This window comes from Trichosurus vulpecula, chromosome 8, assembly GCF_011100635.1.
Source record: "Trichosurus vulpecula isolate mTriVul1 chromosome 8, mTriVul1.pri, whole genome shotgun sequence".
Taxonomy (NCBI): Eukaryota; Metazoa; Chordata; class Mammalia; order Diprotodontia; family Phalangeridae; genus Trichosurus; species Trichosurus vulpecula.
The window spans coordinates 47,143,530-47,215,618 of record NC_050580.1 but is presented as its reverse complement, the minus strand read 5'-3'; positions in this window follow the sequence as shown (position 1 = coordinate 47,215,618).

Below are 72,089 nucleotides of genomic sequence, written 5' to 3'. Positions count from 1 at the left end.
GCAGACTCCTTTTGTTTCACTGGAATACTTTGTTTACTTGTTCCACATTCTATCTTTGGATAGTGGTGTATGCAACATATTACTCATCTGACACAGTAAATATTTTCTTGAACTGGTCAAATATGCCACTTTCCTCCAATACAGGTAAAAATACAGATAATCAAGATTCCTGAAATGGAATTGAATTCCACCTGGATGCAGATGGTGGTTCAATGGATGTAGCAGTGGGCCCAGAGTTAAGAAGATCTGAGTCCAAATCCATCCTTTGACACTCACTAACTGTGTGCTCCCAAGCAAGTCACTCAACTTCTGTTAATAATAATAATAAATAATAATAGCACCTACTGTGCATGGTTGTTGTAGTGATCAAATGAGAAAATACTTGCAAAGGACTTAGCACAGTGCCTGGCACATAGTAGGGGCTTTATAAATACTTATTCTCTCTTATCCCTTAGTATATCATTGGAACCTGGGCAAGTACGGTGAAGTGAGCGGTATTGGAGTCAGCAAGAAATGCATTCAAATTTCTCATGACTAATTTCATGGCCATGGACAAATCAGTAAATCCTTCTTAGCCTTAGTTTCTCCACCCATAAAATTAAATACAACAACCCTGTAAGGTAGGTACTACAGGTATTACTATAGGGTTATTTTGAGGCTTGAATAAGACCATGCATGTAAAGTATGATATAAATGTTATGATTATTCATGTCAGAGTACAAAATTATAGCGCTTAGCCTTAATGTAATTCTCTACACTTTTCACATCACTTCCAAATACGGTATGCCTTCCAAGATAGTCCAAGAGAGATAGTCAGGTCTGACAATTATCTCCATTTGATAGGTAAAAAAGATAGATCAACATAGATAGATAAAGAAATAAAAAGATAGAGAAAGAAAAATATGAAAGGGATAGATAGATTAGATAGATAGATAAGTTATTAGGCCCATGTGCACTGTGCTAAGCACTGCAGATACAAATTAAAAGTATGTTTAGCCAGTCCCAACTAGGAGCATAGGTTCTAATGGAGGAAGGCTGCATATAAAAGACTTGAAGGAGATATGGGATGGTTGCAGTCCCATGGCTAGAGTGCTGTAGAGGCCAGGAACCGGCAAAAGGCCAGGGATTCTCCAGGGGTTGGAGCCCAAATTGCCAGTGAGGAGGGAGTAGAGATAAAGGCATAAGCAGAACAAGGTAAAGCCAGAACTGGCCAACCAAAGCCCATGTATTTATTTTTTAAAAGTTCAATTTAATCCCTCATATTTTTTTAAAGTTTAATTTAATCCCTCAAACATTCAACAAGCACTTACTATGTGCCAGCCACTGATGATTAGGAAAAAAAGATGAAGACAAGACTTGCTCTCAGGGAGATGACAGTCTACTGGGTACATATACACTGATATTGGCAGTTTTTGTTGTTCACACAACCATCATTTCCTGATAATACTACTGCCCATAGAACTGTCCCTCACACTAAAAACAAATAGTTTAGCAAAATAGAAACCTTGTGACCATGTCTAACAATGTATGCAACATTCTTGACCCATAGTGCTCTATCACTCTCCTTAAATGAAGGAAATTGGGTTTTTCTTCTCTTTTCTGGAGCCAAGGTTGGCCATTGCCTCTCACAGTGAGATTTTTTGCCATTTACATTTGTGGAAATTGAAGGTCAGGGAGGTTAGATGATATCCCCAGGATCAGACAGCCAGTGAACAGAAGAGCTGATAAAAGAATCCAGGTCTAGATTTTCCATTTGGATTTCAACTGGACCTGGGATTCAAATGGAATAGGGATTCCATTGGCGTAGGTGGTTTCCTGATGAGGAAACTCTCTCAACAGAGGCAAATCAGTGCCCTATTCTTCTATTTAGAGGGCTTCCTGTGGTGAGGGTAAAGGGTCACATAGCCACTATGTATCAGAGGGAGAACTGGAACCCAGACCTTCTTGAAACCTAGCCTAGCTACTCTGCTATGTTGCCTCTTGCCTTGCATATAGTTGTTGATTCTTCATTTTCAAAGAAGACCGATGATATCACAATGTTGGGGTGAAATAGTGAATGATGGGTCATATTTTGATTTGGGTGTGAATTAGATTTAAGTGAGGCAGAGTTGCACAAAGTCATCAGCCTCACTCAGAGTCATTGAAGACCAGCATCAGGACAAGAATCATGACAACTGGCAATGGCTCAGAACGCAATGGATGACCTTGACCTCCTGGATGCCTCATCAAGCTCTGAGCGCTGCACAGTGCCTGCTTCAGCTGCTTTCCCAGCTGTTGGAACAAATTATTCCCATCCCACCATTCTACTGGGAGAAGTCTTCACATGCTTGGGGTAGACATCCCCTCAATGGGTTTGAGGTCTGGGGGTCTCCCTCAACATGGTTTAGCTTGTCTGATGGTTTATGGAGTGTGGCCATTGTGCATGCTACAGCTTCTTGGAGTCACAGGTGAGAGTTGGGTGAAAAGTAGACACCTAAGGTGGATGAGCAGCACTGAAAAGGCCCAAGTCATGCCCAATTCAAGACATCGATGCCCAAGTCAAGATATCACTCATCATTCACTATTTTATCCCAGCATTGCGATGGCATTGGTCTTCTTTGAAAATGAAGAATCAACAGTGACAACTATGTGCAAGGTATGAAGATACCAGAGCTTCTAGTCCTCTCTGAATATCCCTCGAGAATTAGACAACCTGGATTTTTAACTTTGGTTCCATGACCCGGATACCCCAAACTTCCCCTTGCATGTATCAGGAGCTTAATGAATGTCTGTTTAGTAGAATTCTGACCTCAAGTCAGTTCTTTCTAATGTACCATGGTACATCACAAGTCCATCACAAGTGCTACTCATCTAGGCACAGGTGATACAAAAAATGGTGAAAAAATCCCAAGAAAAAGTCTCTGCTCTGAATACACATACATTTTACTGATATTTACTATACACATATATAATATATATGTGTATATATATATATATATATGTAGAGAGAGAGAGAGAGAGAGAGAGACAGTAGATGGAAGGTAATCTGAAAGTTAACTTACCACTTTCAGAAATGATAACACCCTAAATGAGGCAGCATTACCCAATGGAATCATTTGACCTTTGGAGTTAGAAGAGCTAGGTTCAAATCTTGCCCTTGTCATTTACCACCTGCACAACCTTGGGTAGGTTGCTTTGTCCCTGTGGGCTTCAGTTTTTTAATGAGGAGATTGAACTAGATGGCATCTGAGTTCCCTTCCTACTCTAGAGCTGTCAGCCCACAATCTCTCATAATGCAATTCTTCCAGTAATGTATGAACTCAACAGCCATGGAATAGAAGGTGGCATGGTGAGAGTATCAGTACTCCAATTAAGGTTAACAGATGGTATTAAAATAACATGAGTGTTAGTACACCGTGCCTCCATTTCCTTGGCTTTCCATCAAATGTTAAGGAGAGCCTGCTGCCATTTATATAGCCCCAAACCAAAGTGATTTGAGTACACAGTGAGATGGAAATGCTTGAGAGCCATAACGCCTTTGCACATCTGTGAGAATGAGAAACAGCTGACCTTCATTTTTTAGGAGGTTTGTATTATGTTGGTGATTTATTTGAGGAATTCCTTGAGGTGGTTGGGGGAGCAAAACCTCAGAAAGGTCTTGAAGCTGTTGACCAGATCATATAACAGTTTGCAATATATTTAGCAAATGTTTAATGCAAACCACAGGGAAAAATATAAATATATGTGCCTATGTGTATGGACAGAAGGCAGAAAAATACTTTCACTGCCAGGGATATTATTGGAAACGTAGGGCCAGAGAGCTGGTCATTGAGCATGAAAGTGGGGGTGAAGGAGATTCCCTAGGCTCTGTCTGTTCTCAAACTAAATCAACTTTGAAACTCTTATTTTGAGGTTTTGTAAAATACCTCATCATATTTATGGCAGAAATGACCATGAAAATTTGGCTTTTGCGCCACATTCATAAATAACTAACTCCCTTTAGACCTTTACCTACATGCATCTCCTAGGGAAAAGGTCCTTTGGAAGGATTAGGTGCCAAAATCTTTAGTCAACATTAGGCATTGTTAATGACTGGTTGGTTGGTTGTTGTCCTTCATTCTCAAAAAAGGACCAAAATGACATCACTATGCAAGAGCCAAGTTTCAGTGTGTGCGACTGTGGCCAATCAGATCAATACGAGCTCAGAATGCTCTATCACAGGTGAGGCACAAATAGTCAGTGAACATTTGGGGTCAATTCTTTAAATTTGCACATCCTGCATTTCCTTTGAGTTGTTTCAATTCTGGTTTGCTCACAGAGCACAGCACCTTCTTTGATGTCAGTATGCCATGCTGAGCGGTCCTGTGCTAGTCACACAATCAAATCCGAAGTTCTTGAGCTTCTTCTGAGCACCATGTGACTGCTTGCACTGTGTGAGTTCTCTATAAAATAGGCTTTTTGACTGGCGTATGTTTTACATTCAAACAATGTGGCCAGCCCATCGGAGTTGCACTCTCTGAAGCAGACAGAGTTTGAATGCTTGGCTGTTTGGTTCCAGTAAGGACCTCAGTGTCTGGTACCTTATCCTGCCAGGTGATCTTCAGAATCTTCCTAAGACAATTCAAATGGAAGCAATTCAGTTTCCCAGCATGGCGCAGTTAATGACTAATTAGAGCAGGAGACCAGAGAGTCAGTTCCTTCCCTTACTTCTCTACAATGACTTCTTGTCTCTTTGGTTATCTGAAGATTTGAAAAATAATCAGCACTAGACATAGTCTTAATAAAATACTAACTTAGAGGAGGAAGGAAACGAGCAGTTATTAAATGTCTACTCTGTGCTGGGCACTATGCTAAGTGCTTTTACAAATACTATCTCATTTGATCCTCATAACAACCCTGGGAGGTAGGTGCTTTAATTATTCCCATTTTACAGTGTAGGAAACTGAGGCAACAGAGGTGAAGTGATTTACCTAGGGTCACACAACCAGTAGATATCTGAGGCTTGGTTTGAACTTATGACTTCTTGACCCTAGGCTCAGTACTCTGTGTACTCTGTTTGTCTAGCTGCTCTTAATGCGCATGTTTGTATATAACTAAATGTATTTTTATATAAGTAGGTATAGCATATATACACATATATTAACATTTATTATATAAATATTATATATTTTTAGTTTTATACATTTCAGGAGAATGTAAATCTTCCAGTAGAAAGCAACTTCTTTGAGGTCAGGGTCCTAGTGCCTGGTGTATATAGTAGGTGCTTAATAAACATTTATGAGATGAATGAATGAATGCCTTGCAGTTCTCAAAACATTTCCACACACATTATCTCCTTTGATCCCCCAAATAATCCTTTGAGGCAAACAGACAACATTGGTTCCATTTTACAGATGAGGAAGTTGAGAAAGAAGAAGTAAGGCAAGGTCATAGCAACTCCTTAGCTGTTTTTCATGAAAACTCCTGACAGTGAATTTTAAAACTTATTGGAGATGGTACTGCCTGGTTCCCTACTGCTTCCACCATTTGTGATTTTATTTGTGCGAGTACTCCTTCTCCTAATGTAGGTCAGAACCCTGGACAACTCAATAGATGGCATCTAGTAAGGAGGACCAAGCATTCCTCACCTTGTGGTGAACGTGACATTGAGGCTAGTTCTCAGACGACTGACATAAAGTGTATTGCAAAACCCGTGTCCAGAGCTTTCCCAGCTTGGCAGGGTCTGTCTGAGTTTGTGCTGCACCCAAATAGCCTTTGAAAACCCATGGTTGCCTCCATACTGTGATGGGGCATCAGAATAGAACTAAACACACAACTATCAGAGGGCAATTACTGTTTTTCAGAAAAAATAACAAGAAATAATTTGATTAAAATAATGATAGCTAACATCTGCACCATGATTTTCATATTTTATTTTCTTTGATCTTTGAAGAAACCCTGTTATTGTCATCCCATTTTACAGATCAGGAAACTGAGACACGACACTGCTAAATGACTTGCCCAGGATCACGTGATAGGGTTTGAGGTAGATTCAAACTCAGGATTGAAATGGATAGGTACTACAATGGATAGAGTACAGGATTTGGAGTCAAGAAGATATGAGCTCAAATTTTCTCTCAGATGCTTAGTAGATGTGTGATCCTGGACCGATCACTTAACCGCATCCTCAATTTCTTCATCTGTAAAATGAGAATAATAACAATAGCTACTTTATTCATATTGATGTGAGATCACATGAGATAACATAAGTAAACTACTTTGCACACCTTAAATCACAATAAAAATGCTAGTTATTATCACTACCACCACCACCACCATCACCCCCCCCACCACCATCATCACCATCACCACCACCGCCACCATCACCCCCACCACCACCCCCACCCCCACCACCACCCCCACCATCACCATCACCACCACCACCACTACCACCACCCACCACCACCACCACCATCATCACCATCACCATCCCCACCACCACCACCATCCCCACCACCACCACCACCACTACCACCATCATCACCATCACCACCACCACCACCACCACCACCACTACCACCATCATCACCATCCCCACCACCACCACCACCACCACTATCACCATCCCCACCACCACCACCACCACCACCATCCCCACCACCATCACCACCACCACCACCACCATCACCACCACCACCATCACCACCACCACCACCACCACCACCACCATCCCCACCACCACCACCACCACCACCACCACCACCACCATCATCACCATCACCACCACCACCACTACCACCACCAACCACCACCACCACCATTATCACTACTACCACCACCACTATCACCATCACCACCGCCACCACCATCACCATCATCATCATCATCATCATCATCATCATCATCATCTGGTCTTTGGGATTCCAAGTCCTGACCTCTTTCTGTTATGCCAAGAACCTCAAACAACAGCAAAAAGTGGTGTAATGAGGTCCTTTCCTCAGTAATAATAAGTCTGCTAAGCTCACCCTAGATATCTGAATTATTTTTTGATTCTCGTAGTTATATAGAATTCTAGGTTGAAGCTGGGACCAGAATTTGAAATACCAAACTCAATGGAAGTCATTTTGATGTGGAAAAGGGCTCACCCTTGGGCAAATGGGAGGGCCTGGTTGCAGGAGCAAGGGCTTTCAAAGGTTCATTAAAAACTCCTCCTAAGGGATTGCTTAGGCAGTCCAGAGCTCTCTAGCCACAATGTGATGAGTTAAGAGTAAATGAATCATAACCACTCAGGGAACATTTCTCTGGAACTGTTTGTGGCTTTAGCAATCATGGCAGGAAAGGGCTCAGGCTGAATGCTCTTGGGGTTTTGCCCATTCAGAAACATTTTGTAAAACAGATCAAGAGAGAAGCTTAGTCCATAATGTGGGAATTACATTCAGGCCTCCCAGGCTCCAAATCCACAAAATATACATAATAGGGGGGCAGAGAGTGCCTCTGTCTTTAATGGATGCTTTTCAGCGCAACTTTGCTGCTTCCAGTAGCAATTCTCCCAAGGATGACTGAACCATGCACTATGCACGGTTATGGCTCTGACACAGGTAGAGTTGCTATTGACTGGAGGAAGCTCTGGGATACAAGACTCCAGAGATGCTTGTGTATGGATGTGAGATTATGTGAGATGAGCAGGAGATCGGAAGGAAACAGCAGATGCATGGGGAAAGAGGAAGCAGCGTAGACTTGAAAGAAGGATACAGGAGTCTTGTGGCACAATGATTAATGAGTGGAGGGTATAGACTTATAAAACCTGTAAGAAGCATAGGATCATAGATTTAGAGCTGGAAGGGATGGTAAAGATATTCAAGCACAGCCCCTTCATTTTGCAGACGAGGAAAGTGAGGACTATCGAGGCTAAATAATTTGCCTAAGGTCACACAGGTCATAAGGAGCAGAGCTGGAGTTTGAACCTAGGTTCTGCAACACTAAAGCTGGTGTTCTTTCCCCTGCACCATGTTTTGTTAGAAGATGGTAGTTGGCCAAAAATATCCTACTCGGCAAAGCTAAGAACGATTCTGAATGAAAAAATGGACATTTGATCAACTGCCAGACTTTCAGGACTGTGTTTAAAAAAACCCTGAACTCAGTAGAAGATTTGACATGCGAAGAGCCAAGAGAACTACAAGGGACTAAATAAGGATAGAATATTTACCTTTTATCTAGGGAAAATTTAAAACCTTTGTCTAAGATTGTTACTGGTAATTAGGTAGCTCATAAGAAAGATTGGGGCAGACCTGAGTATGATATGACTTCAAAAAGTAAAACCGTTCAAGAACAGCTAAAGGAGTAACTATCTTATACAAATGAGATGCAAAAGGAAGAACTGATACAGAGGAATTAGATGGGGGAGGGGAGCAGTTAGTTTTGGAAACCTGCTTTCGTCAGGAATTAGTTTAAGAGATGAAAATGCATAGACATCTGGAAGAGTATGAAAGTCTTCTAAATTTAGGAAAAAAAACAAAACTAAAAGAAGGTAGTTGTCATGTGAAGAGAGGAAAGAAGACCAGAGTGAAGAGAAGCATGATAGCCATAGGTATAAGAGGATGAGATAAGCCAGGAAAGGTATTTCAAGGCCCACAGAGTACACAGGAGAATACCAGGAAGCATGGTCTGGTCATGGCATGATCACCCCAGAGTTACAAAGCAGTAGGACCATAAAAATAAATCGAAGTGGTCTTAGAGAACATTTATCCTGATGGCTTCATTTTACCAATTAGGAAGCTGAGGCACAGAGAGGTTAAATTACTTGACCAAGGTCACAGAGGTAATAAGTGGCAGGGAATGGATTCAAAGCCAGGCCATAGGATTTAAAGCCCAGAGTTATGTCCACTGTATTGTCCTGAAGCATCAGCCTTCCCTAGCTTGTTCCACTGAAGCTGAGACAGATAAATGGAATCCCAAACTTCACCACTGGTGCCGTGAATCTATGCCCTATGGGAGCTGGTAACCATTTAGCACACAGACACAGAGAATGTTCCATAGCTCAATTACTATTTACTTTCCCAGTCCACATTAAAGGGCTTTTGCTTTTAAGATTCATGTATCTATTTACATAGTTTGGCAAACAGTTGTATTGTTGGGGACTCAAGCTGAAGTTTTGAATAGCTAATGAACCAAATAGCACAATGGACCTGGAAGCTAATGAGGGATCGAAGTTATAAGGGAGCCAACTACTACTTATAAATATGAAAGAAAAATCTCTGGACATCTACTTGGCAAGTGGAGATGAATAAGGAATACACTACAGTGTTAACCTCAGAATCCTCTTTCCATGGATTTCAATAAGGAAGGCATATGAGTGTGTTTGTGTTTGTGTGTGTGTGTGTGTGTGTGACTCTGGACAAGTAATTTGACTTTTTACAGCTTGATTTCCTCATCTTGGAAGGGAGGGGAAGAAAAAAAAAACTGGAATATAACAAAAACAATTTTAAAATGTAAAAGCTCTTCTCAGCTCTTGGGACATTACACACACACACACACACACACACACACACACACACACACACATACAACTAAGCAGTGGGCCAGATTTGACCTGGTGGCCATAGTTTGCTGACTATGGACTAGATAATCTCAGAGATCTTTCCCTGCCCTGACTCCTATGGTGCTATGAGAAGTTGCAGCTGATGCTCCTGTGGACAGAATCTCAACTCCAGGAAGTTTTTAAGGTTCTCTCTTCATCTTTCTATTTTTGTGGTCCTTAAATCTACCCCTACCCTTACAGACTCAGGTCATGCTCCAAGGGGAGTTCACAAGAGCCCCTCTGTATCATTTCAGGGCAAAGTTTGGCAGTGGAACTGTATCTGAGAAAAGTAAATGCAAAACTTGGCAGTCCATCATGGTGACAGGATCTTCCATTGTTGGCCAATGGCAAAGGGCAGAAGAGTTCATTTATCTCTCTCCCCAACCCCTTTTTGGTAATATAAAATCCCTTTCTCCTCCCGATATACTTCCTCATTCTGGGCTCAAAACATAACCAAAAGCCAACTGAATAAAGAAAAACAAGATTCTCACCACAGAAAGTCACTGTGGAATTAGTTGAATGCAAGCACCAAACTAGTCTCAGTGATGTTTTATATTCATTAGCCATGAGAACTGGACAGCCAGGAGGAAGGGGTAATGATATGAGTAGCACGTCTAACTGAGGAAGCAAATGTTGGAGGATGGAAAACATCTGGCTTGCATTTGGGTTTGGAAGGGATATTAACTCCATTACCCAGATTTGGAGCTGTCTCTTTCTCCTTCTGATTTATCAGTGGGGGCCACAGTGGCAAAAAGTGTTTCAGGATGATAAAATTAGCAAGAACTGAAGCAGTCTTGTATGGGGCAGCCTGAAGAATGCTAATAAATAAAAACATGCCTGAGGGAAAGTCATGTGGCTCCTTAACCAAGGCACCAGTGGAATTACTTTGGGAATTGATCTGAAGTGGCAAATGTGGCTTGATCCTATTAAACACTATGGAAGAGAATGGAGTTAATGTTCAGATTCGTTTACTGTGGAGCCTAAGTGAAGAAAGGGCAAAAAAGTCATTGTCCTATTTTCTACTCCAGCAAAGATGGTTCCAACAAAGATGCCATGGAATTTCCAAAAGCCAGTGGCACTGGATTACCTACTCAGGTCATCCTCTTGTGTCTCATAGAAGTAATGTGATGTAGTAGAAAGAGTATAGATCTTGAAATCAGGAGAATGTTGGGTTCAAATTTTGCCTCTGACTGGTGGCACCATGGATAGAGCTCTGGGCCTGGAGTCAGGAAGACTTGAGTTCCAATGTGGCCTCTGACACTTACTGGTTGTGTGACTCTGGGCAAGTCACTTAACTTCTGTTTGCTACAGTTTTCTCAAATGTAGCATGTGGATAATAATGGCATCTACCTCTCAAGGTTGTTGTAAGGATTGAATGAGATAATAATTGTAAAAGGGCTTAGCACAGCACATAGTAGGGTGCTATATAAATGCTTATTCCTTTATTCTCCCAAATGGCGATGGATAATGTGTTTAACATTTCCGTTCCTCAGTTTTCTCATATGTAAAAAGGCCATAATAATACCTCCAGTGCCTACTTTGGGAATCAGATGAGACTATGTTTATGAAAACTTTGTAAACCTTAAATTTGTATAGAAATTTCTTAATTGTGATTACAGCGTGAGGTAGTGTAGACAGCCAGCCTCACAGTCTATGACTTTGATCAAGCAATTTAACCTCTCTGTGCCTAAGTTTCTTTGTGGCTTTGAACCTTACCTCTGACATACGCTGGCTGTATAACCATGGGCAATTCATTTAACCTTAGAAGCCCCCAGATGGTTCTCAAAGACTAAATTGCTGAGCAGATGCCAATTTATGTTGATAAAAAGAATTTTCTCCCTTGGAGTTCCATACATCTATGGAATCACAGATCCAATCCAAAAATTATCTAAGCACAGAGATAACATTGGGTTCTCAAAGTTTATGTATATATTTTGACTGGCTCCAATTAAGCTTGAAGTCCAATAAAACTCTCAGGTTCTTTTCATATGCCTAGCTACAATCCCTAATTCTATACTTCATTGATTTCTTGACTCTCAATATAGAAGTTTACATTTACCCTTATTACATTTCATATTTCTAGATACAGATCTTCATCCTAGCGAACTGAGATCTTTCAGGATCCAGATCGTGCCCGTCATCATTTCTCCTAGCTCCTATCATTCACAAACAGGTTCTGCCTTTTCAACCTCGCCCTGGACTCTTGGTGCCAACTCCTGGCTTGTCTAACCCTGCGCTGTCTTATGACCATTTTTACCTTGGTTCCTGCCTGTTCTACCTGTCTCCAATCTCCTATTAGTGAATAAGTCTATTAAGGGGATGTTTGCCAAATTTCATTCCTGGAAAGAAGAGCCAAACTGTTTTAATGCTGCTTGAACATGAGGATGCTATCTTGCCAACAACTGCTGGAAAACCATCTGTCAAATATATCACTTCCATTATAATATATATATATTTATTATAATACTATTATATTATATATATTATGTAACATTATAATAGTATAATTAAAAAGATGGCTATGGGACCAGAAAAAGGAGATGTGCCTAAAAACCTATAGGTAAAATCACCGCATCTGCCCATCTTTGACAGAAGCCAATAACGATGTGCAGAGGATGGATGAATCCTAGCCAGGAGCAAGCCATCCAAAACTGTGATTTGGAAATTGCTTAGAGATGAGATGCAGATGCTCTATCGAATAGGTAAATTAACTGGGTTTGGCAATTCATGAGATATTTGTCACATTCAATCAGCTGCTGCTGTATTCCCAACATTCAAATATTCTATTTGGCAAATGGAGGATACCTGATCAGGCATTTCCAGCCCCATGCTGAGTCTGCTTGGCTTTTCATGAAGAGTTCACTCTGGTGACTTGTCATATTTGCCCTACCATCTATGAGCATGGCATCAACTGTGCCAAGATGTGGGCAAAGTGAAAGCACAACTTTTGAAAGATGGATAAGATGTTGCCGTGGCCTCCAACCAATCAACTAACCAACAATCTTTTAATAAGCCCCTACTATGTGTCAGAAACTGTGATGAGCCCTTGGAATACAAAGGCAAAAGCAAAACAATCCCTACCCTTAAGGAGTGTACATTCTAATGGGACAAATAACATTCACATGTAGAGCTATATTAAGGCAGCTAGACAGCACCGTGGATAGAGTGCAAGGCCTGAAGTCAGGAAGACTCATCTTCCTGAGTCCAAATCTGGCCTCAGACACTTACTAGCTGTGTGACTCTGGACAAATCACTTAACCCTGTTTGCCTCAGTTTCCTCTTCTGTAAAATGAGCTGGAGAAGGAAATGGCAAACCACTGCAATATCTTTGCCAAGAAAACCCCAAAAGACAAAAACAAGGGGGTCAAGGGCAGCTAGGTGTCAAGAGGACCTGAGTTCAAATGAGACACTTACTGACTGTGTGGCCCTGGGCAAGTCACTTAACCCTGATTGCCTCTCCCCCAAAGCCTCACAAAGACAACCATGACAACAACAATAACGATGCATAGGAACAGTGCAAAAGCCCATGGATGGGAAATGGAGTACTGGGTGTGAAGATGAACATGGAGAAGACCAGTAGGGCTGGATCGTAGAATGGACAGAGGGGAGCTGTAAAAGAAGTACCACAATGTCCTGGCAAAATAGTCCAACCAGAGATCATTGACTCGGGTGTTCCCACAGCAGAAAAGCAGGTGTGAACAAAGGAACGATGTGAACAGGCACATGTGTAGCGGGGTATACAGATGGAGAGCTGGAGGAGTCCTGAGGCTGTCTGTTCCAACCCCCTCGCTTCACACCTGTGGAAAGTGAGCCCCACGGAGGTTAAGGGACATGTCCAAGGTCTTACTGGTGGTAAGTAGCAGATGTTTAGAAATTTTAAGATGCTAAGGCACACATGTGGCCAAGGCACACACATGGAGAGGTTTCACACTCCTCCAGCACAAATGGGCTACTGGAGTCTTCAAGCAATGTCATCATACTGTTCCTGCTGACATTGACCTCCTAGGCTTTGCTGGACGGGCCTGCTCCCCTGCTGGCTTCAGAGTCTTTGCATTCACTGCTCCAGTGGAGCTGCTGGACACTGTTCTTTTGGACATGTGGCTGTTTGATTGTTGTCTCTACTGCCTCTTGCCATTATGAGTTAAGGCCTGGCTTTTTTTTAAGAAAAGAAGAAAAACTTATATTTGTCCCAAGAAAAGCAGAAAGCCCTACCCTCTCCTCCCCTCAGTTACTTGGCCATTGAGATGTCTCACCTCCGAAGCAGGAGCTTCTCACCCCCAAATGCCAAACTCTGTAGAGCCAAGGCTAGCTTTCTCTGGCTAGTTAATGCTAGTTATCTGGGACTCTTCTTCCTAGAGAGAAAGCCTACTTTACATTGAGTACCCTGTAAATGCAATGACTTTCAGCTAACTTATAAACTAGATCAGGGCGATTTATGTGGCACTCCTATAAGCACAGAAATTTACATAAACGCTTTGGTAAATGAAGCTGAGCTACTGCAGAGCTCTCACTAAAATGGCAAATCGAAATATATTATTGTCTATTGTTTCAATAAAAACCTAAAGTTGAACAACCCCGAACTAGATAATAGATACTTTCCTAGCAATTGCCAAACAGCTCTGGAGTTCAGAATTTCCTACCTTTTCAAGGCCTAGGCCTCCTTGGCCCCATGTAGATGAGTAGGAAGAGAAAAGGTCCAGTGCAAGCCACGTCCCAGGGCCAAGGTCTGGAAGTAGCTTTGCTGCATGCATCCTTCCAGATATCTCTATTTTTTGCTTTTTTCTCTCATCCTTCTTGTCTCTTCACTCTTATTTTCTTGATGATTCTGCATTTTTAAACTTTGACTCATGCTGGTTTTGGTTGTCATAGCTATCTCTGGGTAATAACAGAGAGCTCCCTTACCCTTCTGGTTAGTGAAGGAACCAATCATCTTGTACCCTCAGGAGCTCTTGCATCTTTAGTTCTTTGGGGAATATATTTTTCACAAAACATCTCAGAGGATTTTTCACTTGTTCCTGAGAATGTAGCAATTTTGGAAAGGGGAAGGTGAAATCTGATTGCCATAAGTAAATATGGTGTTACTACACCTTTTGTTTATCCTAAATCTAGCTCTTTACAGAGCTATGAAGTTGCTCCCCAGTCCTAGTATGTTGGAATTTGTTTGTACTTTATCTACATCATTCTTAATTTCTAAACTGAAGAGTTTCAGTTTTATCTTTCCTCCCATTTTCCAGATCCCTTTAAAGTGTTCTTTTCTCCAATTAGAATGTCAGTTCTTTGAGGGTAGGGACTTTCTTTTCCTTTATACAATGCTTAGCATATAGCAAGTGCTTTATAAACTCTCTCTCTGTGTGTCTCTGTCTCTGCCTCTCTCTGTCTCTTTGTCTCTCTCTGTCTCTCTCTCTGTCTCTTTCTCTCTCTGGATCTCTCTCACTCCCTATCCCTTTCTCTCTCTCTCTCTCTCTCACTCTCTCTCTCCCCCCGATCTATCCCCCTCTATTTATCTGTATCTTTCTTTCCTTTTCTTTCTTTCTTTTTCTTTCTTTCTTCCTTCCTTCCTTCCTTCCTTCCTTCCTTCCTTCCTTCTTTCCTTCTTTCCTTCCTTCCTTCCTTCTTTCCTTTCTCTTTCTTCCTTCCTTCCTTTCTTTCCTTCCTTTCCTTCATTCCCTTCCTTCCTTCCTACCCCCTTCCTTCTCTTTCTTTTTCCCTTCCATCCTTCTTTCCTTTCTGTCTATCTATCTGTCTATCATCTATCCATATCTTATCTGTCTTAGAAACAATGGGCAGAAGTGATAGGGAGGTAAAAGAAAAGGTGGGGTGGGATGACTCAATAAGTAATGAATTCCCCATCGATGTAGCTCTTCAAGCAGAGACTGGATGACCATTTGTCCATAATAGCATAGAAGGGATTCTTGTTCAGATAGAGGTTTTTTACTCGATGACCTTGGAGGTCCTTTCCAACTCTAAGATTTTGTAATTCTATTCCTTGTCTGTTCTCATACAGAAGGATAACTATAATACAAATATACTTACTAAGATCCAGCGGGTGGAAAACTATGTGCCAAATAAATTCAGTAATCATCATTCTGGGAATAAATTGATAAAATGCTCCCAGCTGTTGCAATGTCTCCTCTCTCCTCAGCCCTTGCTCTCAAGAGACTTAATAATGAAGAAAGAGACTTACGATGGACAGACTCTGTCTATTAACTGAGTCTTTCCCTTTTGGAAAGGCATTCAATTGGAAAATAAAACACCACTATGTTCTCTCAGTCTGTAAGTCTCTGCATGTTCTTAATAGGTTTTGTCACCCTAAAGAAAAACCCAAATGTCCTGTCCCTCCTCTCTTTTGCCACATACCACCCAAATTGACACATTCTCTGGCAATGTAGATTTTATTTTTTTAGTTGTAGGGTTCATAGGGTAGCTTTTATCTTTTTTCCCTTTATATCTCTCCCTGTTCTCTACCCCCCTGGAATTAGGGTACACCACCACCAGGCAGACAAAAGTTTCTTAAATCACATGATCTAAATTTTAAAAAAGGTGTGAACTGTAGGAGATCTAGATAGTAACAAATGCTGAAGTTCTTGTCATGGGAGCATAGATTTGGAGCAGGAAGTGATCTTAGAGACCATATAGTGAATCCATTTATTTTACAGATGAGGAAACTGAAGTGCAGGGAAGTAAAATCCATGCTTTTACAAGCAGTAAATTGTAAAACCAGCATTTGAACCTAGAGCCTTGGACTCATAATCCAGTATTATATCCAGGTATCATACTAATAATACCATCTCTATACTATACACACACATAAATACATTCACATACACACATATGTATATGTTTATATATGCACATATGTACATATAAAAATATAATTCTTAAAAGGGCTAAACAATGGATATAAAATTAGGCAAATATAGAACAAGATTAAACACAATAAGTATAATTCAATATTTTTTAGTAATTTTGAATCATTTTTATTCACATAAGGCTTGTTTTTTCAAACTTTAGTACATTTTCCTGGTCTTCTGATTCTATGCTTTGTAACTCATCATGGTTTTGAGTTGGCTTCCTGGGTTTCAGGCTCTCTTGAAATCAAAACATCATTGAGCTTCCCTCCCCCCTTTTTTTCTTTTCATCTCCCCCTCAGGTGGTCTATTCACCCTGTTTTGACTTTGAGAGTTAATCGAGAGCTGCCCTATTTTGAAATTTCGTCCAGAAAGGTCCCTAACATTCCCCTCCATCCTCTGCTCTTTTGCCCTCTTCCATAGGGAAAAGGACAATGGGAGAGTGAGTCTTGTAACTGTGTGTTGGGCTCTTCTATTGTATGCCATGGGAGCTGTAGCCCATGAGACTGGTTCAAAGTCACACAGATAGTAAGCAGCAGAGGAGATTCAAACTCAGGCCATTTGACTTCACGTTTGACACCCTACTCTGCCACGATGGAAAGGATACTGCCAGAGGTATAAGGATGTGGGGGTGCAGTGGGAAGAGACTGGGTTTTAATCTACTCCTGTACCTTCTACAGTCTCTTTCTTCCTTTAAAACGCAGGTCCGGCACCCTCTTCTACAGGAAGCCTTTCCTGATTGCCCCCCAACTGCTATTGTCCTTCCTCCTAAACTAACTTGTATTTACTACTTTGCATATATTTGTATTTATTAACTTTACATTTATGCTGTATATAATTTCCATGTACTTGTTGGCTTCCCCCATTAGATGGAAGTTCTCATAAGCAGTGATTGTTTCCTTCTTTGTATTTGTACCTCTAGTGCCTTGCACAGTCCCTAGCACATAGTGGATATGAAATAAATATTTGATTGGTTGAGGGCAAGTTGCTTTTTATCACTCTGGGTGTCATTTTCTTTCATATTAAAATAGGGGTAACAATATCTCTCCTATTTGAAGGCAAGGTTGGACCTTCTTGTTAGGTCTTCCACGTTGGTTTCTAGATTTTTTTCCTTCACAATTTACTCTGATTTTGTTAGTCGTAATCTGCTATTTTCCTCCCACCCACCAAAAAGTGAAGCATCTTTCCCTGACCCTCTCTATGTGTCTAATCCACAATCCCTTTTGCAAACTTCCTTTGAAAGAAATCAAAACTCATTACTACAACAGAAGCTTTCATAGGGCAAATCTAAATAACTTTAAGACAAAAAAAATCTGCTGTTGAACAGATTGTAATGAATTTTATTGTACTGTTAGTTAGGGTCACTATTAGTTAGGGTCCATGTGGTCACTTTTGTCAGGGATAGGGATACTAAAATGTGATTCCAGATTTTTATAAAATATTTCCTTGTGATGTGGCTGTGAAAGAGAGTCATGCCACAAATTAGGCTATACTTTGAGACCAGAGAAGGAAGCAATTAGGAGAAATCACCAATGGACATGGAATTCTTATTTTCAAAGATTAACTGTAAGAAATAGCCTATTATCTAAGACACTTAATCAATCTTAACATACATATACTCCCACAAACACACCCAACCATACACGTACCCAGAGACATGCAGCCACACATGGATGCATTCATCCATTTGTATACACACAATTCATACACATAGTTCATATTTGTCTGCAATGAACTTACATAAGAGGGTGGGGTAGGTGACAGGGTAGATGCTGGTGAGATCATGGAGACATGCAGGGTCTGCAGAGTATTTGGCAGCTGCAGTAGTGACAACACTGGAATCTGTCTCCTCCTAAAGAAGGGCATTTCATGGGGTCTTTTATCCCTAAAAGGGTCAATAGGTACTGGGATTCAATCATTCACAACTCCCATTCCCATTCTGTTTGACATTTCTATGGTCGTTTTTTGTCTTTGATATAATGTCCTGATCCCCAGTTGGATGGGAGTCAGAACCAGATTCAGTCTTGATGTTTTTCTTTTCCTTTTCTGAATATGATGCATAACAACCTTGTGTATAGTCTTCACCTCATTCTCTATTTCTTGGTAACTTAGTAATCTTCTAAAGAATTAACAATGCATTCACACTCAACCCTTAGATTTTTCCTCTACTCAATAGAATGAAATCCCTCCACTAAAAATCCTCTTTTGATATGTTATGGTGATGGGAAGGTGACTCTGGGATTCCAGAGGCGATGCTAATACAGTACAAATTCTGGTCGGTCCTGCCGAGCTTTTGGAATAATTACCCTGTGACATACTGAAAATTCTTGCCCAAGGACCAGTCTGCCTAAGTCGGGTCAGACTCTTCATAAGAACACTGATAAATAGGTGATAACTTTTTGATCACAGAAGCTTGTGAAGAATAGCTACTAAGGATTTGAAAATCCACTACAATGGAGAATGGCCATACCTCTAAATCACCAATATTTTGAATATTGCAGAAGTAAATAAGATTTTAACTTATAATTCACCTGATTGTACTATATATAATAGCAAATGGTTACCTATCCATTATAGATTCATTACAACTCACATTTCTGCAGTGTAAGGCTTAATAGGGTTCTCATAATTACCATGTGAGGTTACAGAGGGACTGCACAAGTTATTATTTCCATTTCGAGGGATGTTAGTTTATTTTAAATTAAGGTAGTTCTACCCTATTAATATCAGAAAAGATATACCCTTAATCCAATCAAGCTGGCTTGTTGGGGGCCTATTTTTTCAGGAAAGTAGCCAAGCAGATGGAAAAATTGATTAATTGTGTCCCTCATTCCAAAGAGAAGCTAAATTAATATTAGATGATCATGGCAATATTGTCAATGTTGGCTGATGTGAGGCTTCTAACAGAATGCCATGATCAGAACTGCATAATAGGAAGATAACTTTGGTAGCAAAGCTATGGACAGACTGAAAAGGAGAGTGACTGGAGACAGCAAGACAATTAGGAAGCATCACCTTGTCCATGAAGCCTTTGCTGATTTCCCCCAGGTGCTGGCGCCTTCCCTCTCAAACTATGTTGGTGTGTGTGTGTGTGTGTGTGTGTGTGTGTGTGTGTGTGTGTGTATACGTGAATGTATTTATTTACTTTATGAAGTTTATATTTTTATATATTCCTCTTGTCTCCCCTTGTAAGTAGAGATTCTTTCACTCTTTGTACTTGTAGCACCAGCACCTAGGACAGTGCTTACCAAATTTTCTTCCCTCAGATGTATATCCAGTGCCATATTATTTCATCCTTGATTCTCTAGTGCTAGGGTTCTTTATGTCATGGACCCCTTTGGCAGCATAGTGAAGCCTATAAACCCCTTTTCAGAATAATATTTTGAAATGCATAATATAACATACATGGGATTATAAAGGAAGCCAATTATTTGAAATGCAGTTGTCAAAATATTTAAAACAAGTTCATGAACTTGAGGTTAAGACCCGTGGCTTGAAGCACCATATAATTTTTCTCTAATTGCTTATGTTTAGCTTATCTCTCCAACTTGACTGGAAGCTTCTTGTAAACAGCCAACAGCCTTCTATTTCTGTTTTTGTCCTGTATGTCCCTTAGCACATATCCTGCCACACACTTAATATATGTTCCTTGAAAGGAAACAGTCAGTAAATGGCAAGATCCAGTATTCTGAGCCCAGAAGGGAAACAAAAATTCTATAGGTGCAAGCTGAAGAAGGTAACACCCTACCGGTCAATAACCAGTGTGACCTTTCCTAGGTGAATAGAGCAGATTTTAAATGCTGAGGTCCCAGAATTATGTAATTATGTATAGATGCCCCCCTTGTCCACCTCTCATTCTCTTTAATTCCTCCTAGCTCTAAGTGGTAGTATTTCAAGCTGGAAGTGAAATGCTTGATCTCCTGGAATAGCTCAAAATCTAATCTCACACAGCCTATTAGGCCAGGAAAAACACCATCGCCCTCATTTTTCAGGCTATGTGATGAAAATGCATGAGATGTTTGGGATTTATTAATCCATATTTGGCAGGCATATTTCATATTCCCTGATCTGGGGGATGTAAATCTAGTTGGAGGTCCTCAAGTATTATTTATTTGGCCAATCTGGGGATAGAGGATGGGGCTCAGATAAGGTGTTTTCCCTGTAACTGTCTTGGTAAAGTGAAGTTCACAGTATTCTGGTTGCCAGCCCTTTCTTTTCTCTCTCCCCCCAGGTGGTTAACTTCAGTCTGTCACTCAACAAGCATTTATTAAATACTCACTATATGCCAGGCATTGTGCATTTTTATAGTACAAAGAAAGGCAAAGATAAATGGATAAAGAGCAATGGGGGGGGGTGTAGAGTTTGGTTTCTATGACAATAAAAGATAGCAATAAAATTATTTTTAAAAATTCTATTTTAATTAGCATGCATTTATTTTCTCCCCTACTCCTGCTGAAAAAAAGAAAAAGAGTAAGAAATATGCATAGTTGATCAAAATAAATTCCTACTTTTGTTAAAAATATTGCTCATTTTTCATCTTGAATCCATCACCTCCACGTCGGAAAGAAGGTAGCACATTTCATCATGAGTGATAAAAACAATAACAAACCACAACATCTAGAATTTGTGTAGTGCTTCAAGGTTTACAAATCACCTCATTATAGCCTCACAACCGCCCTGGGAGATCAGTGCTTTTATTATCCCCATTTTACAGATGAGGAAACTAAGGCAGATGAATTTTGTATGATTTTCCCAGGGACATAGAGCTTAGTAAGTGTCTGAGGCAGTACTTGAAATAGGCTCTTGTTGACTCCAGGCCCAGAGCTTTATCTGCTGTGCCACTTAGCTGCCTCTGGAACCTTGCCTGGGCATTGGCTGATCAGCGCCCTTAAGTTTTTCAACGTTGTTATTCTATAAATTGTTCTCTTGGTTCTGCTCACTTCGCTGTGTGTCAGTTCATACAAGTCTTTCCAGGTTCCTTTGAAATCATCCCTTCGTCCTTTTTACAAGGTGCAATGATGTCCCGTTGTATTCATAAACAATTTGTTCAGCCATTCCCGAATTGATGAAGAACGCTTTAGTTTTCAATTTTTGAATATTTTTGTACTGCCTCTTGCTTTTGTACTGCCACCTCTGCCTTTCACCATCACCCAGGTGCTTATCTCCTTTTCAGTCTAACCTGGATCTGTGACTCAACCCTAGGGTAGGGGGAACAGAGCTGCCAGTTGGCATCTGCCTCTGATCCCTGCGCAATGGAGATGAGGGGTCTCTTTGTTCCCTGGTGCCCTGTTGTACTAAGGCTCTTCTTCAATTCCCAGGTGGGAAGGCTCCTGATGACTATTTCTGGCTAGACCCTATCTCCAGTATCTATAGACATCTCTGTCTCCTTATACTGACCTGGGCTGGAAAAAAAAATGACTCCCTGGGATTTTTTCTTAGATTTCCTGATCAAGATTCAGTCTGGCTCATTTTCTATATCTTTGTGGAGGGAGTTGTTGGGGAGATAGCTGGAATGTACTTCTACTGCTAACTCCATCATCTTGGTTGGTTCCTCAATCTAAAAAAAAATTTAAAACCAAAAAAAAATCAAAACCAAAAACAAACAATGTATAAACAGTCCCTGCCTTCAAGGCGCTCACATTCTAATGGGGATACAACATATAAATAACTGGGTACAACCAGTAAACAAAGTAGATGGGAAGCAATTTGAGAGGTTGTGACATTTACAGCTGGGGTGGGGGAACTGAGAAGGGGGATTCTAAAGTCAATCTTGAAGGAACCTGGGAAAGCCAACATTTAGAGATAAGGGGGGAAGGGCATTCCAGGTACAACGGATGGCCAGTATAAACTCCCAGAAAAGAGAGATGGGGGCAATGAGAGATGGAATGTCATTTTCAAAAATTCCAATAGGCCAGTATTCCCACACCCGTCAGATCACTTTATATACAGGCTTATCTGTGTACAGGTCACAGCCTTCATGGAATAAAGACTCCTTGAAGTCAGTAACTGCTTCAAATTTGTCTCCTTGTCTCAGAACCCAACATAATGAGCAATTAATAAGTATTTCAAAAATTTAATTGAATTAAAGAGTAGAGAAGGCCCTGCTTATGGAAATCCGTTCTTTTGGCTGTGGCTGCAGAAAAAGTCTGGGAAGCAGGCTTATTAGAGTTATTTATTTTGTTCTTCTAAGAGTTCCCACTCCAAAAATATGTTCATGCATTTTTCCAAATTAACTAAGCCAAAAAGAAACAGCCAAATCACTGAGCTATGTATCATAGAAACTGAATTCAATTCTTCCATTCCTGACCTGCCCTGGCCTTGATTTATGAGTTTAAATTGATGGTCAGTGGCCCCACAGTATTAGCAACTCAGCTTTGTGGCCCACGGAAATTAGGATTTAGGGGGCAGGAACACACTTTTAAATCCTATGGGAAAAAAAAAAAACTCTTCCATCCCAAAGCTCACCTTGAACTCTTTGAGGGTTTATTTACATTTGAACTCTAGAACTTTGTCCAAGGACTAAAAACCCAAGGTTTATTTTATCAAAATACAAATAGACAGAAACTTAAAGGAAAAGGTAATATTTGAGGTATTACATGACAAATTATGGATGTACCTTTGTGCCCACAGCATGGTATAGTGGAGTGGTGTCAAACTGAAATAGAAACAAAGCCATTAAATCATACCCAAGGATCCCTGTGGACTGTTTATTGACTTAGAAAACCACATATCAGCATTATTTGTATTTTACTTTATTTTTGCTTATTTTGTTAAACATTCGCCAATTGCATATTAATCTGGCTCAGACCGCACTGTGGAATATTGGAATGCAGTGTGTTAGACACTTGTGGGATAGTACACTGGACATGGAATCAGGAAGACTTGGGTTCAAATTCAACCTCAGATTCTTGGTGCCTCTGGATTTTTTTTGGTTGTTGTTGTTTGTTTGTTTGTGAAGTGAGGGGTTTTGACATGATGGCCTCTAAGGTACATTCTAGATCAAAGATCCTAGGTTCCATTTTTTCAGGCATATCATTTTCGATTCTATAATCTTAGGGAAAGCTAACATGCTTGTAGGTTAACAGAAACAGAGGGTGGGCATGGCCACACTGTGGTCTGCCCTGGTCAGACCAACCCAGCCAGTCTGATATGCATCTTAGATTTGAGAAAGCAGGTTTAAGATGGTTCAGAGGAAATCTAGGGCTAAAATTCTATAGGCAAAATGAGCTCAGGAAAGATGGCTGATGCTCAAGAATGAATTTCTGAAGACTCAGAAGGAAATAATTCCAATGAGCAATAAAAACAGGATTTATCTGAAGAAACGGATGTGAGTGCTCCAGCAATTCACTAACCAACTGAGATTTCAAAAAAGAAATAAAGGCATAGAAGATGGATGCAAGGTCAGGTTATAGAGGATAAATATGAGAGTGTGGTACAGTCCTGACAAAGAGTGTCAGACAAACTGTGTGTGACACACATCTGTAATCGCTGCTATTAGGGAGGCTAAGGCTGGTGGATCTCTTGGGTGTCTGAGTTCTGAGCCACAGGGGGATCTACACTATGTATGGCATGAATATGGTGAGCCTCCTGGAATGTTGTGTGTGTGTGTGTATGTGTGTGTGTGTGTGTGTGTGTGTTGGGAGGCAGGGAGACTGGAGTCTAGGTTGCTTACAGAAGGCTAAAGTAGAAAATGAAGCAGGTCAAATTTTTGGAATGATAAGAGTGGGGCCCACCTGTGACCAGGTCCTGAATTTCCAGCTTGGGCAAGATAAGGAGACCTGAGAGAGAGAGAAAGAGAGAGAGAAAGAGAGAGAGACAGAGAGAGATAGAGAGAGACAGAGAGAGAGACAGAGAGAGAGACAGAGAGAGAGACAGAGAGACCGAGTCAGAGTCAGAGAGACAGAGACAGAGAGAGAGAGACAGAGACAGAGGAGAGAAAGAGAGGGAGAGAAAGAGAGAGAGGAGAGAGAGAGACAGAGAGATTGGGGAGATAGAAAGAGACAGAGACAGAGAGAAAGAGTCAGAGAGACAGAGAGAGTCAGAGAGAGAGAGAGAGAGAGAGAGAGAGAGAGAGAGAGAGAGAGAGAGAGACAGAAAGACAGAGAGTCAGAAAGAGACAGAAAGAGAATAAGAATATCAGGAATGCTAAAGACCAGAAGGTATTGTGGTTGGTGATGAAAGTGAAAGATGACAGAAAGGATCCTTTGGGGCTAATTTGTTTTGCTATATTGGGAGAAAAGGTGGGATAAGACTGTTGCTTAGAGTTGATGAATGGGACATTGATAACTAACAAAAGAAAAGGCAAAACTGCCCAATTCAGAGCACTGACCTCTGCTTAGGAAATGATCAAACAAAAATAACCTACAAAAAGCTTATACCCAAGATGAGTAAGAGCCCCTAGCTGCCCTTGGTGAATTCACATCCACTGGCCAGAAGAACGACATCATCAGGTGCACAAAGAATTGACCAAAGTGGTGGCTGAGCCACTGTCAGTGGTCAGGTGATAAAGCCCATGGGAATCAGGGCTGGTGTGACCAGACTGGAGAAGGGCAAAGATCCGGAGGTTTAGCTCAACAGAAATCAGCAGTGTGATTTGGCAGGAAAAAAAGACAAACAATCCAGTGCGATCCTGGCCACCTAAAGAGAGGCTGGACTTCCATGATGAGGGCACAGGGAGCATACTCTGCCCTTGTCAGACAACATTCAGAAGTACTGAAGACATTGATTAAGGCAGAAGACTAAGCCAAAGGAAAGTAACCAGGATGGTGGAAGACCTAGAGTCTAAATCATATGAAGGCTGATTTAAAGAATTGGGCATATAATCCCAAGGTTTTGCCAAACCAAACTTCTTTAAAGTATTTTTAAATTAATTCCATTTTTCCTCAGGACTAGAACTCTGTTTGAGACCTAATTTCACCCCTCACTAGCAGAGTTGCTGTGGCTGGTCTGATTACTTTCCTTTTCAGGGTCTGTATCCTTATCTGTGCAGTGGGGATAATTTTGTACTACCCCTCCTCAGGCCTACTGTGTGGAGAGCATTCTGTGAATTATGAGTTTTAGGAATGTGAGCTATTATTATCTTTATGATTTTCAAACTAAGAAAAATGGAATTAATTTAAAAATACTTTTAATAAGTTTGGTTTGGCAAAAACTTAGGATTTATAGTTCTGATACAACTCACAAGCTTCAAGTTGGAAGTTTTCTCCTCTGGTGGCTGACAAATCTCACAATGTTTAAATGGTATTAGAAGAACCCTTTTTATCTCAATTACTTCTGTCACCTTCATCTCTTGCTACTTGAGTGAAAAAAAAAAAAACCACACCAGGAAAGCAGGAGAGAAAACTTAGGATCCCATATTTAACAGCTTGACTTAAAAAAAAATAGTCCCACATTTAAGGAATATCACTCACTGGTAGACAAAGCTGTTAATGCAAAGAAATCCTGCTGTGGGGAAAGAGAAAAGAGATACTTGGAATCCTCCATTATAGTTAAGCCCATGCACTCAGAAACATCTCAATTAAAGTGACAGGCTCAATGCGGAGGTAACAGTTTCAATATGTGGCACTGAAGGGCAGACGGTTGGGGACCAGCCCAAATTAATCATAGGCTTTTAGTATGTCATCACGTTTCTATGGTCTGGCGTGGATGGGATTCCCAAATAGAGCCCAGAAGACAAAGGTCTTTTAGATTTTTCACCTCAGAACTTTAAAAATACAACTTAATCAGCCCTTACAAGCCACTTCTCCTAGAAAGGCGTCAGAACCCTGGATAAGTAAGGATCCACGAGGCTGAGAGCTGATAATTCCAGTGTTTTAAGGTAGAGAAAGGAGGGATGAAGCAGCTGAGGGAGACCTGACAATCACGGTGGTGCCCATTTGTATAAGGCTTTCTAAGGAACAAAGAGCTTTCCTCACAAGGATTAGTCCTGCAAGTTTGATGATCTACATTTCATGGATGAGGAAGCCGATGCTTAGGCAGGTTAATTGACTTGAACTCACAGCTAGGAAGTGGCAGAATCAGGATTTGAACCCAGGTCTCTCCCACTCCCATGTTCAATTAGGAATCTTTCCTCCAGGCATTCTTTTTCTGAAATTCTTTTCTTTTGTCAAGTTCATCACCATGCTCATGTTTGCAACGATGGCGTCACATCAGCTCCTCACTTCAGTCATCCTGCATATTGAATCAGTTGTCAAAATCTTTTTTTTTGGTTGATTTTGTTTTGACCTATATACCTCTTAATTTTTAAATTAATTGTTATTAATAATTCTATATAGTATATATACTATATTATATATAAAGTTAATATATAGTTATTAATTATTATTAATCTTTGCTCTCCACTCATGTAGCCATTACCCAGGTTCAGGTCCTCACCACCTCTCCTTGACTATTTCAATCGCCTCTTCTGTCCTTATTCATCTGATTGCTTCGAGTGTCTCCTTATTCCTATCCGACTTCCAAACAGCAAAGTGATTTTCTTAAAGTACCAGATCTGAGTTTTTAGCCTCTTGCCCTCTCCTCCACAATACCACCACTGATAAACCCTAGAGGCTTCTTATTACCTTTAGGATCAAATATAAATTCCTAAAGATAGCTAGGTGGTACAGCGGATGGAACGGTGGGCTTCAAATAAGGGTAGACCTGAGTTCAAATCCAGCCTCAGACACTTTGTAGTTGTTTGACCTTAGGCAAGTCACTTAACCTCTGTCTGCTTTACTTTTCTCAACTGCAATTGGGGATAATAATTGCACCTACCTCCCAGGGTTGTTGTAGGGATCAAATGAGACAATATTTATTAAGTCTTAGCACAGTATCTGGCGCAGAGTAGGTATTTAATAATTGCTTGTTTCCTTCCTTCTATTTGGCATTTAGAACTTTTCACAACTTGGTTTCATTCTTTCCAGTCTTTTTACACTTTGCTCCCCTCTAAGTAGCTTAATGGATAGAGCACTGGACCTGGAGTCAGAAAGACCTAAGTTTGAATCCAGCCTCAGACACTTGCTAGCTGTATGACCCTGGTCAAGTCACTTGACCCTGTTTGCCTCAGTTTCCTTATCTGTAAATTGAGCTGGAGAAAGAAATGGGAAACCACTCCAGTATCTTTGTCAAGAAAACTCCAAATGGGGTCATGAAGGGTCAGACACAAGTAAAATAAATGGATGACAGCAACAACATTTCCTCTAAACACTCCAAGATCCAGGGAAATTAGCCTTTTTAACAATGTCATTTATTTATTTATTCATTCATTCATTTGTTTATTTATTTGCTGTTTCTCACACCAGACACTCCATCTCTCATCTCTGGGTTTCTCCCTTGTTTTCCTTCAAGACTCAGCTTAAGCCTCTCCTTCTGCAGGGGGCTGTTCCTAGTCCATGTTCCCCCCCTCACTACCCCTCCCCAGATGCTAGCGCCTTCTCCCCTCCGAGATTGCCTTGTAACTTTCTTATACATATAAGAACATGTTGCCTCCCCTACTAGGATGTGAGCTTCTTGAGGGCAAAGTTTGTTTCATTTTTGTCTTTGTATCCCCAGCATCTAATAGGGCCCATCAGACAGTGTGCACTGAAATATGTGTTGATCCTTTGATTGACACACAACACTGACAAGCCAGTGAGCCTGGGGAATAGAGAGCAGAGCTTCCTTGAGGTGGTTACTTAACCTTGAGGGGGAAAAGTGTCTTTGATCTCTTTATGCAAATTATGTCTTTAGAATACAAGCTCAGTAGATTGGGCACGGATAAAGGAATCCTTGAGTTCAGCATCAGAGCCCAACTTTGCCAGCTTGCTGGGTGATGCTGGATGTGTTTAGTAACCTCTTTGACCCTTCAAGTCCGAAACAAAGTGAGTCAGCTCAGGGCATTTCAAGAATTTAGCAATCTGTCCTCTTATCTCTCTTCCAGACACCCCTGGAAATTTGTCAGAAGCTGTTGTTTCAGTGTGAGCCCCAGCAAGGGGCATATGAGACATGGTGTCTTTTGTTTGAAGTACAAAGTACTTAGCAGCACTTAGCAAATACTGTCAATTGAAAATGATAAATCAGGGATAACTGAAAATGATTAAGATAGTCTGTCAGTGATTCTCCCCATCAAGTGCTCTGCTCTTGGTTTTCTGATGGGGAGGTGTTAGAAATGTCTCTGTCTGCAGCTGCATGGAGAGCTGAGGAATGATTAGCTCTGAGGTTGTCAGAACTCTGCCCACTCCTTAGGGGAAAGCCGAAGAATGAGAAAGACATTGTCAGACTGGAAAAGGACAAAGAGGTAGGTAAAGGGCTTTGAGGCTGTGATGAGTGATAACTGGTTAAAAGAAACGGGGCTGTTTAGGCTTCAAAAAAAGAGGAGACTTGATGAAGTGGCGGGTGCAGGTGATACAGCGCAGACCTTGAGAAGAGTGTTCAAGTTTTTAAAGGACCATAGACTCAGAGCTTGAAGACTTCAGAGGCCATCTGATCTATCCCCCTCATTGTACATGAGGAGAATGAGGCTTAGCTAGGTAATATGACCTACCCAGTGTTCCCATGGGAAGGAAATGGCAAGTTGGGATTTGAACTCAAGTCCTTTTCCTCTAAATCCAGTATTCTTTTTGTTAGAAGAACTTGTAGCAGTGACTGGAAGTGTCAAGTCAATTTTGGCTGGATAAAAGGAAAACCTTCTGAAGAACTAGGGCGGGACAAAAGTGAAATGGCACACCATTATTGCCGTGGGTTCAACTTCACTAGAGATTTCCAAAAAAAGCCTGGATGGGGGATATTGTTAAGGATTTTGTAGAAGGGATTCTTGGGCCAATACGGGCTGAGCTGGGTAAATCGTGGCTCAATGGTCCTTTCCTGCTCAGAGATTCTGAAATTCTGTAAAGCCACAAAATTGTGCCAGACACCAGACTTTACAATAAAAGTCTCAACTGTCAGTACACACATTCCAGGTTTCCATTGGATCTCATGGGATCCAAGATCTGTGTCTCTTTGGTAGGGGGTCATCAGGGTTCACTATCATGGCAGTGCAACATTCTGTATGTATAGCAAACACATGTGCCTTGCAGAGCTGGGCTTTATCAAGAAGGGATTTCTGGGCTTGTTTATAGACATTACATCATAGGTAAAATAGTGCAGCATCTGAATGGTCAATTGGCATAGCATTTAGAGAAGTGAGGAGGGCCACAAAGTTCAGTGGGAGCCACCCAGGAGGCTCCCGGGTCCAAGAAAACTCAAGGAGTTTCTTGAAGTATGGCATACTGCTTCCCTCTCTGAACTCCAAATCCCATTATAACTATACTCATGGCTGTTCCCTGAATTTGACTTTGCAATTTCTGCCTCAGTACATTCACACAAGCCATTTACCATTCTTGGAATACACTCGACCTCAGGTCTCTGCTCATGTTCCACCTGCTTGGGCAAGCATTTTCTAATGCCTCCCTCATTTCTCAAATCATCTTGGCTTTACTTCTCTCCAGTAGAACATAAGCTTCTTAAAGGTAGAAACTTTTTCATTTTTGTCTTTGTGTATCTACAGCACCCTAACTAGTGCTTCATACATAAAAAGTGCTAAACAATTGTTCATTGGATTGAAGGGGTCTGAAGAGGAGGCTTCTTCCCTAAGGCTGGCAGCAAGATGGTCCTGGAAGGGAAGAAAAAGATTGTGTCAGGAGCATAGTAGGGTGTTTACTAAGTGCTTATTGATTGGTTCATTGATTACAGGACCACAGAATAAGGTGGAATAAGCGTCAGATCTGAAGAAGGGGAACCTCAGTTGGAATCCCAGCTCTTCTACTTACTGCTGCATGATGATGGCCGAGTCACTCTACTTGTCTCTGGGCTTCCATTTCTCCCCTTCTGTAAGATCAGGATGTTAGATTAGAAGACCAGTCCTTCCCAGTTCTCTATCTATGATCCTATTATATAGAGGAAGAGGGCACCTTAGGGATCATCTAATCTAACTGGATGTTTTTTGAGGTGAGGAAAGAGTAGCCTGGAGAATTTGTGACTTTCCCAATATCACACAAGTAGTAGGTGATAAAGCTGGAATTCTAACTAATGCTCCTGGCTCTTTTTACTGTTCTTCTAAAGCAGGGTTGTCCAAAATGTGGCCCGTGGGCCACATGCAGCCAGCCCACAGTGCGATTTATGTGGCTACCTACAAGCATAGAAGTTTATGTAGAAATTTAGTAAATGAAGCCAAACTACCACAGAGCTCTCACTAAAATGGCAAATCAAAATACATTGTCTATTGTTTCAATAAAAACCTAAGGTTGGACAGCCCTGCTCTAAAGGAAGGGAAGGGATAGGAAGATAAAGGAGGGGAAGAGAAGGGAGGGGAAGGAAGGGGAAGGAAAGGGAAGGGAAAAAAAGGGAAAGGAAAGGAAGGGAAGGGAAAGGCAGGGAAAGAAGGGGAAGGGTGGGGAAGGAAAGGGAAGGGAAAGGAAAGGAGAGAGGCAGGAGATGGGACAAAGGAGTCACCTGAAGACAATAGTTATAGTGACATTTAAAAAATTACATATCAGTCAATTTAAAAAATTACGTATCAATCAATTAATAAGCATATATTAAGTAGCTGCTGTGTGGAAAGTGCCATGATAGGTGTTTAGGATACAGAGCTAGAAATGAAACAATCACTTCTCTTAAGGAAGAAATTGTTATAAGGATCTACATTGTACATATACTATATGCACCCATTTTATGTGTGTATATAAATATATATATATATATATATATATATATATATATATATATATGTATACACTCAAATGAATGTTCCATGAGTAAAGATTATAAATACATGTGAGTGTTAAATAGCTAAAAAGTATATTTGTTATCTGATCTGATCCTTATAACAACCCTTTGAAGTATGGGCTATTATTATTTCTGATTTATAAAGAAGAAATGAGGTTCAGACAAGTTAAGGCCACACGAGTTAGTGCTGGAGGTAGGATTCCAACCTCAATCTTTCTGACTTCAGGCCTAGGACACCAGCCACTACGTCATATTGTCATTCATGAATTATCACCCTTTTTTTTTACAGATGAAGAAACTGAGGTTCAGAAAGATAACTTGCCCATAGTCATGTAGCCAAGTGCATACAGTAGGATTTGAACGCAAGTCTCTTCTGGTTCCTGACCCAACAACATTTTTTCCGCTGCCCTTTATCGCTTTTCTCGGATAGATAACACATCGCCTCCTCTCTATCTCACAAGGGCAATGAAGATGAATGAAATAATGCTAGCAAAAGGCCTCTGAGTTCCTCCGATGACAGATGAGGTGTACATCCCAAATGTTATTATTGAGTTTTGCACTGTTAATCCAGCCACAGGGAAGCTAGGGAAAATTTATTAGCCTTTCCCCAAATAACGCGGTGTGGAGTCAACCTGTACATACAATAGAACATGGGTGGTCTCCCCTGGTACTATAAGTATATCATACAAGATATATGGTATTAGCAGCTGCTGAACCTTGAAATGGCCAGGGCTGGTCTTAGCATTGCCTTAGGCCTTGAATTTCTCTATCAGTATTAGAAGCACTTAATGGGACACGAACAGTTATTTATGCGTGTGTGTGTGTGTGTGTGTGTGTGTGTGTGTAGCGATCAATTGACTTCTCTGCTATAAAAAAAGGGCGAGATAAACTGCCCCAAAGTTATAAAAAGCAAATGGTGTAAAGACATAAACATATGCCAAGCATATGAATAGAAAATTGAAAACATCAGTGCTTTCCAGTGACCCACATGCTCCCGACCTGTAATGTTTCCCTGTCTGACTTTCCTCAATTTTTTTCACTCTCCCCATCCAAGCAAACACATGTGCCCTGAAGAACTGGGCTTTATCAAGAAGGGCTTTCTGGGGTTGTTTATTGTCATTACATCATAAGTGTAATAAGGCTCCACTGGAATGATCAGTTGACATCGCCATTGGTGTGAGTGGGGAAGGCTGGCCTGCCCCTGGCAGGATTGTTAAGTAGCTAAGCTTGTCTTTGGCCTCTTGTTCCCTTATACCACTTTCTTGTCTCATTCCCTAGCCCTCTGCAACCCTGCATGAGACCCAGGGCCTTGTCTTGCTGCTGGCTGTCTGAGCGCTTCTTTCAACGGGGGTCCATCTGTACCAATACAAATGAGGAAGTGATCCTGTGTTGACCCCCCAGAGCCATCCGTCTCTTGGATGCTCTCTATGCCCCACCTCTCTATGCCCCACCTTCCTCTATCTGTGGGTCCAGGATTGCCTGCCTATTATCCTTCATTTTTCCTGTCACTACTATTTTGGGGGTCCTGGCTTCCAGGTATACAAAGAGGTGGCAATATGGTGTGCTGTCTAGCACTGGCCTTGAAATCAGAAGCCCCCAGCTTAAACCACGGTTCTGCCACTTAATATTTTCATGACAATTGACAAGCATTTATTAAGCACCTATTGTTTGTCAGGCACTATGATAGGCACTGGGGATACAAACACAAAATTGAAACTTTCTCATTTCAGAGCTTACATTCTAGCAGGGAAACTTGATGGGCACCTCTAAGTGTTCATTGTTGTCCAGTCTTTTCAGCCATGTCCATGTTCAGCCATGTTCAGCCACTCTTCATGACCCCATTTGGAGCTTTTTTTGGCAAAGATACTGGAGTGGTTTCCTATTCCTTCTCCAGTTTATTTTATAGATGAGGAAACTGAGGCAAACAGAATTAAGTGACTTGCCCAGTGTCACCCAGCCAGTCTGAGACTAGATTTGAACTCAGGTCTTCCTGACTTCAGACCTGGTACTCTATCCATTGCACCATCTAACTTCCCAGCTATTAGGTTATATATATACATACATATATACATATATACATATATATATATATATGTACACACACACACATATATATACATATATGTATGTATGTATGTATGTATGTATGTATGCATGTATGTATGTATAAGCTATATTCAAAACAAAAGGTTTTGGGATTTCGGGCAGGAGTAATAATAACTCATGCTTTCTACATCATTTTAATACATGCAAATTGCTTTCTTCACAGTAGCCTTATGAGGTAGGAAGTATATTATTATTTTGCATATGAAGAAACTGAGGTTGGTCTGAGAGAGGTTGCATGACTTATAAGGTAGTAGGTATCTGGAGGTGGAATCATAACACACTTCTGGTGATTAGCACAATGCCTTGAATATAGTAGGTACTTAATAAACGCTTGTTGACTGATTGACTCTGTCTAGAGCTCTATTCACTTTGCCATATGCTCCTTTAGGACATGGTTTCTTCATTTACAAATGAAGAATATGGACTAGATGACTAATGTCCTTGCCAACTCTAGATCTGTGATCTTATAACTTAGATCTGTTGAAGGATAGGGATGTTCTCTACCTTTTTCCTGATGTGCTGTTTCACCTACCAGCCTGGCCCATAAAAAAGAGGTCCCAGGGGCCCTGGATTAAATCTGGGATCTGTCACTTCTGGTGTGACCTTGGGGCAAGTCATTTCACCATTCTTGGCTTCAGATCTTTCATTTATAAAATGAAAGGCTGGACTAGATGGCCTCTGAAGTTTCCTTTAACCCTAAACCTAAAAATCCCTCCTCAGATTTCCCATGACTTTTTATTGCTATTGGAAAACATATAAGGGTTTAGAATAACAAAGGTAATCCTTTTGTCAGAGTCTCTAACTTGATACAAAATTCCTTGTACAGTGACTAGAAACATCATATTTGGAACTCCTCAAGGGGTATTCACCACCTCCCCTTACAAGCACCCAGGTTCATAAAACTGAAAACATATAGTGTTTTTATTTACAAATTAATGGACACAGAAAATATTTATATCTGAAACCTTAGGGCTTCAAGAGGTCCCAAATTTACACTAAAGTGAACTTAGGCTTGCAGATGTTAATTTGCCCACCATCACATTGCTATGAAGAAATGGCATTCCAAACTACATCTTTCCTGATTCCAATTCCAGATCACTTTCTATTATACTAAACCACTTCTTTGAATGTTTAGCTCCTTTTAAGCCTTTTCTCAAGTTCCATATTCTTCAGAAGGTCTTTCCTGATTCCTCCAGTCATTATTTCTGTTTTGAAGTCTGTATCCTGTCTCCTTATCTGTACGCATCACGTATTCCCCTAGAATATAAATTCCTCATCACCTGGAACAGTTATTTGTCCCACAGTACAAATTTCATGGGGGCAGCTAGGTGTCACAGTGGAGAGAAGCCAGGCCTGGAGTCGGGAAGATTCATCTGAGTTCCAATCTGGCCTCACACACTTACTAACGGTGTGATCCTGGGCAAGTCACTTAACTCTGTTTGCATGGGGTTCCTCATCTGTAAAATGAGCTGGAGAAGAAAATGGCAAACCACTCCAGTATCTTTGCCAAGAAAACCCCAAATGGAGTCATGAAGAATCAGACACAAGTGAAATGTCTGAACGACAACAAACAATAATAAAAAAATTTAATAAAATAAATAACAAATTTAACAAAATAAATAATAAATTATAATTGATTGATTTTTATTAGCTACCTCTGGCAGGTTATTCTAATAGCTAGGGCTGATATTATGGAATAAAATTCTGGGTTGGTACCTACTAGTCCTGTTACCTTTCTTTACTACTAGTTAACCTTTCTAGAATAACCAACTCAGCTAATGAGTGAAATACTGCCTATGAAGCTATTTTAGCTTCTATTCATGGGATAATAATAAAATCTTCAGGGATGCTTAATATGAGGAAAGTGTTTTTATTTAAATATACACCTCCTTGTTCTCATTTCACCTTTCTCTAAAGCTATTAGCTATAAGCCCTTCACAATGAATGAATGGATTGACTTTTGTAAGTTTTAGCATTTACCTTTTTAAAATAAGTATTTCTCACCTGTGTATTTGGAAACTAGTTTGGATTCTTACATTCAGAGGGACTTTAAAAAGAATAATAGTGAGGTTTGAAATCTCTATTGGAATTCAAGTGGTTTTTTTAAAATAATGCTAACAGAATAAATATGAGACCAGATTCTCATGTCTTGCCTTCCATTTTTCCTTTATCAAATGTATGGGTCCACCTATCACTAAATGTCCAGTTTGTACTCAGCATGAAGGCAGAAGGGGAAAATCCAGTGGGGTGGAGATTAGACCAGGGATTCTAAATTAGAGCTGACCTCTAGGTGAATAATAGCATCTGATTTGGATTCTCACCTCTCCAAAGAATGACCGCATTGGATTACCTCATGCATCTTCAGTGTGTGTGTGTGTGTGTGTGTGTGTGTGTGTGTGTGTGAGACATGCATTGTGTATGTAAGAGAAAGCTGTATTTATAGCCAAGTGGTAAAGGAAGGAAAATGAGCTTAAGTAAACAATGGAGGTATTAGAAAAGTGGCCATATTCCCAACAAGATAATTCTCCTTTATTTTCACATACATGATATGATTTTAGCAGTGGAGATAACATTAAGTAAAAAGCATGACCATCTGCTTTGCTTCTGTACCCCAAGGACCATTGGCCTTTCCATCTGACTTGCAACTGAAACCTAACATATATGTTGTCTTGCCCATTGCAATGTGAGCTCTTTGAGAGCAAAGACTACCTTATTTTCCTAATTTGTTTCCAGAGCCCAAAACAGTGCTTTGCAAAGAGAAAACACTGAAATGCTTTATTCATTCATTTAAATTGTTTTTTTCAAATTTGAAAGAAGTTCTCTCCAGGAATATCACCATTTTGCCCTCTTCTTTATTGAAGGGGAGGTGAGTGTGGCTTAGATTGGTGATTTCATTAATGTAGAGAACTCCTGGTATGGAAACGTCCTTCATCCATATACGCTGTTAACATATCCATAACTTAATGGTTTCAAAAATTGGCTAATACTAATAAGTTAAGTGGTTCGCCCATGAATATGCAGCTGGCATACATCAGAGGCAAGACTGGAACATGGGTCTTCCTGACTCTAAGGCTAGCCCTCTATGCACTAAAGAAAAACAATGTTCATATTTTGAACTTCAGGCGTCAGACAGACTTGACTTGCTTAATTTATAATGACAATAACTCACACATATGTAGAACTTTATGTCAGCTGAAGTATTCAGCTAGTATCTAGTGCATTAAGATTTTAAAGCACATTCTTTATAGCTAATGCCAGTTGCTATGAAAGAAGATGCTATCTGCATCCAGAGAAAGAACTGATAAATAGAAGTATGTATAGAATCATTTTATGTATATATATATATATGCATATACATACAAATGTGTGTGTATATACATATATGTGTATGTGTGTGTACACCCACATACCTACACCCACCCACCCACATATATATACATATACACATAAACTTAAACACACACACACATATATGTATATATACACACACACTTTTTGTGTCTAGTGGTAGTCATCTCTAAGGTAGGGGGGAGGGAAGAAAAAAAGAAGGAAAGTTACATGATAACTTTATTATATTTAAAAGGAATAGCAAGTTGTACATAATAGATTTGCAGTTTCATGTGCAATCACTTTTTTCCATAGTACTATGTTACGGAAATGCTTGTTTTATTTCTTAAGTTCAGAATAAAATAAAATGAAAAAATAACTAATGCAAGCCACAGCTTCTAATATAAAACTTAATAGAAAGTCCGATGTGAAGTCAGGAGAGAGTGAGCTGGGTTCTAACACTAGGACCTTTCTTGGACTTGGGACAAGATGAAGAAAAATGAAGAAATTGATTTGTCCCTGATATTGATCATAGCTCAGCATTGAACTCATATTAAACGTAACTGAGAGGCAGGTCTTGGAGGGAGAAAGAACTGGCTACAAGTCCTCCCTCTGACATGTACTGGCTGTGTGATTATGGACAAGAATTACCATTTCAGTGCCTTGGAAAACTGCGAGATAAAAGGGTGCAGCTGAGAGGCCTTTCTGCAGTATCAGGAGTCCATCACATGGATGAAATTGAAAGTCTGGACTAAAAGAAAAAAATAAACAAAAGAGAAATGTATACAGTAAAAACAAAACAAAACTAGGAGTAAAGGATGGAGGTTGCAAAGATCCACATTTAGGCTTGAGTTCAGGAAAAACTCATTGAATAAAGGTGGAAAGGGATGGTTTCAGTATTGGGGGGGTCTCCTTTCCTTTTCCATGGAGTTTTGGAGCAGAGGCTAGGTGACCACTGTTCATATATATTATAGTGGGAATTTCTATCATGTATCTAAACTCCCAGATTCTGCAAAATTAAGAAGAGTGAAAGAAATGGAGGGACAGGGAGAAGAGAGAATAGAGAAGAGAGAGAGAGAAGAGAGAGAGGAGAGACAGAGAGATAGACAGGGACAGAGAGACAGAGAGAACAATTCCTTATCAAATACTCTTGCTTCTTTTTCCTTCTACTTTGGCTGTATTTTACTATTATATAATGTATCATGCCAATTAATTTCTAGTACTCACTATTACTGACAGCTCCAGAGCTCAATTAATGATCTGGTAGTTACCCCATCAAAAGACTGTTCAGTATTGCATGTACCAGCTGACCTCCTGAGGTCCAGGGTGTTATGGATCACATTTATTTCCTTCACCTTCTGCACTAGGAAAATGCAGGTTTCCAGACAATAATCCTTGAACTCTGAACCATGGTGACCTTAAACTCGGAGAGGAAAGGAAACCCTCCTTGCTTCAGAAACAACACATCTACTCCAACAGCTTCCTTCCAGCCTAGAGTTTCCAATTTTGGGGGGTTTAAAACTGACCCTTAACCTCATTTAGAAATCATTACTGGTATGTGACCAGGGGGCTAGGGCTCTGCAGGCTGGGAATACTACTCTTGGCTCACATTTCTCTTCTTGGTCCAATGGGACCTTAATTTTTTTCCTTTCCTTTCTTTCTTTTTTCCCCACTTTTCATCTCTGAGATGCAGGAGACCTAAGTTTCTATGGACAAAAAAGGCACATGGCTTACTGTTTTAGAAGGCAAGTCCCTTTGGGTCAATTCAACTCTCTTTTATCTAAACACAATGCATGAACAACCCCTTCTCCAGCTTCACCCCCCTCAGAGAATTGGGTCCTGCTGAGCGCATATTTTTGGCAGAGGTTTTATCTGCTCTGAGCATTGCCTTCTATTTGTACTAAGCCTGCCCCTCAATTGTCCTCCTAAGTCAGCATTGCTTTCTCTCGTCCTTCCATGACTGATGAGGTCACCCTCATTTGGGTGAGTCTTACAAGTGTGTGTGTGTGTGTGTGTGTGTGTGTGTGTGTGTGTAAGTGTGGGGGGACATTTAAGAGGACAAAAAACCCAAGGAATGTTTGGCTGTTAAAAGCCCCCATAACTACAAATAAGCTTTAGAGATAATTATGAAAAACATCTATTGGCTGAAGTATGCCTTCTTGGATCTGCTTCTCATTTTGGACAATTTGAAAAAGCCATCACTCAAGTTTTATTGATGCCAAAGAGTATTTTAAAGCCGTCATCATGGGCTATAGAGATGCAGTTGATGACATTCTTTTTCTGGGGCCTTCTTTCCCACCCCTTTCAGATAATGGTAAGCCCACAGGCATCATATATTCTGAAGGAAGACAGGTCTGTTCTCATCATCTATCATTTTGAACGTACAACATTCACTTGGCTGGAGGTGAGTTCTGCTAACATCCAGAACCTATCACATCTGCAATCAGCCAATCTCAACCCAACGATTTCCCACTGCCAGAGAAATGGTCTCTCCCCTCTGATTTTGCTTGAAGAAGCAAGATTTAAACCACAGATGACCACTTAGTCATTTTGGAACAGTGTGTCCATAATTCAAGGGTGATTCCTCTCTTTGGGATAATAATCAACACATCATTTCCCTGCTTATAAGAGAACAGAGTTCTATCCTGTGATTTGGCACTATTTATCCCAGATTCCATTTGGGATCCCATTAAGACACCCTTCTGTTTTCTGGGTTTTTTTTAAATTCTTACAATTGTCTACAATGCTTTTCATAGATTCCTTTTTCAATAGTGTTCTCTACCCAGAAATACCAAGGTATTGACTTGTGCCATAGACTTCTACTAGCCAGGCCTCACAGAGCTCTCTGGGCTTAGAGCCCTTTAAATCCCATCCGGCTATACCCAGCAGCCTGCTGACAGTACTTCAAAGGGGAGTGAAGTTAAACCTGTCCTGCAATTTTATGAACTGCCCCAACCTGATTTGCCCTTGAAACCTGATCCTGGCTGTCCTGCCAGATGTTGGACTAACATTAGTGAGGGGTGGTATGAGCTGTTGTGCATGCAGAGAAAGAGAAATAGAGATAGACAGACAAATAGAGACAGAAACAGACAGATGGATAGATAAATAGATAAGTAGGCAGATAGATTGTACATAGTTGATAGATGGATATATAGATAAAAAGATGGATGGGTATTCGATGACAGAGATGATAAGTGGACAGATAGATGATAGATGATTTATCTCGTGCTTACATTGTTCAAGGGACTACGCAAGGCACTGGTTACACACATACAAGTAAGCAAGATGGTTTTTGCTTTGGAGAGCTTACATTCTAATGGGAGAAGACAAATCCTTTAGAGAAGCTGGGGGGGAGAGGAAGGATGGTTGTGAATTATGGAGTGAGGTGGAAATAGGATGTAGTTGGGAGGCCTGGTTCAGGACAAGATAAGGTGAAAGCTCACCTTTCTGAGACCATTTTTCCAAAGGCAGAGTCCAAGATTCCGGTGGAAGGGAGATGAGGCTTATGGATAAATTGTAATATATGTTAAGGTCATTTTTTTTTCTGGCGTGAACCCCACCCCCACCCCAATCTGTGGCATCCTCTACTGTGACAGCTGGCCTGTTTATTCCATTAACGACTCCATATTTGTTGTTTGCTCTGGATTGTCCACTAGAGCAGTGGTTTTTCATTCTCTCTCTCTCTCTCTCTCTCTCTCTCTCTCTCTCTCTCTCTCTCTCTCCCCCCCCCTCTCTCCCCCCCAGCCCCCCACCCCTGCTCCCTTTGACAGGCAATCTAGTGAAACTTATGAGCCCCTTCTCAGAATCATATTTTTAAATAATTGGAGAGAAGTCTAAATTTCATTTAGAGGCAAATGAAAACAAAGATGTAATTTCTTTCACATGCAGGTTCAAATACTCCCCCAAATCTATTTACAGACTGTTGGTGGTCCATAGACCCCAGGTAAAAAGCCTCTGCTCTAGAGGCCACAATACCTGACCTGCTTTGCAGGTTAGTCCTTAGTGCAGTCAAGTTTCCCTAATCCTGGGGCCACAATTGCTCTGAGCTGCCTGTCGATAAACATTCGCTAATGTGTAACACCCCCAGGACAGTTCACAATCATATGGAGAAGCATGAGCAGAAATCTTTGTTTCTGAAAGCTCCAGAACCTACTATAGATCCTATCCTCAGTGTTCATGACAAAGATAAAGGTAGAAATAGTTGTATGGCTCTTGCTTCAGCATGCCAAGCTGGTGGCCCCAAGACGAGATGCAGTTTTAAATGGACACAGAACATGGTGTTTGTTCTGGCCCATCATTTCCATAGTATTATAAAGAATTGTTATGTTTTGAAGTGGAAAAAGCCTCACTAGACACATTGTCTAACCCACACTTGAACAGATTCCCCCTTCTGACATCCCAGACAAGTGGTCATCCCACTTCTTTTTGAAGACCTCCAATGAGGGGGAATCCATCCCCCTCCCCCAACTCCCTCCAAGGCAGCACATCCTCCTCTTGACAGGACTAATTACTAGGATATTTCTTCTGACATCAAGGTCAAATTTACCTCTTTGCAACATTCACCCATTTCTTTCTTGGGACAAACAGAACAAATCTTATCCTTCCCTGTGACAGAACTTTAAATCTTTTAATTTAACCTTCATGTCCTCTTGAATTGTCTCTTCTCCAGGCTACATATCCTCTAGACCTTTAACTATCTTCATATGACATGGACTCAGGGCCAATTAGTAATCACATACTGTACTCATTCATTCATTAAACATCCACTCCATCTTTCATTCAACCATGAAAGTAATTTTCCTAAAGCATGAGTCTGATAATGTCACCTCTCCCTACTCAATAAACGTCAGTGGCTCCCTATTGGCTCCAGGACCAAATACAAAATTATCTATTTAGCATTCAAAGCCCTTCATATCCTAGTTTCTTCCTGTCTTACTCCCTGACATATACGCTTCAATCCAGTGACACTGGCCTCTGGCTGTCCCAGGAATAAGACACTTTATCTCTCAGTTCTTGGCATTCTCTCTTGCCTTCTTCCATGCCTGGAATGATCTCCCTTTTCCTCTCTGATTGCTGACCTCCATGGCTTCCTTTAAGTCTCAAATAAAATCCTGCCTTTTACAAGAAACTTTTCCCAATACCTCTTAATTCTATTGCCTTCTCTCATTTCCTATTTATAGCTTGCTTTGCACATATTTGTCTGTATGTTATCTCCTTCATTAGATTGTAAGCTCCTTGAAGGTAGGGACTGCCTTTTGCCTCTTTTTGTATCCACGATACTTAGCAAAGAACCTGGCACATAGTAGGTGCACAATAAATATTTATTTATTGGCCCAACAGATTCAACCTCAGCATATTTATTGAATGCCTACTATCTGTTTCCAATACAAGCTCTATTATACATCAGTAGAAATAGCAGACTACACTTATTTAGCACTTTAAAATTCCAAAATGCTTCAGATACTTTATCACATTTGATCTTCACAACATACCCTGAGACAGGTGTATATGAAGAAACTGATGCTCAGTTTAAGTGGGTCCCATAGCTAGAAATCATTGTGACAGCAAGAAGATCCAGGTTTTCTTGACATTTTACTGCCTCTCCATAGAGGAGGGTAAGCTTTGTGGAACACCAGTAGAATATGATCTCCTTGAGGGCAAGAACCATGTTTGATTTTTGTTGCCACACATTTGCCAAATGGGAGTGTACCCAAAGAATCTAGCAGAGTACCTTGCAAGAGCAATCCTCAACAAACATTTGTTGAATTGAATCGAATGTTCTAAGTTCTGAAGGGGATTAAAAGAGGAATAAGACATAACTTTTCATAGTCTGGTAGGGGAGATAAGATGTACAGCAATAACTATAATGTGAGATTGAATATGGCAACTGGCATAAGCGAAACACAAACACAATACTATGGAAGTTCTAAGAACTGAGAAATCAACTCTGGGGAAATCAGAGAAGGCTTCATGAAAGAAGGGGCATTCCAAATGACTATTGGAGGATTTTAATGGGAGGCTATGGCAGAAACCAGTGGGAAGGGCCTTCAAGGAGAAGAGAATAGTGTGATCCTGCATAGAATATTTTTAAGGAATGGTGAATGGTCCAGTTTGACTGAAGTGTTGGCTGTATAGAGGGGAAGCTTACAGGGAGATAGGGCTCAAAACATAGATTGGGTTTAGGTGATAGAAGTCTTTTAATACCTGGTTGAGGTAGTTATTGAAGAGTCCTTGAAGATTTTGGAGTAGTGAAGTGACATGATTTTACTTATGTGTGAGCAAGATTAACCTAATAGCAAAGTGCAGAGAGGAAGAGATGAGAGATAGTTGGATAGATAGATAGATAGATAGAGAGAGAGAGATACTGAGACATACTTGGAAATTATTACAATAATCAGAACAAATGAGGTAATAAGGTCCTGAAAACAAATGGTTTTAGTGGGGCTGGAGCTGAAAGAATGGATATGATGGACATTGTGGGAGTGGAATGGCTGGGTCCTAGTGCCAACAGGTCATATTTGAAGGTTTAAGGAGACATGGAAGTGCAAGAGAAGCAAAGTCACTGGCCTAACTCTAGTGATAAAGTTCAATATAATGAATTGAAAGAGTCTGGAGAGAAAAAGAGCCATACTGATTCTGCCTCTCCCCAGGAAACAGATGAGAATCCAGGTACACAGGAAGCTGAGTCATGAGAGAGCCCTGTACATTACTTCACAACTCAGGGGAGTGCAAATAAGCTAATTATAACCAGTGAAAATAATGTCCATAAAAGTACAGATATTTACTACCAGAGGAAGGAAATGGAGCAAGCCATATGCTATAATATACCCTCCTTACTATTGAGACAAAAAAGCCCTATCAGAGATTTGATCTTAGAATACATATTGTTTAAACAATTGAGAGGAAAGGTTTTGTGAAAATATAGTCTATAATAACCATGATACACTCTTGGGTCAGAGGATCATGGGATTATAGACTCAAGATCTTGAAGGGATGATCAAGGGGTCATCTAGCCCCACTCCCTCATTTAACAGATAAGGAAACTGAGTCCAAGTAAAGAGAGGTGATTTGCTCAAGCCTCTACATATAGTAAATGGCAGAGCCAAGATTCAAACCCAGGTTATTGGACTCAAAATTTAGATTCATTCAATTATCTTCTCCTTTGGTTTTCATTCTAATTTCCAAGGTAGCCATACAAAATGGAGCTTAGCCCAGTAACTGGAACATAATAGGCACTCCATAAATGTTAGTTGACTGACTGACTAATTGGAGACAGATATCATCAATTCTTCTTCTCTTCTTTTAGAATCATAACTATCTAATGACCAGTTTTTCGTTTTAAGGCTCTCCTCTTCAAGAGGTATCTTGGCAGCATTTACAATATCCCCATCATAAATGGCCAATGTATTTTCTCAGTATTATGAATGTCTCATTATGGAATAGTGATGACCCAGTGCTCTCAAAAGCTTTTTCAACTGAATGTAGACTCTGACAAGTTCTATCATGATATCAAGGCTTTGAATATGGTCCTAATTACAACAGACTGAGTCCATTGAGTAGTGGTCAGCCTAAGTAAGTATGGAAAGGCTCATCACTAATAGTCTGGGCAGTAGGTAATGAATTATTTGGTGATGACAATACCTGAAGCAAAAACCCAAACAAACCCAGTTCTCAGTTCTGTACTACCTCTTTCAGTTTCTATAGAGACAATGGTATGATAGTAGAAGAGAGACAAATCCAGTGAGTAAAGAAGTCCCCAGAGATCTTCTTTACCTAGCACCAAAGAGACTGAAGGCGGCCAAGGGGAAGCAACAGAAAACCATCCATTGGCTATGCTGTATTTGAAAGTGAACTTAGGGACAGCTAGGTGGCACAGTGAATAGAGGACCAGCCCTGGAGGACCTGAGTTCAAATCTGACCTCAGACACTTGACACACTTACCAGCTGTGTGACCTTGGGCAAGTCACTCAAGTCCAATTGCCTTGCCTTCCCCCCTCCAAAAAAAGTCAACTTGGTGGTGGTGGACTCTATGTAGGAAACTGCTCTATGTTTGAGTTCCATCTCCTCAGGGATCAAAATGGTTTAGTGGAGAGTATGCTTCTGATTGTTTGGGGGAAACATCTGTATGTCTATTTTTTCATTAGATCTTCTCAGCAAATATCCCTCTGGTGAGGAAGGAGGCAAGAACAAAAACTTGTGAACAAAGAAAAAGAAAAGGGGTGGAAAGTACTAAGAATAATATAGTTTTTATAGAGATCTGGATTAGACCTATGATTTCAGTGGTATAAAAAACTTACAGGGGGAAGAAACTCCCTTTATCAATATAAGTTGGCACCTTCCATATAAAACACCTGACCTCTTCCATATCCCAGAGAAGTCCTGTTGTATGGGCCAACCCAGGTGTACCCATACCAAACTTGAATCAGGGGTAAGAATGTGGTATACCCTAGGGGCTAAGGGTATGGAGAGGCTTACGATGATCAATCTTCTTGCTCCCTCCCATTGCTGTGGTTTCAAGGTCACATTGCCCCAAGGCTGGACTCTCCCACTGTCCAAATCATCATATCCTACTTTTCCAGAGATTTAATTTTATCCTTTTCTTTTCAGTGACAGTGGGGCTCTCTTCCCTACTCATGGTCATGACTGATTCACATTAAGTCACAAATATTTACAAGATGTGCCAAAGAAAGGGCAAACATTTCTTTTAGTATCATTGCCTGATTTATACCTTCTGTAGAAACCTCTTAAGTTCCAAGTAATTACTACATTGCACTGGGATGTCAAATGAACATATGTCTTGGTAACCAGTGCTTTCAAAGTGGGTACATAGAGAAAAATTTCTTGGAGAATATGACTGTGACATAAGAAACCTCAGTGAGATCCATGAATATTCACAATTTATGAAAGAAAATCCAAATGGATAAAAAATGTCTGTTATCTAGAATATGACCAAAAAAAACCCAAACAAAAAAAATAATAACAACCCAGATGTCTAGGTTGTTGAGTTAGTATATCAGTAACTCTATTCAGGATCTGTACTGCATCTAGACAAAAATATAGGTACAGAATTTAACAGATGAAGAGGGTGGTGTGGGTTGCATTTGGGAACTTGTGCTGTGCTTTTAACAATCCCAACTGCTTCTTCCTGGTGCAAAGACTCACCCCCACACAAATAAACAGTTTTCCAGAGATTCCCTATGTTTGTTCATCTTGGAATACTGAAATCTCTGAGGAATTAAAATAGTAGGTAACCCAAAAGGCAATGGAGAGACTTATGGGGAATGAAGTAACCTATGCCTTATTTCCTGTTGGTTACTTATGATCAAAGAATGGTATGAGGAATATAATTGAGGAAAAGTATAGGCAGAAAAACAAATGGAGTAGTCGTAAGGTTCAAGGGAAGGATAAACAATGGACAGCCTCAGTTTCCCACTGGCACCTTTGATTAAGAATAATAACTCACACTAATATAGATCTTTAAGGTTTATGCTTTACAAATATTATCTCATTTGAACCTCGCAACAACCATGTGAGGTAGCTACTAATGTCATCTCCATTTTATAGCTGAGGGAACTAGGGCTGAGAGGTTAAGTGACTTACCCAGAGTGAAACAGTAAGTGTCTAAGGGAGGATTTCAACTCAGGTCTTCCTGACTCTGAGTCCAGTACACTCCCCACTACCTAAAGAAAGTACTACAGTCCTACAGGGTTGATCCTTGGGGTGAGGATACATACAACAGAATACTGTCAGAAGGGAATTCCAAATTTAATTTACCAAGAAATGTAGTCCTCAAGCTCCAGAGCTTTTAGGTGAAGAACAAAACAATTGCAACCTTAGTTGTTCAGTAAATAATGCTTAAAATGATTGTCATCCAAGATCTACAGAGAGTTAACACAATTCTGTCAGCTTATGAGTCATTTCCCAATAGACAACTTTTAAAGGATATCAACAGTTTGCAAAAGAAACACAATTTTCAACCATCTGAAAAATTGTTCAAAATGAGGAATAATTACAGTAACAAACCTTATGGTATCACTGCACACCCATCAAATTAGAAAATATGAAAAAAAATTTAGGGTTAGGGTTGGGCTTAATGGTTCTGCGATCTTATCAAGATAGGTATTTTCTTTATAAATAGAGATTTCAAGCCATCCACGCTTTCTCATCCTTTGTTGTCCTTGCCATATTCTTTCACAGATCCTCCCCCAAGTTTCAGCCCAATGTACTATAAAACTTTCTTTAGGTAGTGAAGACAGTTATGGGAAAAACAGGTCTCTTAATCCAGGGCTGGTGGAGCTATGAATTAATTCAATTGCTCAGTAAAGTGGTTTGGAAATTATGCAAGAAAAAACAGTAAATTATTATATTCTTAGGCCAAGAGATCCTACCACTGGGACTATATCATGCAGAGATTATTGATAGCAAGAAAAGATCCATACCACAAAAATATTCATAGCAACATTATTTGTGATAACAAAAAAAGTAAGTGAAAATATCTAAGGAATAGTTGGATTGTAACATGAATAGAATGGATTATTACTTCATGGTAAGGAATGATGAATTAGAAGAATTTGAAGAAATATTGGAAGACTTGTATGAAGTGACAGAGAGTGAAGAAAGCAGGGCTGATGTAAATAAAGACAAAAAAGACAAAAAACCTCAGGTTAGAGACAATGGATGATGCTGTAATTAAAGGATCCACCCTTTCTGTGAAGCATCAGTAGACTGCAAAAGTGGAAAGCAACCTGTACTGTCAGTTATAATCACGCCCCTAGGCAGTTTAGCTGGTCTTTAGGAAATTCACTTAAGACTGTGAGAAAATTGTGTCAAAATTTTATACATATAAATATATGTGTATATTTTATATACATATACATACATGCATGCACACATATACACACACCTATACATATGTACACACGTACATGCACACACACACACACACACACAAAGGTACAACAACTTGAGCATTCTTTGTCAGATTGTAATGGAGAACAAAAACATTTTTTGCAAAAATGCTGACGTAATCTTCTACTGGCTTTGTTTGAAAAGATTCCTTACTAAGAAATGTTTTGAATAATAAATTTAAATGCTACCTCTTTAAGGTTGCAACTAAAAAAATCCCTCAGGAGACAGTGGAAAAAACTCACAGGATAATCAGGCATTTGCTAGTCACTTCCATCTGTTGGCAACTTCCAATTAAGCCTATATAAATTTTCTTTGTCTGTAGTTGTTTTCATGTTGTCTTCCTCATTAGATGGTGAGCTCCTTGAGGGCAGGGATTGTCTTTTGTCTTTATTTGTGTCCCCAGCACTTAGCGGTTCCTGGAAAATGTCATTACTGTTATTCAACTGTTGTCATGTCCGACTCTAAGTAACCCCATGAACTTTGTCCATCCTTGGGGTTTACTTGGTAAAGCTACTAGAGTAGTCTGCCATGTCCTTCTCCAGTGTGTCCCCATTTTACAGATGAAGAACTGAGGTAAATAGGGGTTCAGTGACTTACCCAGGGTCACATAGCTAGTAAATGCCTGAGACTGGATTTGAATTTAGGTCTTTCTGACTCTAGGTTTTGTGTTCCAGCCACTGCACTACCTAGTTGGTAAATAGTGGCTACTTAATAAATGCTTATTGACTCATTGCATTGACTTGCACACATTTTCTGTACTTTGAATAGGAGGTGAATGAGTAGTAGAAGAATTATGTGGAAGAAAACTTCAGCCTTGGAACTTCCATTTTTTAGAAGAGGAAATAGGCTTGAGAGGCTGAGATGAGGTCTAGCTGTCATACTTTTCATGGACTATGACAAAAGTCATCTACATTGATCTTCACATTCCAGTCTCTGCTGCCAAGTCGATCCTTCACACAGATGCCAAACTTACATTCCCAAAACACAGATCTGATTATTACCCTCCCCTCCAAATCTTCAAGGAATCCTAGGAAACAATACAAAGGCTGGAGGCCTTTGGAGGCAAATGGAGGGAGCATTAGAAATCCAATCTGTGCTCTTTCTATAGAGCCATGTTGCCACTGTGATATAAGGGACTTCAAATCCTTCTTCCTTATTAGGTTACATTTCCTGCACATCTCTAGCCTGAAAAATGTTCAAACAATAGGAATAATAACTCATTTATATAACATTTCAATAATAATAATAGCTAGCATACATATATATATATATATATATATATACATATATACCTTTAAGGTTTGTAAAGCACTTAAATATTATTTCATTTTAACCTCACAATAATAGGACCTATTATTATTAGTTTTATTAACAGGTCATATTATGATTTTCCTATCTTGTGGATATGGAAACTGAGGCAGACAGGTTTAGTAACTCAGGATTACACAGCTAGTCAGTGTCTGAGGCCAGAGGTGAACTTGGGTTCCTTGGCTCTGTTAAGCATTCTCACTACAAAAAGCAAGGATATTGGAGTTGTAAGACCATCGTCCAGCTACGTTGTCTTCCTTTTTCCTAGTGTCGAAGATCATATTAAGTAAAAATGATGCTCTTGGCTTCCCTCTCACTCCCTTCTCACTTTCCTCTATCCTCACTCCCTGCCTTCCTCTCCTTCACTCCCCTTGGTGCTGAAGGATATAATTAGCATTACATCACCATCAGTGTTTTGACTTGGGGCCACTTGGTTCATCACCCCGAGGGACGGTTGCTAAGGCCTGCATCTTATCCCGTATCTGGCCCAGCTCTCTGCAGAGCTAAAGATTCTTTGGAAACTCCTGGGAGTGACTCAAGGAGCTGCCAAAAATGGCCTGATGTAAAAATGGACCCCATCAGCAGTCCGCAATAGTGCTCTGGGAGCCTGTTGACAGGCACGTTGCTGTGACTTTGAGTGTGGGCTTCTCTTTTCAGAGACCGTGCTTCCCCTAAATCAGAAGAGCAGAAATTGCCCAGGGACTGGAATTGGTTCTTTGACCACATCCTTCATCTGAGGCAGTCAGGGCTTAGCCATGGCACAGTCTCCCTGGGCTATGCAGTGAGTTCATGTTTATCGAAAATCCAAACAGGCAGAAAACTCCGTTAGCTCCAATTTCCTTCTGCCCCTCTCTTTCATGAACAGAGATGAGTTAGAGGTAAACAAGTCAATCAATATTAGTGATTCATCCAGAAAAATGACTTCTAGGCTATGTCCTTTGGGCAATCCATACCCATCACAGTCTCCCAAACCTTCTCACAAACACTCCCGTTCCATGATAATTGCTGATCTGTGATAATTGAAGATATGTGGGCCCCCCACGGTCCCAAAGTGCTCCTGAGTGATGAAATGCAGATCCAAGTCTCTTACATATGATCTTCATGGTAAGTGCAATTCATTATAGCCTAAAGCCTAATTCTCCAATTTCATTCAATTCAACAGTAGTTTACTAATTACCTACTGCATGCAAGGTACTATATGTGAATCTGAGGAGACAGAATCATGGTGGAAACAGTGCCTGCCCCCGGCAGTTTAGAGTCAATGGGGAGGAAGCAACATGCACATAGATAAGTGTATAACACACACACACACACACACACCATTTACACACATAAAGAAATATAAAATAGACATAAAACAAAGAAGAAAAATAATTGGGTTGGAACCAGAGGAGCCAATTTAAATCCTAAGGCTTCCACATACCGGATATATGACCTTGGGCAAGTCACTTACCTTTCAAGTGTTAAGGTTCCTCACCTGTGAAATGAAGGATTAGACTAGATAATCTCTGAGGTTCTTAACTGATCTACACCTATGGTCCTTAAATGTGACCCTATGACCCTTCCTTTATAAGTCAGTTCTTACTATATGTTACAGTATATGTGACTTCGTTTACTGACTTTTGTTTATAGATATACAGGGTGTCTCTGAAGTCTGGACACATAGGAAATCTCATTAACCATTTCACTGAAGACTCTGTGTTGTTCAGCAACTTCTTTTTCTGGGGTATTCTAAAGGAGAAGGCGTACTCAATGAAAACCACAGATACAACACACTTGATTGAATGCATTAAGAGTGAATGTGCTAAAATTGACGGCCATGTGGAGTTATTGTATCGAGTTCACATGAATCTTGCAAAGCGCATCAACCTTTGCATCACAAATGATGGAAATCATATTGAAAATGATATTTGTTAATATTCCCATTAAATAAAATGTTGTTGAAAATTTCATTCATTTCATTTCTTGAAAATATGAATTTTTGCCTATGAGTCCAGACTTTAGGAACACCCTGTATAATATATATTTACAGATATATAAATTGAATTTCATTTATACCTATATAAATATATATTCATATATTATATTTATAGATATTTATCTACAGATACATGAATATGCGGATATTTATAGATTTTATATAAAATAAAGTAGAAAAATATAAGTAATGTGCATAAGGAAACACTTAGCAACACTAACAATGGTGTTTGTTAAACAGATTGCTCACTTTTGGGTATAATCTCGGTAAGTGACACCTCATTGTCCCATAATGTAGGTGGCTGCATGTGCCAGGCAAATTCTAGCCAGAGGTGGGGAGAAAGTTCCTCCCTGAGGCATCAGTCCCGTTATGCTGAGGGCAATTGTTCTTGTAGCTCCCATCACCTTCCCTAGTGGAAGTGTTGATATTCATCAGGCTATGATTATACCAATATGCCTAATCTCCCCAAGGGAACAGATGTTTATTTCCTGCCCCCAAGTAAGTGCTACAAAACACAAAGAACTTAGAGAGCTCACTGATGAGTCTTAAGCATTCAGCAACTTATAATTACTGTTTGCACTTGAACGAAAGGTCACAAATATGAGAACAGGACATAGTTTGTGAGACTACCCAATAGTCAGGCCCATGTTTCACCTTACTTCTGCACTGCCTACATAATTTCCAGTTATCCTCTTGCCAGAGGTGATCTTTTCTAATGAAGAAACTTTCCATGGTACCATTCAACATCAGCTGATGGCTATAGGACCTCTTGAAATCACAGGATTATGTCCAGGCCTTCACACATCCATCCCAAGAATGATGGGTAGGACATGGGTTCTTTAGGGGTAGGTAAACCCAAGTGGAAGGGCCTAGTTTGAATGTGGCTGAAGTTAGAAATGTTAGACAAATGCAGAGGACATTGGCATTTTCTTGAGAAATAGGGTTAGAACCTATGCTTAAAATTACGTGAACTGGCCTAACCAATTTGGGGAAGTTTTCATTCTACCTTTTGGGCTTCCAGGGATGCTAGATTCTGTGGGAAGCCTAGGGCTGCAGAGGTTTATTCAAGGAAGAGACAGTATGGTGTAATGAATGGAGATCCTAGTTGGGAACTAGGAAGACATGAGTTCAAGGCCTTTTTCTGACATATACTGGCTATTGACCCCAGGCAAATAATTTCACCATTCAGTGCACTAGACCAGTAGAGTCAAACTCAAATAGAAACAGTTTTCTGCTAGTTGCATAGTGACTTAGAAAATCACAAATTAACATTATCTATATTGCAGTATATTTTTATTTAGTTAAACATTTCCAAGTGACAATTGGGAAATTGTAATTTTTCCCAAACAATTTCAGGAATTGTAATTCCCAAACCAATTTCCTAATTTTAACCTGGTTTAGGTTGTTTTTTTGTGAATTTGACATCTCTGCTCTAGACAACTTTCTAAGATGACGAGTTGTAGAGGAGATGCCATCCTTTATTAGTAGAGGAAATTCCCTCATCTGAGGGTTCTCTACATTGAAAAAATTTTGGGACTACTCCATTTACAAAATCTTTTCTTTCAGGGTGAGAACATGAACAACTTGGGTACCAGGAGAAACCTCATGTAGGGAGTGGGGAGATAACCTAGGAAAATGGAAAGAATATTTGGATTTAGTCTGAGGAACCCAGTTTGAATTCTAGCTTTGCCATTTAACTATCTATGCTGTCTTGAGCAAGTGATCTAACTTGTCTGGGATTCAATTTCCTTGTCTACGATTTGAGGCAGTTGGATTAGGTGTCTTTTAAGGTCCTTTCTATCTATAAATCTGTGATCCTGAGTGGAATTTGAGCCAAGTCATAGAGGAACTAGGGACTTCTAGAGATCTATCCAGGGAAGGAGAGAGAATGCATTTGTGGAGAGCAGCCTGTGCAAAGACACATAGCATGTATGGGGAGCACCCAGTAGGTGAGGTTAGAAAGCCAAATGTTTGAAGAGGAGCAATGGGGAATCATTCTGCAAAGAGAGATTCAAGCTAAAGTGGGGAGGGCTTTAGAGCAATAGAGAATCTCAGAGATGTAACCACATTCCCCTGATCCTGTGCCTTAGGAGACATGTAATCATGGTGTAGGGAAAGAACCTTGATCTTAGATCCAGAATACCAGAATTCAGGTCCTAATTGTTACACTTACTAGTTATGGGACCAGATCCCTTAACATCACTGAACCGCAGTTTTCTCTTTTGTGAAATTGGAATACATATCACCTCTGGGAAATGCCATTGTGAACCTGAAATCACTATATATAAATATTTATTTTTATGATGAATTACTGAAACTAACTATGCTCTTCTCCCCACTCTCCACAGTCCTCCTGACACACATGAAAAAGGATTTAAAATGAGACCACCCTTTTCTGAGCTATCCAGCACTCAGTCAAGTCTCCTGTCACTGCTGACCCCCGCCCCAACTAAGTTTTGTAACCCTGGACCCCAACATTTAGGACGTCTGCTGAGCTGATAAATGATTCCAGATAGTGTACACACATATCATGTTCCAAGCCTGGAAATTATTCTCAAGGTATAGTCTAATGTTAAGAGAACATGGCAGACAGGAACTGAGTTTTTTTTTTTTCTTAAGACTCTCTGAATGACGGGGGTTTTCTTGGAGGGAAGAGAAGGAGGGGTGGTGTTCTCCAGGTATGGAGTTGTGCTAAGAATTTGGGTTGGGGTGCTAAGTGGTTCCAGATCTCAAACTATATTACAAAGTGGTAATCATCAAAACAATCTGGTATTGACTAAGAAATAGAGTGGTGGATCAATGGAATAGATTAGGTCTACAATACACAGTAGTAAATGACCATAGTAATCTAGCGTTTAATAAACACAAAGATCCAAACTTTTGGGATAAGAAATTAACAGTTGACGAAAAAATTCTGGGAAAAGTGGAAAACTGTTTGGCAGAAACTAGGCATAGACCAATGTCTCACAATGTATATCAAGATAAAGTCAAGGATAAATGATTTAGACATATAGGGTGATATTATAAGTAAATTAGAGGACCATGGAAAAATGAGCCTGTCAGATCTATGGATAAGGGAAGAATTTATGACCAAAAGAGATAGAGAACATCACAGGATGTAAAGTGGATAATTTTGATTACATGAAATTACAAAAGTCTTTTTACCAATAAAACCAATACAGCCAAAATTAGAAGGAAAACAGAAAACTGGGGGGGGGGATTTACAGCAAGTTCCTCTGATAAAGGCCCCATTTCTTAAATATATAGGGAATTGAGCCAAATTTATAAAAAAATAAGAGTCATTACCCAGTTGATAAATTTTCAAAGTATATGAATAAGCGAGTTTCAGAAGAAATCAAAGCTATCAATAGTCGCATGAAAAAATGCTCTGGAAATCACTACTGATTAGAGCAATGCAAATTTAAACCACTCACTCCTATCAGACTGATTAACGTGACAGAAAAGGAAAATGACAAACACTGGAGGGGATGTGGAAAAATTGGGACAGTAATGCACTATTGGTGGAGTTGTAAGCTGATCCAACCATTCTGGAGAACAATTTGGAACTATCCCCAAGGAGTTATCAAACTCTGCATATCCTTTGACCCAGCAATACCATTAGGTCTGTATTCCAAAGAGATCAAAGGAAGAGGGAAAAGGACCTATTTGCACAAAAATATTTATAGCAGCCCTTTTGTGGTGGCAAAGAATTGGAAATCGAGGGGATGTCCAACAACTGTGGAATGGCTGAACAAGCTGTGGTATATGAATGTGATTGAACATTACTGTGCTATAGAAACGATGAACAAGGTGGTTTCAGAAAAACCTGGGGAAACTTGTATGAATTCGTGCAAAGTGCAAGTGAGTAGAAACAGGAGAATATTGTTCATAGTAACAGTAATATTGCTGGAATGATTAACTATGAAAGACCTAGCTACTCTAATCAAGACTGATCCAAGACAATTCGAAAGTACTTATGATGAAAAATGCTACTCATTTCCAGACAGAGAATAGATAAACTTTGAATTCAGATTGAGGCATACCTTTTTTTTATTCTATTTTTATTGTTTTATTTTGTTTTTTTTTTACATGTCTGATATGGATGTAATGGAAATCAAATTGCTTGTCTTCTCAAAGAGGGAGGAAGAATAGGAGGAAAAGAGAGAATTTGGAACTCAAAAAAAAGATTGTTAGATTGTTTTATATGTAATTGGGAATATATAAGAAAATCAATTGAAATGATTTAAAAAGTATTCAGGAGGCTGTAGAAACTTGGGGGTGTGTGTAGTAGCCTAAAGGAGCCACGGGAATTTGTCTAAATGAAATAATGTCGAGAAGGTCTGGTAATGACTTGTGCCAGACTTTGACTATCAGAGTAAGAATTTAATTCAGCATTTGACATACCCAGCTTCCTTTGAGTGTCGTGAGCATGCTCTGGAAAGTTATTACTGGGCATCATCCCCATGGCAAACATCCCCTAGATAGAAATCCCAGGTTTCCAAAACTCTATTGGGACTAGTCCCAATTACATTTCTATGGTGCCATGAAAAAAGTTGCTTAAGTATTCAACCTCATCCTTTCTTTTCCATATCCTCCTGTCTCTTGCCCAGCTGAGTGTTGTTTGGCCTCCTTGGGAAAACTCCAAGGAGCTGTCATCAATAAATAGATGGAGGGAAAGTCCTAGTAACATGACCAGATTCGTTTCACACTCTGGTAAATAAATAAATTGGAATATCTAAGTGGAATCTCAGTGACCCATGAGAGCAGAACATAAGGAAGTGCTTTGTGGTGGAAAGATTGCTGGGATTTTGAGTCAAAAGACCTGAGTTCAAATTCTAGCTCAGCTGTGTATTTGCTGTGAGACCTATAGGGCAGATCAACTTACCTCCTTAGGTCTCAGGTTCCTCCACTCTAAAATAAGGAGATTGATCTAGGTGGCCTTTCAGGTCCCTTCCATTTGTAAGTCTGTGATCGGGTGACCTCTTTGGGCTTCCTTTTTGAAATAAAAAGGTTAGATCAGATAATGTCAGTCAATAAACACTTATTAAACACTTACTATGTGCTAGGCATAGGCACTATTTAGGATACAAAAAGAGGCAATCCCTCCAGGAGCTTACAAGTTAATGTAATTGTCTAAGATCTCTTCCAGCCCTGAAAGCTACAACTCTCACAGACCAATTTTGCATCTCTTCGAGAAAGTGCCAGGCATGGTCTGTACAGAGTAAATCTTCCTGAAGCATCTGTTGAATTGAATTTCACAGAATTATAGAATGTCGGAATTGGAAAGGAGCCATAGTTAAATGAAAATCCCCTTTACGATATATCCAGCAAAGCGGCCATTCAGCTTTAGCTAAAAAAATAAATTAAAAAAAAAAACAAAATAAACAAGAACCCTCAAAACCTAGTGAGGGGAAACTCACTACTGGTCAAGGCAATTCATTCCACTTTGGAAGAGCTCTGATTGTTAGGAAGTTCCTCCTGACATCTCCCCTACATTTAGCTTCTTTCAATGTCCACACATTGCTCCTGATTCTTCCTTCTTGGGATATTTCAAGTGAAACAAGATGAATCAAATACTAGTTAAATTAATTGAGAGGCAGTAAGGTATTACAGAAAGAGATCTGAGTCTGTAGTCAGACCACTTGGGCTTGGATGCTGCTTTTCCACTTAATATCTACGTGACCTTGAGCAAATCACTTAGCTTCTCTGTGCCTCATTTTCCCTATATGTAAAACCAAGTGGCTTCTAAGATCCCTTTCAACTCTGTGTCTCTGATCCTATGAGTTGAGTTGAACTGAATTGACTATGTGGTCATAGGCTCAGAGGTTTAGAGTTGGAAGGTGTCTCAGAAATCATCTAGTCCAATCTCTTTGGGAGATGAGGAAATGGAATGCCAGGGAGGAAAAGTGACTTGCCCCAAATCAGAGAAGCAATGAGTATCACAAACCAGACACTTAACAATGCTGGCTCCTCTAGCACTTTTCTTAAAACAACACTTTAAGGTAGAAAATACAAATATCAGCATTTCCATTTTTTACAGATGAGTCAATTGAGGCTTGGGGAGGTTATCAGTCAATAAGCATTTATTCAGTGCCTGGTACGTGGCAGTCTAGGTGGCGCAGTGAATAGAGCCCTGGGCTGGGAGTCAAGAAGACTCATCTTCCTGAGTTCAAATCTGGCCTCAGACACTCACTAGTCATGTGTCCCTGGGCAAGTCACTTAATCCTGTTTGTCTCAGTGTCCTCATCTGTAACATGAGCTGGAGAAGAAAATGGCAAACCTCCCCAGTATCTCTACCAAGAAAACCTGAAATGGGGTCACGCAAAGTTGGACATGACTGAAAAATGACTAAACAGCAGTGACTATGTGATAGGCCCTGTGCCAAGAGCTAGAAATACAATGAAAGACAAAAGAGAGTCTTTACCCTCAAGGAGCTCGGAGTCTAATGGGGGAGACACAAGAAAACAAATTAGTGCAAATAAGCTCTAGACAAGAAAAACAGGAAATCATTTTAACAAAAATTAAGAGGGGTTGGGAAAGGGTTGTAGTAGAAGGTGGAATTTTAACTGGTACTTGAAGGAAGCCAAGGAAGCCAGAAGACAAGTTGCCCTGTGTCACAGTGGTTGTAAGGGACAGAATCTGGGATTAGAACCCAGATCCTGGGACAGCTAGGTGGTGCAGTGAGTAGAGCACTGGCCCTGAAGTCAGGAGGACCTAAGTTCAAATCCAGCCTCAGACACTTGATACATGTACTAGCTGTGTGACCTTAAGCAAGTCACTTAACCCCAATTTCCCTGCCTTCCTCCCTGCAAAAACAAAACAAAACAAAACAAAAAAAAAAAAACAAAAAAACAACCCAGATCCTAATGTATGACTCCAAGTTGAAGGCTCTCTCTATTATATCACACTGAGATTGAAGATGAGGCACAATAGAAGATATTCTGTGCTAAGAAATAACAAAATCTCAGGGGAAGGGACACAGAGGGCCACTACCAAATTAGTCTAAGGGGTCTAAAGAAATCCTGATCGAAAATCTTCATTGTCCAGGTAGTTGGAGTGGAGGGAATTGAAGTTGTCATTGAGTTTGTTAATGAAAGGGGGGATGATCACAAATCCTTGCAGCATGGTCTAATGCCTTCCTTCATTGGAATGGGGGAGGGGAGCTGGGGTGTGTGTGGAGATTTGGTGGTGGTGGTAATATCAGAGAAATTTCTTCTAGGAACCTGAGGCTTTCATCCCCAAGAGCTAAGGTTGGGAAACAGATTCCAGAAGTATTGAGACACAGAAGATCTTGCTAAATCAAGTTTAGCAGAGCTAGAAAACCTCAAGCTTGGTCTTTCCCCCAACTCTGACAATTCTCACTCCATTAACAAGATGTGGAAGATAGGATTCATTGAGTTAGGCAAGGAAGGGAAAATTAAGAAGGATTAAAGCCTAGCATTAAAGTCTAGAAGGTCAGAGTTAAGCCTTAAGCCTTTTTAAACTTTGAAACCTTTTGTTTTGTTATTGTAAACTGCTGCATATTTCCCCGAAGGGATTATTGGCAAAAATTCTTTAAAAAAAATTAAAAAAACCACCTTTCTCCTTTCCCTCTCACCCCTACTTCCATCCTCTGTTCCCACAGGGGATACCACATGGATAATGAGGACTCCATTTCCTTCTCTGTAAAATAAGGACATTGGACTAGATGGTCTATGTATGTGTTCCTTTCTAGCTCTAGATATATGGCTTGTAGCCTATGACTTTTATCAATTAGTTCTCTGCTTTCATTCATTCAGACTTGGAAAATTATCCTCTTCCACAGGCAAAGCCAAAAGATGAGAAACTAGTGCCCTTGATACTCTCTCTACTCTGGTTTCTGTGACACTGCTTTTCTGGTTTGTCTTTCTACTTCTCTGTTTCTTCCGTCATTTTTGTTGGCTCCTTTTCCATTTTTTTCTCCTTTAAAGTGGAAGGAGATGCCACTGTTAATTCCCTTCTTTCTCTTTTCACTTCCCATTCTTTCCATTGACTCCCCCACCCCCTACTGCCAGCTCCACATCTTCAACTATCACCCCTATGAGGATGACTCTGAAATACAAATCCCAGCTCTAAACATTCTCTCTAGCTCCAGATACAAATTTCCAATTGCCTAGTGGACATTTCCACTGGAATGGCTTGCTAGTACCATAAACTCAACAAGTTCTAAACTGTAATCATCAACTTCTCTACAAACCTTTCCTTAATGACTTCCCTATTTCTGATAATGGCACCATCATCAATAAATCAATCAACAGGCATTTATTTTCATCTATAATGTGTCATGCGCTCCCAATTACCAAGGCTCAAAACCTTGCAATCATTTTTATTCTGTTCCCTTAAGCCCCATATTCACCAAATTCTATAGATTTAACTACTATAATATCTTTTCCATCGATTTCCTCTTGTCATTTTCATTGTCACCACCCTAGTTCAGACCCTGGAATACTGTAATTACCTCGCCATCATCCTTCATACTGTTTGTTCTCAGAATAATTTTTCCTAAAGCCTGGATTTCTCTTTTGATACCTTTGAGCACATTGTATTCTATGTATCTAAAATGGCCTCCACTCCATCCCAGCCAACATCCACATGCCACACTTCCCACAAATTCTTCCCTAATTCTCATGTCCTGTCTTTAAACTCTCCTACCCTATGATCATCTTGAACTAGAAGAGCCCTTAGGGGCCAAGGAGTTTTGGTGATTATAAACTCCTTAGTCCAAACCCTTTGTTTTACAGATGACCAAGCTGAGGTCAGGGAGTTATGTGACTTGATAGGCATCAGAGGCAGAATCTGAATCCAAATCCTCTGTTGTTCCACAATCCCACACTATCTCCTTTCATGGTTTATACTTGCCTATGTAATTAGCTTGCTCTTTTCGCTGTCCCCTGACAGGATCTACTAAGCTGGCAAGGCTTCAGAAAAAGCTCTGTATGTTTGTTGTCTGAAGAGCAGCCTAAGTTCAGAAGAGGCTCCTTACCATGGTGGGCAATGTATTTTTTTGTTTATAACAACTCTCAAAGAACATTCACTAAATCATGTGGAGGTGGTGTTCTGTGTCAGGAGAGGGAGTACCCACAGTGACAAAATCACAGATCCCTGAAATATCAGGTTGTTATTTGTGTACATTTCATTTTGAAAGAATCTTGATGACCAAACCGCCAAATTAATTTTTGTACCTCCTTTGATATCCTGGCCAAAGTCTTATACATGGTAGATGCTCAATACATCTTTGCTGAATGAATGACTGGCAAACCTGGATAGGAATTTCCATCTGCCTCTTTCTGTTATAGCACATTCCATTCTTCTTCACCCAATGTGCCTCCTGCCCCCTTTTCCATAACTACCTTAATTAACTTCTGTGTAGTTTGAGCTTTTAGAAATGTCTTTTGGGTAATTAAATATTCTAACTGTGATTATCCCTTGAACAAGCAGTAATGAAAACACAAGCTCTGATGAAAGTGTTTCACAATCACCAAAACTCCTGGCATGAGGGAATTACAAATGAGATTTCTTTCCAGATTCCTTGCTTGCCAGTGGGACTGACTGCTTAACAGATTCCAACACCTCTGAAAAAACAAATTATCAGAGGGTTTAAAATGTAGTCTAAGAAGATGAAGGAAGAAGGAATTTCCAAAGTGTTAACAGGCTGGGTAATGGGGCTACTATATGGTGAGGAGTTTTAAACATACCTTTGAAAACTTTTTAATACATATTTGAATTTCATCTGGTGGATCACACATGGAGCACAATGACAATCTGAGGTGGAATTTTAAAAATAAGATCCCACTGAAAACAGGAATTGATTTTCACTCTGAGTTAAAGTACCGAGCCTAATAATTACTTATTCAATACCTGTATGTAAACAAGTCATAAATTTTCCCAAGGTTTTGTTTTGGGAAAAAAGAAAGAAGTAAAGAAAGAGGGAGGAAGGAATGATGGAAGCAAGGAAAGAAGAAAGGAAAGAAGGAAAGAAGAAAGGAAGAAGGGATGAAAGAATGAAGGATTGAAGAAATGAAGGAAAGAAAGAAAAAATGTCAGGCAGGAAGGAGGAAGGGAAAGAAGACAGACAAGGAGTAAGGGAGGAAGAAAAGAATTGAAGGAACAAAGAAATGGAAAGAAAAAAAGTAATGCCACATATTTCAAAATGGAAGGGGCCTTAGAGATCTGCTGAGCCAACCTCTTCTTTTTACAGATGAGGAAATTGATGCCTATAGAGGGGAAATGACTTACAAAAGGAATCACACACAAGGCAGGGATATGAAATCAGGCTTTCTAACCCCCAATCTAGTGGTCTTTCTGTCCTGATACTTTGTTTTGACTACCAATCAACTTTCTTCTTGCTCTCCCCTTTAATTTGCTAAATTCGCTGAGGATAGGAATGTATGTTAGATTCTTGCTCATCTGGAAAAAATCAGTAAAATATTTATTTTCCTTTCCTAACCTATAGAAAATTGTTTGTAACATTTTCCTCAGGTCTTCCCTTAAGTCCTGGAGTTCCTCAAGCTCTAAATTTAAGGTTCTGTAGTCCTGAACCTGGATGAAGAAGCCCCAAGGTATGTCGGAAAATGAACTTATATTTAACCACCTTCTGAGGTAGTAACCACTGGTGAAGAAGACACACAAAAGAAGCTACCTCTGTGCTAATGGGTTCTCCATGGTCCCCTGAAGTTCACATTTAGGATATCCGAACTGAGTTTTATGACTTCCCCAGTTGTCCAGGAACATGAGGAATGGGTAATGGAGATGCTCAATTATGAATACTTCTCTTAATCAAGGCCACTATTTTAAACTGAAGCAGGAGAGGATTGGTCATTAATTATATGAAGTAGGGTTGTGTTGTTCCCAGAAGAATGAAATTTCCAAAGAGGCAGCTGTGGTGGTGAGGAAACAGCCCTGGTTTTAGGTCTCATTTCTATCCTTAGTGGTGTTTGACCTGGACAACTTGTTGTAATTCTCTGAGTCTCAGCTTTCACGTCCGTAAAATGGGGAGAATCACATAATGCTCAAGAAAAAGGAGGTTTTCATTTTGCTGGGCTCTCTCTGATTAGACCATGTATGAAATACTGTGTTCAGATGCAGCAGTCACACTGTAGAAAGAACATTAATAAATGTGAGTGTTTAGAGCAGGACAGTTGGGTGGTGAAGGAATTTGATTTAAAGATAAGTTACAGAAATGGAGGATGTTTAACCTGGAAAGGAGAAGCCTTAAGGCAGGGGTTCTTTTCTTGTGTCATGGACACCTTGGACAGTGCCTTGTAAAGCCTAAGGACTATTTCTCAGAATAATCATTTAGAATGCATAAAATAAAATATATAAGATTAGAAAGGAAACTAGTTATAATAAAATATAGTTATTAATTAAAAAAAAACAAAATTCACAGACCACAGATGAGGAACTCTTGACTTACAGGAACATCATGGTTGATCTTGATCATTTGAATTCTTGAAGGACTGTCATGAGAAAGGAGGTTAGATCTGCTCTCTCTGACCCTTGAGGTCAGAACTGGAGCAGTGGGCAGAAGCCACAGAGAGGCAGATTTGGGCTTAATTTCAGGCAAGGCAACAATTTGAGAATGGCTGCCAGTGGAAGTGATCTGTTGCCCTCATTGATGGTCATAAGGCTAGATAACCATGTAAAAATCACTGAAACAAAGTCAGTAGATGGTGCTTGTCCTGTCTCTGTCATGAACTGTTTTACCTTAGGGCAGCTACTTAATCTCTCTAAGCTCTATTTTCCTCCTCAATTAAAATGGGAATCTTGGAAAGTGAAACCAGAACAGGGGTAATGGACTAGCAGAGCAAGGGTGTAAGAGTATACTCAGAAGGACTGAGAGTATGGGATAAATGAAACTGCAAAGAGATTGTGGTTGGAGAGCAAGCCTTGTACCTTTTAAGATGTTGGGGTTGGGTTCAAGTGATGGTGAAGTCTACCATATGACCACCTCAATGTGAGTGAAAGATCACAGGAGCTGAAGAAGTCAAGGGGCTATGGGAGAGAGGGACTTTTGGGAAGAAGAGAACACTTTCATCTGGAGTGGGATGTGGAAACAACAGAAAAGAGGCAGTATTTGAACTGATTCTTGCAGGAAGATAATAATTCTAGAAAGTCAAAGATGTGGTGGGAATGAATTCCAGACATGTACAAATAGCTTGTATGATTGCACAGAGGAAAGAGATAGCATAGAAAGGCCAGGGGACAGCTAGAAATAGCATGAGCTAGAAGGTAGAAAGCATGACATGAGGCTAGAAAGGCAATCTCTATCTGGAATATTTCAAATGTCAAATTAAGGATCTTCATTGTAGCTCTAAAATGGCCCTTATAGGTCATGAAGTACAATCCTTTCATTTTTAACAATGAGGAAATAGTCTTAGGGATCAAGTAAGCTGCCTAGGGCCATATAGCTAGTAAGTGTCTGAGTCAGGATTTGAACCCAGGTTCTAAGTCCCATTCTTTATCAATTGAACTGTGTTGTTTGTATTTTTATCCTAGATGCTGTAAGAAACAACTGAAGATTTCTGTACAGGAAACTGTCAGAACTCTGCCATAGCAAGATAATTTTGTTATTTGGGTATAGGATGGATTGGTTATGGAAGGACAGAATAAAAGCAGGGAGACCAGTAGGGAGGCTACTAGTCCAGGTGAGAGAAGATAAAGGCATGGACCAGAATCATGGCAGTGTGAATGGAGAGAAAGAAAAAAAAAAGAAAGGAGAGACAGAGACTGCATGAAGGCGCAATCAATAGAACTTGGCAATTAATTGGATGTGAGAGGAGAGGCAGAGGAAGAGTCATGGGTAACTCCAAATGAACAGATCCAGTAGGACAAGAGGGGTATAGAGTGCACTGGTTATCCTAAGCCAAGGCCAAACCAGATATTCTTGGCTTTCTGAAAATCCAGGAGCAAAAGCAAATTCAAGGACATCATTGCTACTTCGTAGGAAAAAAGGGCAATATCTTAGGTTGGCAGAATTTCTTTCTTGTTCTGGTCTTAGTGCTTCCATCTTTCTTACTGGAATTACAGCCGGAATGAAATGAAATGAAGTGAAATGATGGTTGTGATGAAATGATCATCACAACCCCTGCCACTCAGAATTCTGGAGTAACTGTTCCCTGCACAGTGTGTCTCAGATATATAAGAGCTGGGGGCTCAAATATGGCAGTTAGAGCATTGAGTGAGCCTGGCATTGAATGGGAACCCTTTGGATCATCTGAGATCATCAATCCCAGATGTAGGGCTAGACATGCCCTTAAGAGTGAGCCAGTCCAACCCCCTCCTCCATTTTCTTTTTTTTAATATGTGAAGAAAATAAAACCTGGGAAGTGTAAATGATTTTCCTAAGAACATAAAGGTACTTTATGACTGAGCTGGGATATGAATCCAGGTCATGGACCTCCAAATCCAGTGTTCATTCCAGTTCAGTATATCACATGGCCTTTGCTTACAGATGGTCTGTGTTTTTCCCATCAGAGATATCCTCAGATGCCTCCAAGGAGACTCATTGGCCTCTTCTTGGAACTGCTCAGGGGCACCACAGAGGCTGTTAACGTTGGCCCCGCCTGAGACTCCACTAGTGCCAGTAGGAATAACAAAAGAGCATGTAACCTTTTGTCCCTGATTTTCCTCAAGGGTCTTTTTTAGCTTTCCTATTACAGGGTTTTGTTTTTATGTTGCCTTGAATAAAGACTGAATAGAAAGGAAAACAAAATCTATAAGAGTGCAAAAAATGGGAGTAGAAAATTTCCAAGTCTCCACATGTATTATTCTAGCAGAGCAGGCAAAGGAGAGCAAATGAGCTTTCTCATTAAACTGCTAAAGCATAAAGTTATTGGTCCGTTAAGCTTTGCTCCAACCAGTGAACAAAATTTTCATCCGTTCTTGTCAAAATTTGTTACCCCAAACCTTTGTAAGTCAATGTAGTTTCTTAAATGGCATAGGACTTATATTAGTAGTCTATCTTGCTTGTCTATCCTAGATAATATGGTAATTATCAGCTGTATAATTGGAAAGGGTGAAGGGTATGATCATTTGCCCCTCCAGGATGTGCTGGTAAATGTTTAATAACCTGCTTTTGGAAAAAATGGGTATGACAATTTAATTTTAATATACATTATGAACATTTTCTCCATTGTTTTATTAAATTTCAATAATTAAGAAAATAATAAATCAAGACCTGATTTGTAGTTTCCTGAGATGTAAATATTCACACTGAAAATGGAACAGTCTGTTCTCTGGATCTGGTAGGAGTTGGCTCCAGCATACCCTTGGGTTCCTCCCATTTAGAAGGGTGGATCTTGGGAAAGTGAGGTCCCAGTGAATCATGTGACTGGTAGCTTTCTGTTGCTAACAAGATTGGGTCTCCTTGATTCAAAGCTGATTCGTTCCCAATGAAGGGGGCATGGTGGCCACTGGTATCCTAGAGCTGGCATAAAGCTTTAAGTGGTGAAAGGTGATATTATTTTCAAGCCCAAGAAGGCGGCAAGGGATTCTTAATCTGAGGTCCATGAATTTATTGTTTCAATATTTTGATAATTATGGTTTACTGTAATTGATTTCCTTTTTAATCCTATGTATTTTATTTTATGAATTTAAGACATGATTTTGAGTAGGGTTCCCCAGACTGACAAAGGGATCCAAGACACTAAAAAGGATAAGATCCCCTGGGCTATCTGTAGGAACACTAGTAGGAAGGAAGGAGGCCTGAATAGACTAGAAGCAGTGGGCAAGGCTTGTGGCACTGCTCAGATCACTGGAGCACTCTCTCTTTGGGAAGACTGAGAGGAAACAGTTTTTCTCTTTTCTTGTGGCTAACTTCCTGGTAGCAGGGGATCAGGAGAAGGGGCTCTCACATCCTCCACCTGGCTCCTCTCCGGTGGATGTGTCACAGTCCCTTCAATTGCTGGGCAGCTGTGGATTGATAATCTAGTGGCATCTCAGTTATAGGCAGAGCTGAAACTGGGGTAGGGGGACTGGGACTTTTTTTCTTTTCCAGGTTCTAAATTTAGGACTCTTAGGGATGCTGCCAGGAATGGTAGTCCTTCTGCAATACAGAAACTGTAGGGTTGAGCACCTCATTAACTGGAAGTGAATAAAACAGGAAGCAGCTTCTCCTCTACTTTGCTGTGCCCACTTCCAGGGACAGCCCTGTACAGGGGTCCTTGTTTCCTCACCATAGGCAGGGGAAACAACCTTTCCTGCTGAAGCTGCCCTTCAAGCACCTTGCTCCACTTGTGGATTGGAGTTTTTCTCCCAAGGCACAGAAAATTCTTAATTATATCTTCTGGCATGGCTAGGGGTCTTGTCCATATGCTTTGAAATCGTCATTAAATATTCTCTCTCTCTCTGTCCCTTTCTCTCTCTCTCTGTCTCTTTCTCTCTCTCTCTCTCTCTCTCTCTCTCTCTCTCTCTCTCTCTCTCTCTCTCTCTGTCTCCTCTCTCTCTCTGTTTCTGTCTGTCTCTGTCTCTGTTCTACCTTCTTCCTTCTTTCTCCTTTCCCTCCCTTGTTCCCTTTCTCCCTCCCTCTCTCTCTGCCTCTCTTCCCCCCTTCCCAATTTGCGTTGTCCATCTGTCTCTCAAGTAAAGTTGTCTCCATTTATTTAGTCAGTCACACATCCTATTTTTCAGTACCCCAAATCCTGAGTTCTTGTTTGGGAAGAGGGGTGGTGTGGAAAAGAGTTCAGGTCTAACCCTCCCCACCCTAATACCTTCTTGGGAGACTGATCAGAACAATGCAGCTCAGCTTATCCTACTGATATGACTAGGAGGAAAAGCATCTTGGCTCCAGCTTATCCATTCCCTAAGAGGCATCTGACAAATACATGTGCATACACTTTGAATCCTTAAGCTACATATTTCAAAGGATATCTCCATTCCAGTCCAGGGAGGATGCTAGAAATGTCCTCACATACCCTGAGAAATCTTTTCTAGGCATTGTTCCCAAGCTTTTATAATGAATTCAGTTTTATAACAGCAAACACTAAGTCCTTACTATGAATGAATAAATGAATCAGTATTTATTAAATGTTTTCTATATGCTAAGAAATGTGATAAGCACCGAGGAACCAAATAGAAAAGCGAAACAGTCCCTAGTCAAGGATCTCACATTCTAATTTGATGTATATACGTATACGTATACGTATATGTATACATATATGTACTGCATACACACATACATGCATATATACACACAGATATACATAGACACAGATTAGCACACACATACATGGAAGAGGGCTTAGCAGGGCAAATGGAAAAGGCTTGTGCTCCTAAGGGTGTAGGTAAGGGTATATAATAACAAGATCTAGGTGTCTTTAGGGCAAGCAGTACCTACCATGTGTAGTACATTGGGTGAGGCATTGGAAACATGAGAATGAGAATATTTGTATGCATGTTCTTGCTCTTTTTTAAAAAAAAATTATCAATTATTTTAGTTTACAACACTCATTTCCATAATTTTTTGAGTTCCAAATTTTCTCCCCCTTCCTCTCTTCCCCCTCCCTCCCCCCAGGCAGCATGTAATCTGATATAGGTTCTACATATACCTTCACCTTAAACTTATTTTCCCAACAATCAAGTTGTAAAGAAGAATTATAACCAATGAAATGAACCACGAGAAAGATGAAACAAAACCAAAAATAAAATAAAAGAGAGAGCAAATAGTGTGCTTCAATCTGTATTCAGACTGTAATTCTTTCTCTGGATGTGGATAGCCTTTTTCATCATGAGTCTTTTGGAGCTGTCTTAGAACTTTGCATTGTTGAGAAGAGCCAAGTTTATCAAAGTTAGTCATCACAGAAGCAATGTGTCTATGGTTGTGTACAATGTTCTCCTGGTTCTGCTCTCTCCACTTATCATCAGGTCATATATAGGTCTCTCCAGGTTCTTATGAAGTCCATCTGCTCCTCATTTCTTATAGCACAATAGTATGCCATTCCCCAATTGATGGGCATCCCTTTAATTTCCAATTCTTTGCCACCACAAAAAGAGCTGCTATAAATATTTTTTGTACACACGGGTCCTTTTCCCCCTTGTGTGATCTCTTTGGGATATAGCCCTGGGAGTGATATTGCTGGGTCAAAGGGTATGCACATTTTTATAGCCCTTTGGGCATAGTTCCAAATTACTATCCAGAATAGTTGGATCAATTCATAACTCCACCAACAAAGCAATAGTGTTCTAATTTTCCCACATCTTCTCCAGCATTTGTCATTTTCCTGTTTTGACATGTTAGCCAATCTGACAGGAGGGATGTGGTCTGATTGATTGATTCCTTCAGCAGTACCTGAGAGCTGTTTTGATTTTCATTTCTCTAATCAATAGTGATTTAGAGCATTTTTTCATGACTATAGATAAGTTTAATTTCTTCCTCTGAAAACTGCTTATTCATATCCTTTGACCATTTATCAATTGAGGAATGACTTGTATTCTCATAAATTTGACTCAGTTCCCTGCACATTTTAGACATGAGGCCTTTGTCAGAAACACTGGTTGTAAAATTTCTTTCCCAATTTTCTGCTTCCCTCCTAATCTTGGTTGCATTGGCTTTGTTTGTACAAAAACTTTTCAGTTTAATGTAATCAAAATTATCCACTTTGCATTTCATAATGCTCTCTATCTCTTGCTTAGTCATAAACTCTTCCCCTCTCCATAAGTCTGACAGGTAAAACTATTCCCTTCTCTTCCAAATTGCTTATAGTATCATGTTCTTGATCTTTCTGTGAAGTAAATATCCCTTTGTCCAATTCCATCAGTGTTAAGTGGTTAAATAGAAATGGGGTACCTGTCACTGGGCCCCTAGAATGGGGGCCATAAGCAGTTAGGGCTCAAGGCAGAAGCAGAACATCGCTGTGATGTGGACTAAAAAGCATTCCAGAATTAGAATGAGAGATCATGGAACAGGTCAGGGAGACACCTGCTCAGCCTCTATATTTTCTGTCCTTACACATACTCTCATTTTACTCCAACTGGACTTGTAGCTACCCTTCAGACTTGGCATTCCGTCACTCACCTGCATACATTTGGACAAGGCCTGTCGTATACCTAGAATTTACTTTTTTCTCAGCAAGAGCCCTCATTTTCTTATAGGACTCAGCTGATAATGGGAGGTTAATAAATATTTATTGAATTGTGTTAGATTTAATCGAGAGGAAAGGGAAGAAAGTATCATCACTACCTGAGTAGATGGAAGCAAAAAGAAGTGGTACCTGAATTGAGCCTTGAAGGAATCAATCAATCAGCAAACATTTATTAAGGACATATTGTGCAAAGTACTAGAGATAGAAAGACAAAAATGAATGTACCTGTCCTCAAGGAGCTGACACTCTATGTGGAAGACAACATAACCTGCTCACCCCAGTTACCCTTCTTTGGACATGCTCCAGGTGACCAACACCTCTCCTAAAAGGCAGCTCTCATGACTCTCTACCACCCTCCAGATGTGATCTGATGTGTTCTGATCTCCAGATCTGATCCAGATGTGATCTGTCAGAGACAATGTATGTCATGGCTATCTCCTCCCCTCTCCCTAGATACTGAAGATTTAACAATTGGCTCTCAAAAGCCTAACTGGCTCCGGCATACACAGGGACATAATCCTCCCTATACCACTTCAATCTCTGAGCAGGATTAGGCTCACAATTTAGCTCAGTCCCTATGAAGCAATGATTCCACTAAGTTCGATTCCAAAAATGGATCTCCTAAGACTTCTGTTGGGCTGAAGTCTTGATTAATGCTCCTTAGGATATCAATATTGGGCTGACTTCTGCTTCTGGTCTACATTCCTGAACTCCTAGATTCTTCTCAAGCTTCCAGCCCAGTTTGGAGTCTCCCCTCTCTGCACCATGAAGGGAAAAGAATAAATGAAAAGGCCCCAAACCCAGCTTGTCTTGGAGGCCAATATGGCCCCGGGGAAGGAAGGACCCATTGCCCTTCCCCTGGCACCACAGTCCTCTTACCTGAAGCCATTAGTGAAGGAATCACCTCACTCGCTCAGACATGACTGCAGGAAAGACATAACTCATGTTGACTCAAGCCCTTTGGAAGATCCAGGCAGTTCTGGCTACACAGGCAATGGAAAGAAGAATGGAGAGTCAAGATGACATATGGATTGTCTTTTCTCTTTATATTCTAAGAACTTTGCAAAAGAAGGCACTTAATATATGTTTGTTGAGTTTGATTGAATTGAGTTGGCCAGAACATGTAGAAAATCCATTCAATGAAGGAGCAGTAGACTACATGGATAAAGCAAAAGTAAAGGAAAAATGGGCTGGAGTATCAGCTAGTAGCGGGGCAGCTAGGTGGCTCAGTAGATAGAGCACCAACCCTGGAGTCAAGAAGACTCATCTCATACAGCCTCAGACACTTGCTAGCTGTGTGACCGTGGGGAACTCACGTAACCCTGTTTGCCTCAGTTTCCTCATCTGTAAAATGAGCTGGAGAAGGAAATGGCAAACAATTTTAGTATCTCTGCCAAGAAAAGCCCAAATGGGCTCTTGGAAAGTCAGATAGTCTGTTTTGTCCACAATATAGAGGGGGCAATGAATGGAGAATGGGAGAATGGATGAAGTTGCGAGTTAAAGCCAGACCATGGGAGGCCTTGAATATCAGAGTGAGGAGTTTGTGTCTTATCCTGTAGGAAAATGGAATCATTTAAGCAGACCTGCACATAAAGGCAAGGCATAAAACAATGGGTATGGCCAGGAGACTATCAGATTATACCAACATGATGTAAGTAGCCAGATCACAGCTTTCTCAGTCCCAATTCATTGGATCATTAGAGCTGAAAGGGACTTTAGAGATCATCTACTCCAACTCTTTACAGATGATAAAACTGAGGTCGGGAGTGATTAAATGACTTGCCTGTGATTCCACATGTAGAAAGTGGCCATCGGGATTTAAACTCAAGTCCCTCCCCTGATTCCAATTCTAGCATTTCTTCCATTATATCTCCTAAAGATTTGTTAATGGTTTTGTTTTATATTCCTTTTTAAAAAATCATTGGTGTTATTATTTTGACTAAGGAAATGAGAAAAGTGCAGAAGGATGAAGTGTTGGGTCATGCTTAAGAAAGTAAAATAAGACAAAGGGAACTGACTTCAAGGAGTGAATTGAGGTTTTCAACTAAAATTCCTGCCACCAGGAAAGGCTTTGACTTGAGGAAGGGAAGGAAATTCCAAATGAAGCACTAGATTGGCACTCTTGGGCTGAAATGGTAAGAACCAGGTTTCAGCCCTGGAGGAAAATGCTTTTTAGTCTCACAGTAATAAGCAAACAAGGAAAGGGCCTTAGAGTGGCTATACCATCTCAGCCTTATCTACAGCATCACAAACATAACATTCTAATACAATAAAAACTCAGGAAAGGACCTATTTGAGATGGATCTTTCCAAGATAAACACCCAGAGCTCCCCATGGGAAGCCATCTAGCACATTTCCACTGGCTTTTCTATTCAGACTGGTACAGCTACCTCCATCTACCAGGATCATGAAAATGCATTAGATATAATCATCTATGGGAACACTTCCTCAGGCCTTTTGCTTGCCCATCAGGAGTCCCAAAAACAGTGACTTCCTAATTTTGTTCAAAAACTGGAAATAAGCTCAGCATACAAGCAGGCTTTAGGCTCCCATCTGGAAAGAGGTGGTCAAAGAGCTAATAAGGTTGTAGAATAAATGAAAAGAAGCATGATATCCAGAGAGAGGGGAGAAGATAGCCCCACTGTATTTACATCAGATAGCTCACATCTGGAAGGTGCCAGGGAGTCCTGGGAGGTGCTTTTCAGGAGAGATATTGGTCACCTGAAGCATATCCAAAGTAGAGTGACTGGGATGAACAATTTCCATTGAAAGTGGGAGCTGTTTCACCATGAACTTTGGGCATGGCTGTTGGCATTTAACCCTTTCTGGCTTGTTTGCTTATATGTAAAATGAGGACAAGAATTTACACACTATCTGCCTCAAGTTGGTATTGCAAGAAATGAATTAGAGTGTTTTCAAAAAGTCTTTATGGTGCTAACATAACAATAAGGCTCATAAACTCACAGATTTATGGCTAGAAGAGACCTCACAGACCATCTAGTCCAACCTTCTCATTTTACAGAAGAAGAAACTGAGGCACAGATAAGTGAAATGATTTTTTTAAGTTATACAATTAATAAGCATCAAAGGTAGGATTCAAATTCAGGTCCTCTGATTCCAAAACCAGTATTCTTTCTCTTTTTTTAATTGACAAGAACTTATTTTCTCCCCCTCCCACCTAAAATTAAAAAAAAAAAACAAAATCCTTGTTAAAAAAGTATACATGCATATATATATATATATTCTTAAAGCAGAATATTAAT